The sequence below is a fragment of the Lactuca sativa genome, chromosome 5 (assembly GCF_002870075.4).
Source record: "Lactuca sativa cultivar Salinas chromosome 5, Lsat_Salinas_v11, whole genome shotgun sequence".
Taxonomy (NCBI): domain Eukaryota; kingdom Viridiplantae; phylum Streptophyta; class Magnoliopsida; order Asterales; family Asteraceae; genus Lactuca; species Lactuca sativa.
The window spans coordinates 5,544,361-5,609,094 of record NC_056627.2 but is presented as its reverse complement, the minus strand read 5'-3'; the positions used below and the strand labels follow the sequence as shown (position 1 = coordinate 5,609,094).

The window sequence follows — 64,734 nt, the reverse complement described above, 5'->3', positions numbered from 1 at the left end:
GTAGCTGACTAATGTTAGTGGGAGGTGTATTATTCCGAGAGACCATAGGTTTTGTCTTTTGAAACCGACCAGAGGTCCACCTGTTGGGGGCTTCAATTCTTCCTTCCAGGACTCTGGTAGTTGCCGGAAGCAATGTTCGTATATGATATTCGTGCTACTACCATTATTTATGTAGGCTCGGTGGATTTGTTTGTGACATATGTACGTGGTTATGAGAAGCGGGTCTTTGGGATTCCAATCTTGTGGTCTCGGGTCTTATGACCACCCGAAATTTTCATTTGTACAAACTTTAAAGTCAATCACTTCAATTAAAATTCAATTACATTTTTATAATTGTTATCCAATTTAAAAGTCCGTTTGAGTGTTATAATTATTTATTCTTCAAACGAACGAAGGAAAGGAAGTACCGTCTCGGGTCTTGAAGTAGCAAACCCACCCAATGCACCCTAATAAAGAGTTCACAACCAAACTTTTAGAGTTTGGGCTGTAAACTCTTGTGTGGTCGTGAACTCATGCCTTAAGCATGAGTTTACTCCCCAAACTCCTCATTTCTCACTTCCACCCTCAAGTTTACTCCCCGTTCTCTCTCAACTATCATCCCGTTCTTCGCCCGATCTTCCGAAAACATAAGTGTTTCTCGAGTTGATTTGTTGTTATACCCTATCACCTAGTTTTTATACATCATTTCATCCATTCATTATTGCTTTTCAACTAGATCTTCAAGTGTTCTTCAAAACACCAAGAACACACACTAGTGTTCTTGGACCTTAAACACCCAATCGAGCTTCTATCTTGTAAGTACACTTTCCCTAGCTTCTTGTGTGCTTAGTATGATCTTAATAACACTTGAAAATCATCAAGAATCATAAGAACAAAGGAGTTTACGGCCAAGGATGTTCTTGGGCTGTAAACCCCTCTTAAGGTGGCTAAATGGACCCTAGTTCCTTCCTAAGCCTTGGATGCCAACCTTGATCCTTCCTAGATGTGTTTAAGACCTTAAACAACAATCAAAATAAGTCCCCATAAGATTTTACGGTCGTGAACACATAAGGAAGTGGTCCTTAGGCCGTAAAGTCTACAAGGTAGTGTTAGTGTGCCCCTAATGCTTTCCTAAGGCTTGGACTTGATCATCAGATGCTCAATCATGACTTTTAAGACCTCAAAACACAATTTGGCACTTAGTACCATGATTTTACGGCCATAAACTCATGGGGAAATGGTCATGGGCCATAAACTCCATAAGGAGTGGTCCTTGGGCCATAAACTCCAATGTCATGTCATACAACCCTTTGGTGCCTATAGCACTTGATTCAAAGTGTTTCCATGTCCTAGGGTGTCTTAACTTGATTAATTAGTTGTTAAGTGTCTAATTAGATACATATATGTTTCTATATTATGTTAACTAGGATCATTGTGTGTGTTCAAGTCTTCACTTGACACCTAGCACCTTGTCCGACACTTCCATACGATCCACTCACTGCAGGTGAGTTCATACCCCTTAATTAACCTTTAAATGTTTCTAAATGTTTATAAATGCTTTTATGGGGGGGGGGGAATACAAGTTAAATCATGCTAGTTAGTACATCAATCACATGTGATTAATAACTAGCATTCAAATGGATTTACTACACTTTTAGCTGTTTTACCAAACATATTACTTCAAATGACTTTCTCAAACGTTTTTACATGTTAAAACTCTTTATAAAACTGTCTTATCAAACAAACTGCTTTTAAATCGTTTTATAAACTGATATCAAGTCATCATTTCTTAGTTATTAAACTTTTCAAATGTTTTACAAAACTTCTTTTATACTGTTATATAGTCATAAAAGTTCTATCAGTCAGTTCAGTACCTTTGGGTAGCAAAGGTATACCTTCGATTATACACGTACATTACTAGTAACTATAATAGGTATAGTTAGGAGATACTACTTACTATTCCAAGTACAAGGAATCGCACAAGAGTCAGTTCATTCATGAGTCTATACTAATACATTACATCCTATATGAAGAGTTACAATTACAGAAATACGAATACATTACATACTATATAAAGAGATACTAATACATACAATTACAAGACATACAACTACAAGAGATACGATTACATAGATACTATTACGTACTATAGAAAGAGATACGATTACATACTATATGATGAGATACTATTACATATTATATGAGTAGATACTATTATATAAGTACGTGACTAACCATTCTACCCCCAACTGTTAGCTACAGAGGGAAAATGCACATCGACGGATGTCTACGGTTAATACTATTCGGCAAGTTACTCTGCCGTGATTATCCTAGTACCAAAGGATAACACTTAAATGATTATATTATTTTCCTTCTCACCTTTACTTTGTGACACATTCACATGAACGACAAGGTAGAATATATTTGATATAGATAGACTATTTTCCTTATTACCTTTATATTGTGACACATACACATAAACGATGAGTAGACGATAGTTTATAATAATAATAGTTATACAAGGGAAAAACCATCACTTTTACAGTAATGCATACTTTCAAAACAGTTGGGTCTTGGTAGAAGACTACTTTTTATACTAGTAGGAAATATGATATTTTCTAGGGTTTTCAAACGTTTACAATTACTTACAAACATGTTCATTGATACAAACTTTTCTTCAAACATTTACAAGTCTTTCTTTACAGTTTACAAATCAAAGACACATAAATACTTATGAATTCACCAGCTTTATTGCTGATACTCGCTTTCAAAATAACTTGTATTCTCAGGTCACAAATAGACAGGTGCGATGATCAGGTTTTGTGAAGACGGAGCAGTCAAGACTCGTCTTTTATTTTGAGTATTCATTATGTTGTTTTATACCATGAAAGAAGACACTTGTAATCAAAATTATACTATTAATGCAATGGATGATGTTGGTTATTGTTTACTACTTTACATTGTTGTGATACATTACATGACGTCCTCCGCCCCAGAACGTTTCCGCCGTTCTCGGTTTTGGGGTGTGACAGATTGGTATCAGAGCGTTGTTTATAGTAAATTAAGTATATCAACCCATAAAAGATATACTAACTATAAATATAATGGGATTGAAAATACTCTGACCAAGAGTTTATACTTTTAAATAATAAAATATTTAACTAAGTATACATACCTGCATTCATACTAAAATCAGTGTCACAATGACAAGAACAAAAGTATTACGATTGTTGAATATCACAAGTAAACTCGGGGATGTATGGTCAGTCTTGGGAGTGGCATATCCTGATCAACTATGCTGGTCCGAGGAGTGATTAGCACATGCCCAAGAATGGTTGTAATGTGGCAACAATTCTAAAAACTTACCAACACTACTACAATGAGAACTCTAAGACAAAACCTAAGTCTAAGATACTATAGGAGTATTTTGTGTTACTATAATTACTTACTTAAGAACTAAAAAGATCTTCATTACTAGGTCAATAGTTGCTAAGTGGATACGCTAAGGTTATATGTAACTAGGATGACATAGATTTAGAATCTGTGAATTTTTGCTTTACCCCTGTTCCTTGGGAATTTGGAGTTAAGGTCACTTATTCGAAGGCCTATCCTGTTTTGATTACATATAACCGGTATGCACTTTACAAGTAGTGAGGTAAATAATGAAGATTATCTAATAACTATCTAGTTAGTACGTTTAATAATTAGTTATTTACCTCAATTCTCGCATAGATAACATGGCTGGACTCCATCCCCACGACGACCCGTACCTTCCGAACGAAGGCAATGTTGAATGGTTTGGAGAAGAACCAAAGGATGATCATCCAATCCCTTTGAATGATCACCATGCTGAAGACCTTTCGGATGATGCTAACTCCAAACCTGAAGTTGAGAACCTACCCCTGGTAGCTCCCATTCCAAATCCTAACCCTCGTTCGGCTTTTCATGGCCCGACGCCTCCTTGGGTAGAATGTTTGGAGACATGGAGCGAAGAGCAAGATCAGCCTATGTCGTTTAATGGAGGCCGAAGCTTCTACAACATAAGCGAAGGAAGCTCAGCAGACAAAATTCTTCCAATTCTAGTCCGAAGAGTTGCCCGAAACAAGATTCAGGGCAGGACAGCTCTCCATCGTAACACAAAGGTTGATGCCAATGCAAGAATGCATACCATCCGCACCAATCGCCTTGAACACACTCATGAGAGATCTGAGAGAGACCATGAGACCCTGCTACAAGCACTAGTTGAAACACGAGCCAAATTCATAGAGCTCCGAGTACGCCAGAGGGTGTACGAAAGACACATGTTTGATATGGAACGTCAACTGGCTGAACTGAGAGTTCACTAGAGGGATGACCTCCACCAGTAGGAAATGCTTTACTTTCCTTCTTTGTTTTAAGGGATAATTTTCCTGTATATGTCCTATGTAACATTTTTCTATGAAACTATCTTGTACTGTAAGTAATCTTAGTTAGGCCTTCAGGCGGCCAAAACCTTTCTACTCTGGATATGATGTAAGACCTTCTACAAGGTCAATTTTCCCAAACTTATTATATCATGAATATCGATATTGAAAGTCGGCTAACTTCTGTGTCACTCGTTGTTCAAAATACTTTCATCATACTATCGTTGGAATCTACCTGAAACCCACTCTAGTCAAGTTATTGGACTAGGGTATTAGCTCATGAATCATTCCCAATTCTCTTTCAAAGGTTGCATTCAATAGTGAAAACTTAGATCCTCAGGGTGTATGCGAATTTAGGATTTATGTTTTTCCATCAAATATAGTTTTTGTAACATATAAAACACATCATCTAATACCATGAAAGATGTAATGTAATGCATTGTCTTTCTTATTGATAAATCATCATATATATACAAAGGATTCCCAGTTGTGTAAAATACAAAGACTTGATCCTTAACTATCATGATACTAATATAAGGAAACTTGCCATAATTGGAAATACGTATAATACTTATGGTTGTGTTTTTCATCTAATCGCTACTAACATTGATTCTAAGTAATCATTTAAATGGACACTCTTTACATAGATCAATGATAGTATGTACCTAACAAATGCTTTAATCTACTAAAGCAATGATGTCAATATAGTTAAATTATATTTACAAAAAATTATATATATATATATATATATATATATATATATATATATATATATATATATCATATTATTTTTGATTCATATTACGGTATTGGGATAGGTTCTTTCAGGATGATAAAAGAATATTGGTAGGTTGACAAAACTTTGTTTGTGAATTTCATCTGATGAACTCATTTCCACATACGTTGATATAACACAAATAAATTAATTAATAGAAAGATGATTGGAAACCGAGTATAATTAATCATAGACAAAACTTCAAAAATGGTCCCTGTGGTTACCAAAAATATCAAGTTTAGTCCCTAGGTTCAAAAAACCTCACAGATGGTCCCTGTGGTTTCAAAACTTTTAACATTTGGTCCTTTTCGCTAACTCCGTTAGCTTTTGGCCGTTAAGTGAAGGGCAATTCTGTCATTTCACTTCCACAGGGACCATTTATGAAGTTTTACCTTATTTTTTTAAAAAGAAAAAAAAATTATTTAATATTAAAGGGTCCCATCCTTTTCTCTCTCTCTCTTTCTCTCTCTCTCTCTCTCTCTCTCTCTCTCTCTGCCGGACGAAAATGCCCCGAAAATATCAAGCTGTAATTGGTCTGCAAGTTCTTGAATATCTGATGATTCACTCTTAAGCGAACGCTTTGGATTTGGGTCGCTATCTCCATATCCAGCTCTATCGAATCGTACAAGATAAATCTCCAATTCATCCATTAATTTCTGAAATTTACGACATCTGGGTATCAATTTCGATACAAAACTGTTAAAAATACACACAGATCTACATTCTACACACACAATATTGAAAACGAAAAGGGGTTGATCAATATGTACTTGGGTAGCCATGAAGTTCATCTCTTTGTTGCTAGCGAATCCATGAACAATAACGACTCTGTAAGTCGATTCATTCTTCGGGACTCCTCGTTCTTTGTAAGCTAAGTACCTTCCATCACTAAGTTTGATTCTACCTGATGAAGAAGACGATGACTTTTCGTTTTTCGGATCAATTGAATCGATAATATCTGATGAAGTAGGTGAATCACACTCTGAAGTTACTGGTCTTGTTGGTTGATCTGATATTCGCAAACAACTCATTCCTAAACACCCCATCATCAACCCCACAACTCTCTTCAACACTATTTCTGAAAAAAGATCGAAGCTTTATAATACCCATATCATCATATGTCTATATCCATTCCAATAAAGAATTCAAAAGCGTAAATTACAAGACTTCTAATAGTTGTGTGCCATGATCTGCTTCACCATTCTATTCCCTCCCGTATTGTTGCCGATCGAACCATAAAAAGAAAGGAGAACGCCGGTGACAGCCTTCTGTCGGCGTCCCTCTTTGCTATCTGCTGAGAAATCCCACGAAAACCCCCACCCCCTGTCATGTTTTGTTCTTACTTCTTCTTCCTCGATCAGATGAGGATCGAAGGCCTTTCCCTTCATTGCCACTATCGCCGGTAATGGCCTTCCGCCTCTGCGTCCCCTCCTTGTAATTTCCCAACCATCACAAAACCCCACTCCACCATCGGTGCCACCCAATCTGTTGTTCAATTTGTTTTTCTTTTTCCCCCGATCTGAAGATGAGTACTCTCACTATTTCAATCACTTTGGCCAGATCAGCCCCTTATCTTTAATAAAGGAGCAAAACAATATTTACGTTTGTTCAATGGTGTAATTGTAGAGAGAGAGATGGGGTGGGGTGGGACCCCTTGCATATTAAATATTATATATTTATTTATTTATTTAAAAAAAAGTATTTGAAAACCTCATAAATGGTCCCTGTGTAGTGAAATGACAAAAATGCCCCTGACTTAACGGTTAAATGGTAACGGAGTTAGCCGGAAGGACCAAATGTTAAAAGTTTTGAAACCACAAGGACCATCTGTGAGGTTTTTTGAACTTAGGGACTAAACTTGATATTTTCGAAAAACACAGAGACCATTTTTGAAGTTTTGTCTTAATCATATTTGTAGGAAAAGAATACGACATTATCAACACAATGTCTAAATCCATCGGTGACATGAGAATTTACTTGTGACATAATAACTCTTATATATATATATATATATATATATATATATATATATATATATATATATATATATATATATATATATATATATATATATATATATATATATATATATATATATATATAAAACTCGTAGTCCAAGTATACATTTTTGTAGTCAAAGTGATTTGAAAATTCACTTTTGAAATGACAATTAACTAGTGAGAGGGTCCACAAAACACTCCGATGAATATATATATATATATATATATATATATATATATATATATATATATATATATATATATATATATATATATATATATATATATAGTTAGATTCATGTGAGACAGCCTAATTTTGTGAGACCGTGAGACATATTTTTTTTTATTTTTTTTAATTAATTCAAGTTCCAAAAATAATATTTAAAAAAAGAATTTTTTGATTTTTCCATTTATTTTTCATTTTAAAATTATTTTTAGAATATATACAGTGTAATATTCTATTTAGAATATTTCACGTATTTTAAAAAAAAATAGAATTTTTTTTTTATTTTTTTTATTTTTTTTAGTTAATTCAAGTTCCGAAAATAATATTTAGAAAAAGAATTTTTAGATTTTTCCATTTATTTTGCATTTTAAAATTATTTTTTAGTATATGTCAGTGTAATATTCTATTTAGAATATTTCACGTATTTTAAAAAAAAAACGGATTTTTTTTAGTATTATTTTTTATTTTTTTTAGTTAATTCAAGTTCCAAAAATAATATTTAAAAAAAGAATTTTTGGATTTTTCCATTTATTTTGCATTTTAAAATTATTTTTAGATTTGGTCTCACGGTCTCACAAAATTAGAATGGTCTCAAATGAACCTGAACCTATATATATATATATATATATATATATATATATATATATATATATATATATATATATATATATATATATATATATATAGAGAGAGAGAGAGAGAGAGTACGTAAAATGACTTCTAGATGCATATTGTAACTATAGAAGTTCTTCAATTAAATCTATCAAATGACATATTGTGATTTGTGGAAGTGAAGCCTTTCTAAGAACCTCGATGACTAACACTAACCTCAAAGGGACATGACAATTCACTTTTGAAATGATAATTAACTAGTAACATACTCTACCAACCACTTTAATGACCCTATTATATAAAATAGGTAAAGTCGCAAAATGTTTTCCAAAAGCTTATTATAATTGTGGAAGCTCTACGATTAAATCTACTAAATTGCATATTGTTATTGTGGAAGTGAAACGTCTATAAGAACCTCGACGACCAAGACTAACCATGGAAGACAATTTTATGCTTGTCCAAAAATGGTAGCTTGTTTTTACTCGTTAACGTTAATCCACTATTTCTTAATTCCACAGGGACCACTGTATGGGTTTATTTGTTGGGTTGATGATCACAATGACCATAACAATTCGTTGGTAAATTATAGTTAGGTTAGTAAAACATCTTGAAACACATAATAGAAAGTTGAGGATATGCTTAGTTTGTAGTTGGGTTCTATCCTTAGCTATAATTGTTTACAAGTTGTAACATTTGGTAGAATCAATTGTGTTTTTAAGCATACTGTTTGTGTTATTAGGCTGGAGGGAGTGATGCTACAGAAACCACACTCCCTCCTGTGCCACGTAGACGCCAACTCATAATTTCTCTCATTTTAACACTATGAAACTAGGGATGAGCATCGGAACCGGGTACCCGCTTTTGGAACCGGAACCGCCTTGGAACTGCCGGTTTTGGAACTGAAATCGCCTTAAGCGGTTCCGATTCCCGTTCTCGTTTTTTCGGAACCGCTACCCGCTGGGTACCCGCCGGAATTGGTTTATATATATATATATATATATATATATATATATATATATATATATATATATATATATATATAATTTCATATAAATGTGTGTTACTTAGACCGGTTTAGAATATATTGGTCCGATTTTGTCTGTCTTTGGTCCGAATTGATTTGATTTGGATCGAACTAAATTACGGTTTTGTCGAAAAAAATTAACAAAATTAATGCGACCGGGTTACCCGCTCCCGGAACCGGAACCGCAGGTTCTAGAATTGTTTCCAAACATTTAAGAACTGCCTAGAGCGGTTCCGGTTTTGGTTCTAACTTTCTAAGAACCGCCGGTTCCGGTTCCGGTTCTCGCCAAATGAGGCGGGTACCCGCCTACGCTCATCCCTATATGAAACCACATGGTGGGAGTGGGAATAATGTAGAGAGAGAGATAGATAGAGAGAGAAAACAAAAAAAGAAAAGAAGGTGATTGGTTGAAAGAGAGAGAGAAAGAGTGTGTTTGTGTGTGTGTGTGAGTGGAGAGTGCAACAAATTTCTACCGCACTACGGCCAAGACCGCACCCGAACCGCATTCAGAGGACAATATTCTTCTGCCTATGTGGCAAAAGTTGTGGTAGTATCAATCTTAGGGATTATGATTAATAGTATCGATTGTGTTTTGTATAAGTTGTTTTCGATATTATAGCCAATTAATTGCTTTATATTATAATAGTAAACTAGGCGTAAGACCCATGTATTACATGCGTTTATTCAAAAAAAAATTAACAATTTGAAAAGTTTTAATTTATAAGAAAATTGAGAAAAAAATTGAATTATTAAAATTAATATGGCTTTAATGTATTGAATACATTACAAACCATTTCTAAAAAATATCTTACATATATATTACCTTACTAGTTTATAACCCATGGGAACCACGGTTACAAAATTAATTAAACTTTTATAGTGAAAACTCAAAATTATTAATCAAATATTTTAAATAAATTATTAATTAAAATATATTTTTTTAGTTATATAAAATTATAATTGTTAATTTAAATAAATATATAAATTACATCATCTTATAATTTGTATTAATTTTATTTTAATTTTATTGTAATGTTATTTATTTAATATAATTAGAGTGGAAAATTTAAAATTTAAAATTTAAATTTGAAAATTAATATGTTAATAAATGACATGCATTAATTAAGAAGACTAATAGGGTGATAGATGTCAAAAGTAGAATAAAATATATATTTATTAAAAGGCTTAATAAGATGACGCATGTCAAAAGGAGATTAAAACTATTCTTTTATTAGAATAAAAAGATATATTAAATGTGAAATTTTAATTTAATAAAATGAAAAATAAAATAAAATAACAAGTTGAAAATAGAAAATTCAAAAATTTTAGAAAATGTCATGTCAATTACAATTAAAGAAGATCCCCCAAAAATACCGGACATCCTATAACAAAAAGTAAACCAAATGACTCAAATGAAGGCGGTAATTCCAAGTTGTTAAAGCACGACACCAAGCACTCCAAAACCATACATATGAAGACCCCGCAATCGCCTAAGAGTCCACCTTGTATTTACCTCCACCTAAGCATCCAAATACTAAGATCTTTAACTGATTTTAATATTCTTTCCTTGGATCATATCGACTTAATTGTGATACCTGAGAAAAATATAACAAATTAGAAAGTTGGTAGATTTACAATCTATTTATGAGCATTGAAAATTTGATATAGGTTACCTTCTTGTGTTTCAATTTGAAGGTCTTATGTAGTTTGAAACGAGTCATATATGTGTTGATTGTGTGTTCTTCTAGAATATATGGAAGATATCCACACTTGGGCTGTTTTGGTGAAAAAAAAATGAACATATATGAAAAGTTTTCAAAGAAAAACATATTACTATACAGAAATTAAGCACATACCTTTATCTCTACAGATACCGAAAACTCTTCATCACAAAGAGCTGCCAAACACAGACAATAGAAGTTGTTATGTCAACTTTTAACTTCTCCAAACACATATATTAGAAAACTATAAAAAAATATTGTTCAATTATCATATCATACCTTGAGGAAAAACTGAATGATCTGATATAAGCAGTGCATAATCACACTGTGTATTGACATCAGCATCAGTAACTCTCCAGGAATAAATCTTAAGGTACTTCCTCATAGTTTGTCCCATTTCTTTTAACTTTTTGTACCCTCAACGCTTTTCCAACCTACATAAAGTTATTATGTTTACATCCATTGTCAATCAGACAACTAGTCAAGTGTAGAACTATATGATTATTAATTACTAGTTTTGAATAACCATACAAAGTTGAATCTATTTTCCCAAACTTTTATTATTGAGATATTAGTCGCATAACAGAGGATGATTGTATTATTGAGTAATACAATCATTCAGTCATTACATTTCGCTGTTGTATTGTTCTTGCATTACAGTCCTCATCTATTCCATTCTAATACTTATCATGAAATCATATCTAGAATACAATAAACATATCCAACCAAAATGCAATAACATAAATATCCACAATATTTAACTTTCTGTTATACCGACTTAGTAAGTTTAACATGATTCTGTGTATGAATAATGAATCCTTATTTGACTATGATATAAAAACATAAATTTTGTGTGAAAACTACAAACTCGCCTTACATGTATGGCTGTTTTTAAAGAGTTAAGTTGGCTTGATGTTGTGGACAACATTGGATTTGAAAGAACTCACATTGAGAGATTTAGATACAAGGAACTAACCAGTCTTTTTGCAGATGGTTTGGCAACTCAGACTTAGACTGAAGAAAATTATGAGATCTTGAACTGTTGATGTTAATAACCAGTCTCTTCGGTTACTGGATACCAGAAAAACCGATGTAAGCTTGAATGAAGTGATGGGAGTTTCACTAAGCGCATTTATATAAACCTCAATTCAGCTTTCAGTTCTCAAGATTCCATCAATGCCACTTCCAGTCCTTCCGCATAAATCCTTTACAGAATCAGTCCTTCATCACGGCAACCCATTCTCAAATTCGTTCAAGTCCATTACACGGACAAAACTTATGTTGTGTGTATCTCAATTAAATTAAGTCAGAGCTGTAACTAACTAACTATAAACCAATTTACTCTGATCACAACCATGATTAAGATTGAATAAATATTACATTACATCTTCCGCAAAATGACTACTAGTAAAGTGGCCCATTCATTATTATGATCTTGAAATAACAATAAATCTGATGGCAAATGTTGTTTAAAGAAATGTCGATTCGGCCAAAATGGATCTACTTCCTTTTGGTAATTTTGGCCAAAATACATCGACTCCTTGATACTCAACTAAGATCGGCAATTTGATTGATAAACATCATGTTCATGTTACGACAGCTGAGCTATCTTTTATGTAACCTTTATGAAAGATGATGCATTATTATGAGTTATAGACCAAAAACATAATGCTTACTAATATGTATATTTATAGCCATAGTCTACCTCAGCCTACTAGTGTCTCACTTTACTACTCATATGTATATGTCTGGTGTATTTTTGGACTAGTTTTAATAATCAGCCATCTTTCAAGCTTCAATTTGTAGCATTTGTAAACTTTAAGAAATGAAGTTATAGTTTTTTTCTCATTCATCCAATAATTAAGATGTAAGGAAAGAAAAAAGGAACAACAACAGCAACAGATGATAAAGATGTGTTAGGTTACCAGCAAGTTCTCGAGTAGGATAATCATCTTCAACAACAATGGACTTATCTTGATAAGAAGTTTTTTCTTCAACATTTGCTGAAATTTCATTCTTCATCATCTTCATACAGCAGCGTACTATTTTTTGGTCCAACTCATAATAATGCATCATCTTTCCCAAAGGTTTCATATCCAAATCAATAAAAGACACCTGTAGTGTAGTAGTAGTAAGATAGATGAATAAAAAAAAATAGCATGTTGTTTATAACAACAAAATGGTTGGTTACCTTATAATCAAAACTCTGTCCAATTGATTCATGCAAAATGACATTATACGCAGACTTTGGATCCTCTTTTTCTCTTGTTCTAAAACTAATCATGAGACTCAAATCCTTTGCAGTGGCAGCAATCAAATACTCTTTGACAATTTTCAAACTTTCATCCAATGGGATAGTATGCAAAGAAGTATATCTATCGGATTCTTCACCTAACTCTCTACAAACCACACAGGGCTGAGAAACAACATCATAATATGCATGAATGGCCCCTTCTATATCAAAAACATCAAGTTTCTGAACTTGTAAAAGTCTATCCAACAATCCAGATCTAAAAACAGCCTCAGAAACAAGTTCTAGAAAGCAAGTTGTACGCATACCATCATCAGCCTGAATAACAAACTTTAGAGCATCTTCTAATGCTCTATCATAACGAACATTCGTTCTGTATTTACCTCCACCTAAGCATCCAAATACTAAGGAACCGTTTAAGAATACCCGAAAATTGTTTTGTGGGGTCGAAAAAAGATCTTTAATTGATTTTAATATCCTTTCCTTGGATCCAGAAAACATATCCAACGGATCATATCGACTTAACTGTGATACCTGACCAAAATATCACCAATTACAAACTCCGTGTGGTGTACCTCTACAATCTTATCTATCTACTCATGAGCATTATACCTTACCTTTTTGTGTTTCAATTTGAAGGTCTGATGTAGTTTGAAACGGGTCATGCATCTCTTCATTGTGTGTTCTTCTAGAATATAGTTTGAACATGGAAGAAATCCACACTTGGGCTGTTTTGGAGAAATAAACATATATGAAATGAAAATTTATTACTATACACAAATTGAGCACATACCTTTATCTCTACAGATATCGAAAACTCTTCATCACGAAGAGCTGCCAAACACACAGACAATACAAGTTGTTATGTCAACTTTTAACTTCTCCAAACACATATATTAGAAAACTATAAAAAAATATATATATATTGTTCGATTATCATACATATACAATACCTTGAGGGAAAACTGAATGATCTGATATAAGTAATGCATAATCACACTGTGTATTGACATCAGCATCAGTAACTCTCCAGGAAGGGCGTTGAGAAAAAACGTTTTTCGCTACTGCCTCAAGAAAATCCCTGGATACAAGAACACGGACCTACCAAGTTTGTTGAAACTCATGTTAAGAAATTGAACTCAAATTCAACAAAAGAAGTCATTAACAGTTTTCAAAGATCATAACTAATGGTAGTGTGAATACTTACCCCAGCATCAACATGATTAGAACCTAATCGTGGAGACATTACATGTTGCACATACAGATGTTCTGCAATTTCTCTTGTTGGGGCTGATAAAAGGTCACAATCTTCATTCCAGAAGAGACCTTCATGCACGGATAAATCTGAAGGTACTTCCTCATAATTTGTTCCATTTCTTTTAACTTTCTGTACCCTCAACACTTTTCCAACCTACATAAAGTTATTATGTTTACATCCATTGTCAATCAGACAACTAGTCAAGTGTAGAACTATATGATTATTAATTACTAGTTTTGAATAACCATAAAAAGTTGAAACTATTTTCCCAAATTTTTATTGTTGAGATATTAGTCGCATAACAGAGGAAGTAACTTTCAAACCTAAAAATATATGGAAGAGAACAAGACACATAGTTTGCATCTAGCTTATAATGAAATTTTAACATTCATTATAGTTGTGCCATTTTCAGCTATTATTATAGGTTGTCATATATTCCATGTAGCAAAATATATGATAAAGACTTTCTTGTCACATCTATGCAAAAAAGAAATGTCTACAAATTGGTTTTTGGAACAATTTTCACCAACCATATAACTGCTTCACAATCCAAATAATGTTCATTAACAGTTAGACATAGCAGCAACCAAGTATGGTTATGATTTTAATTAGGAAATAAATTTATATATTAATAAAGAGAATAAGGAGGTGTTTGTTTGTGAAGAGGTCAAATCTATGTAGTATTTTTCAATGTCTGCAGAAGAATATGTGGAATAGAAAAAAAAAAAAAAAAAAAAAAAAAAACACACACACATAAGGAGGTGTTTGTTGTTTTCTTAAAGTTTGCAGGCTAAAATGTATTTTTTATTATCTAATAAAAACACAAATAAAAAAAACAATAAAATAAGTCAAAAAAGAACAAACAAAAAATTGGAAAGAAAAAAAAACATGAAAACAAACAAAAATACAAATATTAAAAAAAAAACAAATCGAAAAACTTTAAAAGCTAAGGGTGCGTTTGGTTGTGAAAAATTTTACAGTTTTCAAGGAAAATTTTTCAAGAAAAACGGAAATTTTGAAAACGCGTTTTGTTCGTTTGGTTTTCCAAAATTTTCCAAGAAAATGAAAATTTCCAGTTTTCCAAATTGTATGTAAATTAGAAAATTGATTTTTACATTTTTCCAAAGTTTTCCAAATTTCTAAGATGGAAAATGAAAACTCCTCCGGTTTCAACCAAACGTGTTTTCTAAAATTTTCATTGAAAATTAAAAGCCAAAACTCAACTCTATTTTCTGAAAATATTTTCTTAGAAAATGAAAACAGTTTTCCACAACCAAACGCACCCTAAAGTTGCGTTTAGTTGTGGAAAAATGGGCCGTTTCCGGAAAAAATTTCTAAGAAAAATGAGAATTTTGAAAACGCGTTTAGTTCGTCTATTTTTCTAAAATTTTCACGGAAAATGAAAATTTTCTGTTTTCTAAAATTACAAAGAGGTTGGAAATATTTGGAAAACTGATAATCATTGTTTTCCACATTTTTCTAATTCCAAAATTTTTCTAAAATATAAACACACACCCACTCCCACCCCATCCACCTCTACCTACCCACACCTTAACACCCCCACCCACACACACATACATACCCACCACCACACACACACACACACACCAACCCACAAACACACACACACATACATACCCACCCACACACACCCACCCACCCACCCACACACACCAACCCACAAACACACACACACATACATACCCACCCACCCACAAACACACACACACACATACACATACATACCCACACACACACACCCACCCACAAACACACACATACATACCCACACCCCCACAAACACACACCCACACACACACAAACTCACACCTACCCCCACCCTCACAGACACACATACCCACACACACACAAACACACACCTACCCCCACAAACACACTCATTCACACACTCCACCCCCACCCACCCAACACCACCACCACAATTACCGACCTACCATCACCATCACCACCACTAACCCGTCACTAGCACCACCGCCACCGCTGCCACCGCCATCACCACCACTACCACTGACACAATTGCCGCCGCCACCACCATCGCCTGTCATCACCACCACCGCCACCGACCCGCTACCGTCACCGCCCCCACCCACACCCTACCACCGCTACCGTTTTCTAAAAATGAAAACCGATAGAAAAATACACATCTAAACACGTTTTTTAATTTTCTAAAACTGAAAATGAAAAATGAATAAGTTTAACTAAACGCGTTTTCAAAAATTTTCAATGAAAAATGAAAACGGAAAATGAAAATCGAAAAGGGAAAACAAAAAACGGAAAATGAAAATTGTTTTTCCGTAACTAAACGCAACCTAAGTGTTAGACATGTTTTCCACCTTTTGTTTTTTTACATCTTCTGGAAAAAAAAAAGGAAAAAAAATGTCGTCGTTTTTTATTTTCTAAAAAACAGTCCTTTTCACAAATGTCTGCACACTGCCAGTGTGAACATAAGTGGTGAAAAAGATCTTTTTCAAAAAAAAAAAAAAAACAGCACTACCAAAGTCAACGATTTGACTTGTTTATAAATAACATAAACATAAAACATACAAAATCAGAAGTGGATCCGCTATAAGAGAGAATGATATTTGCAGCTCCTTCTCCTCTGTAAATCCAATCACCCGCATCTTTTGCATTCAAATTCAACTCCATCATTTGTCTGCATAAATTTACAATCACCATCACGCACATGCAGTTTACTAATCATGCAAAATATTTAAAAATACATGAGTTGATTCTTCATTTTTTTTTGTGAAAAAATCAAATGCCAAAATAAAGAAAAGCTCGACCACTTATGAAGTCTAGAGGGCTTAAAACCCCAGTTTGCCCACAAGTGTTGCAACACACAATGAATGTTGGGGGTTGTAACTAATATATCTCTTTAAATCATTTTATACACTAAGGCACTGAATAAACTGATATTTACAAAAATGAGCAATCAATAATAAAGTATTAAAAAATAACAATTAATTCTGCATTTCCTAGTTTTGGAACCCTTAGATGTGATAAGTGATAACTATTAAAGTAGTACTGTGGTAGTCTAGTAGAATTGTCTGTTCTTTTATCACAAAAATCCAGAAAGGAAATCATATCCTGAATACAATAAACATTCCCAAAATGCAATGAACATGTATGACATAAAAATCCACAACATTTAACGTTCTGTTCTACCGACTTAGTTTAATGTTAGTTTAACATGACTGTGTGTACGAATCCTTATTTGACTATGACATACAAACAGAAAGAACTCATTGCTTATGCAATACATGTTGTCTAAAGAAGTTGTAAATAACTGTATTTTCATTACTGATCAAGGAAACGGCTGATCACCAATGCCACTAGTTTAATCGGACCTTCAACAGATTTAATAACCCAAAAACTAAAGTCATAAATAAAGGGAAGTAATGCGTAAAAGGTGAAAGAGACATGAAATGAATCAATCCATAATGAGGTCTAATGCACAGAACTATAAAGAGAAAATCAGATGTTGAAATAAATAATGGACAGCAGAACCAAACACACTGAGAGATTTAGATAAAAGGAACTGACCAGTCTTTTTGCAGATGGTTTGGCAACTCAGATTTAGACTAAAGAAAATTATGAGATCTTTAATGTTTAAGGAATGCCTCCGACTGATGTTAATAACTCTTCGGTTGCTGGATACCAAAAATACTGATGTAAGCTTGAATAAACCATAATCTTACACTGTGATACCAAAAAAAAATGATGGGGGTTTCAAAGGGTGTTTGGGATTTGCTTATTTAACTCCAGAAGTGCTTTTGGGCAAATGTGCTTATCAATTTATGGTGGAAGAAAAATGAGTTTTTAAAAAAGTGTTTGGCTTAGCTTATACATTTAAAATGACCAAAAAGGGCATGCTCACATACTTAGAACCATTTACTACTTTTACATATAATGTTTTATACTTCATAAATTTTTTGGACAAAATTTATAATCTTAAATTTTTTTTTTACAATTACTCGAAGCTCAATGCTTATAATCATTTTTGCCTAGCATTTCGAGAAATCCATGTTTTTTTTTTGCTTAACCTATTAAATCATGCATTCTAAGTTAAGTAAGAAAGAAACAATATATATAGTTGTCCAGATTAAGTGCTTTACCCATTAGGTTATATTGATAACTAACATATAGTCAAACTATTAAAAAGCTGAATTCAAATGTAGAAGACAAATTTAAAGTAGATCTAAAGCTTTTGTTTAAAAAGGAAACAGAATTTAATCAAGTTCTACATAAATTCAAAGAAAGCAAAGAAAAACACAGAGCTAAAATTAGGACAGAATCACATCTGTGAGATTTTGATGCAATCACTACCTAAAAAACAACAAATATAAAATACTAACTATGGTTCAACAAACAGCATATAACTAACTGCACATAGTTCATCAACAAAGCATTTGAAAGGTGGAATGATGGTATAAACCGACATCACCTGGTATAGTATTGACCCTTTTATGAACTTGAGGTTGACCAGGCATTTTATGCAGTTCAAACATGAACACCATCTTCCCTTATGAACTTCTTTTCTGTGTACAATGCTTCACAGTATACAACCCATCATACCCAAACACATCATAATTGTTCTTCTTTCCAACCCAACAAGTTTCCTAATCACCCTAACAGGACTTTTCTCAGTCATACTGTTCTTCAAAGCAAGATTACCCCTTTCAAGTTTTTGATCATCTGCTTAATCGATTCCAAAAAGATTCATGTGCTTAAAATTCATGTGCTTTATCGACTCTAAAAAAATCATCAGCTTAAACAGAACCAGAAAAAGAAATCGGGATTCCAAATCATAGATTGGGAACCATATACCAGAAATCAGACAAGAAATTGAGCTCTAGATTGAAAACCGAACAAGTAAATCATGTGCTTCATCGATTCCAGAAATCAAAATTCATATATCGATCCAGGAGGTATAACTGGATAAAGAAAGTGGGACTTACCAGATCGGAGAAGGAGCAGTAGCCAGCGCCTTCGATCAGAGGTCTGGTGCGGAGATCGGAGAAGGGTCGCCGGAGTGGGAGATCGGAGGAAGGTCGCAGTGATGAACGTTGTGAAGGGGAGTGTGAAGTGAAAGACCGTCTGGGGAATGAATTACGACGTGAACTTGGTGAGTATCGGGGGAGAACGAGGGCATACAGGTAATTGTAACTTTAAAAAACCAAAAATATTCAAAACGTAAGGTCTTCCTTTCTTTTTAAATGTTGTGTCGGAAGATACCTCCCAAAAAATTATTTTAAAAGGTTTTTAAACTCGTATTATTGTTATAAAAGACCTTAAATTTATAATTTTTTATCGGTTTTATCCTAAAACATTAACATTTGCTATTTGATTTGGTATGTCTTGCAACTCAACACTTAACATAACCTCATCAACTAACCTTATATGCATATAAAATTAACAGTAACATTTGCAACTAACCTTGCATGCTTATAAAATTAACGGTAACAATTGCAATGTGAAAAACAATGTTCGATTTTGTTCTTCAAATCAGAGTCTACGTGAAGGAAGGTGAGCACCTCTGTCTCTGCTGTCGATTTCAAAAAAATGGAAGAAGGTGTTTGATCTTTATTCTGATGGGGTACCGGGATACATACGTGCGCTTTGAGTCTTTTGAAGCTTGAATTGACGATGAAGACGAAATGAGTTCACTAAAGACGACGATTGCTTTCACTAACCTACATCGAGATTTCCCATATTGGGATACAAACATACAAGGTGTTTGGGCACAAACACACGCAACAGACAAACGCATGCTTTGAGTCGTGAAGCTTGAATTGACGACGAAGACAAAGTGAGTTCGCTGAAGATGACGCTTGCTTTCACTAACCTGCATCAAGATTTCTCATATTGATTCAGGTAAATTTCAACTTGTATTGATCAACAATTAGCAAATATTATGGGATTTAGATTCAGATTCGTTACTTATAATTCTGATTCTATGAGCTTCTATAAACCTCTGCAATTCTTCATCTTCGTAGTCTTTGGAAATGGAGTTGAACCATGTGAGTGGAGAAGTTAAAACTTGTCAACTTAAATTGGGTTATTGACGAATGACAGTGAAGACTATAATTTGAAATTAGGGTTTGAAGATTTTACATTTAGGTTAAATTTTCAAGCTTATTGGTGCAAATCAAACATTTTTTTTCTGCTCGTCAGGTGTTCGATAAAATGTCTAAACGAAGTTTTATAGTGTTGCAACCATTTTCAGACTCAAGAAGATGTAGAGTCTATTCCTAATGTTGTTTTTTCATTGTGCACTCCAACCTTTTGTTGGAGTGTCATATTTTACTTTGGATTTTTGCTTCTCATTTCGAGCCTCTCCTTGAGGCTTTAATAAGATTTGTTTGTGTGTTTATGGTTTTTTCTCATACATTTACAAGTGAATCGTGGTCATGTCCCTTTTGGGGGTTTCATTGTTTCCTAAATGGTGAAGTATGAGGTTGTAACATCCCAAAATTCAAGCCCGAAAATTTCATTTTTGGATTAATAATTTTTAAAACATTTTACCATAACATTGTCAGTAAGCAACACATTACAAAATCATAATGTCGTGTCCCAAACCATGTCATCAAAAATAATGAAAATCATAGTACAATCCTAGAAAGTCTGATGCGGAATCATGTGTGTGTGTGTGCGTGATGCGATGCTACGCCTCCGACTCCTTCCCCTTAGACGAAGAGGTACCTGAAACCAAAACTGAAACCGTAAGCACAAAGCTTAGTGAGTTCCCCCCCATCATACCACATACCATACAATATCGTCGATATCTTTCAACCGGTAACTTCCATCGGTATCTTTTAACCGATAAATGTCATCATCGGTATCTTTCAACCGGTAATCATCATCATCGGTATCTTTCAATCGGTAATCATCATCGGTATCTTTCAACCGGTAACCATCATCATCGATATCTTTCAACCAGTAACTGTCATCGGTATCTTCCAACCGGTAACTGGGGACAATTCCACCCCCTACCACTAGCATACATCAACAAGATATAAACGTACATTCAGGCATATTCGGGTGCTAACTGATCCCTACTATACACATAACATGTCATACAGATAAATCTCATGACTAAAGCACATAACCAGACCCAGATAATTTTCACAAAAACAATCATCTTCTAAATTCTCCTATTTGGTGGGCCGACATTGTGGCCTTAGACCCACCCCTACTGGAAGGTAACTCACCTCGTACGAGTAGCTGCTGATATTCTGCGCGGGAAACCTCCGTCTGCTGCTGCTCTGGAAATCCTCCGGCTATAATCCCCACAAAACACTCAGTCAGAAAATGATACCTACTCTTAGGGTAAGATGATTGTTTTACCCCTAACCAAATCCAAGTCAAAGTCAACCTCCAGTTGACCTGACTCGCCGAGTTGGGCCGTCAACTCGTCGAGTCCTTACCCTTTACTTGTCCTTATCCATGACTCAACTCGTTGAGTTTGGCAACGACTCGACGAGTTCCCTTTCTTTACGAACATCAATGAACCTTCATCCGACTCGCTGAGTTGTATGAACAACTCGTCGAGTTCACCTTCATCTGATGAACAAGTCCTGACCTTGACTCGCTGAGTTGTATGAACAACTCGTCGAGTTCTTCTTCAAACATAAGAAGATTGCCTTGGACTCGCCGAGTCTATTCTAGCACTTGTCGAGTCCCATGAACTCCAGGTCTCCCAACACGTCTAAACAGTTATGGGACTCCCTTTTCTAACAACTGACCATCGCAGAAAGGTTTAAGATGGTTGAAAGTGCATCGACTCACCGAGTCCAACCTTGACCATTTCTATACGGTCGATCTAAATGGGATTTAACACACCAAAACCATAGATCTGGCCTCCTAATGTCCATTTTATACGTAAAGTTCCAAACTTGATGCACATGCATGGGGTTTTTAGCTTAAAAGTCTATAGAAAGTGCTCTACAAAGTGCATGGGGCTCTCATGGCCATAGAGTTGGCACCTTTATGCCATGAGACCCCTCCAATGACTCAGATCTAGAAGTAGAACCCCATGAACCACCTTACAAATCCGAAAATGGCTCAAGAAGCCCTAAATGCATCATGAATCTAAGCCTTAAAGATGAACAACCAAAAAGGAAGACCAAAACAGGGGCATTTACCTTGCTCAACTGGAATTTATCAGCTTCTTCCTTCCTTCCAAGCTTCATAAACCAACCAAGAGCACCAAAATGGCCTTAACATACACACAAACGGCTATGGTTTGGATATTCAGTTCTAAGGGAGTGTTAGGAACAAGGGAGGCTTAGTTAAGGTGTTTATTGTTCGGTTTTGAGCATTCTAACACTCCTATGGTGTACATGCAACCCTATAAACCTTGGATCTATGTTTTCTCTATTATACATGCAAATAAGAACTTTCCAAGGCTTTAATCCTAACTAGCATACTATGAGGTAACTATACTACAAATACTAGTTAGATGACATACCTTTTGGTGCAGCTTGATGTCTTCAAGCTTTAAGAACTTAGCCCCAATAGTGTGGAAGCCTCAAATGGAATCACAAATCACCAAAACACCTTGGAAGACTTTAGAGAATATGGATACTTGGTTCTCTCTAGTGAAATTGGCTAGCCCTCTTAGTGTACCCACACTAGTGCCCATTTCACCAACCAAGGACATCTTTATATAGTGTGGAGGATTAGGGTTAAACCCTAATACCCATGACCTTTCATTTCCTAGGATCCATGGGTTAAAGCTCCATGGACTATCCATGAAGAGTTAGCCCAACCTAAATGAACTTGGCCCACTACACATATATATCTAAGAGTCCATATTTAATTAGTTCATTTTGATCACTTAATTAATTATAAATTAATTCTTGATCAATACTAATTAAATAATATGATTATATTAATATATTAGAACTTATAATATATTAATATAAATCATAAATATACTATTCTCAAAATACTATCCATATAAATTGTGCCGGTGAAGTGCAACCCAAATGGACCATGCCGGGTCGGGTCAAGTACATACCAAATATAGTTATGGACTTAGACATTAATCCAACAGTCTCCCACTTGGATAAGTCTAAAACTATTATTGAGTGTGACTTCAAATCCTAACTGGCAATCGTAGCTCTTAAAGCCGCTGTCGAACTCTGATCTTGTCAACGAACTTGTCCATCAGATAAGGGATCATATATTCCTCCATTCTAGATATCATATGGATTGAGACATGGATTATAATCATTCTCTCTGTCCATTTGTTGTTTCCCGATTTCCGATTCATGATGACTGACTGATTGAACAAATCAAATCAGTCTTGGCTTGGCCAAGCACTCACATGTATCATCATTAAATCATCGAGGGGCCCACAGATATCACTTTTATCCTGAAGGTAAAAGGAATGGATAAACTTCAACTCATATGGCTTGTTCTACTACTTGTTGAATCATACACAAAGGCACGTTTTATAACACCGAGTTACCGAATGCGTTTTCGTGCAATCAATGTACAACCAACTCATAGTAACAACTCATATCTCTAGGTTTGAAGAATATAAGATATTATCGTCTCATGATCACTCGTGATAAAATCCATTAAGTGATTCCAATGAGCGCGGGTTGAATCCAATACTCATAACTTATGAGCACTCATGAGTGTTGTAGCCCTTTGTCCAACATCTTAGACCTCTACAAGCCAACCCATGACAGACTTAATTCATATCTACTTCCAACATATGACCGACTGTGGATGGTTTGAATAACTTAGTCATTCTAGAAGAATAACCTAGTTTATTCTGGAAGTCAAAACATGCAAAATGAAACACAAGAATAAATGAATCAAATATGGTATCAAACCCTATGAATATAAATAAACACTTTTATTTATCACCATAATGATTACTCATTATTCATTGTTTCGGTTTTATCAACTTTATACTTGAATTTAAAACAATAGTTGTCCCATGCTCCAAGCATGTACACTATGTTTTCTAAACACTAGTCATGCCATACACAAAGTATGCATACTATGTTTGTCTATGATCTTTACTTTGTGAAATAGATTAATTGAGCATAACTCCAATGATCATCTTTTCACAGTCCCAAACCCTTACTGCAAATGCAAGAATTCCAAATTCATGCCATTTACTGAAATTTGTTAGATTCTAAACTTATATGCATTGATCCTCTTGTAATGATTATGCACAAATTCAACCAGACTTGGCAACAATCATTACAGAGTATTCCAACGGAGATCAACTCCTTGGAAACATCCTTCTTGCATTTAGTTTCCTAATCTTACAGATTGAATATTTTCTAACTTTGAACCATTTCCATATTCCATTTTGACTATCACTTCCGAACAAGAGTTGCCTCTTTTCAGACTATGTCAATATGGTCCTCCTAAAGTCAACACTATACTTCCAACTGTCCTTGAGCAACCAATCCTTGGTAAACCTTAGATTGTCCTCAACAATTGCTTAATCATTTTAGTCATATCCAATTCTAGACCTTTTCCCTTCTTAATGCCCCAGGCATTTGGAAAATTTTAGAAATGATGAATATAGCACATGTAATCAATCCTATATCTGAAGCATATGGGACACGATTCATGATGTCTCACATAAAGACTAAACCAGTCTTTTGCTATAATATTTCCATTTCTATTTGTCAAGTTCTCATAATTCAAATTATGAAAGGGATGCCGTAATCATACTCGAATTTTAGAACGCAAATAATGAACCCATACATAGAATTTCCTTATGTTGAGCCATTCCAACATGAAATTCATATATATATATATATATATATATATATATATATATACACACACACACACACACACACATATATATATATATATATATATATATATATATATATATTATTGACTAAATACGATTAAGACCTCAATCTAAGCTTTTAGATTTGAGATGAAGTATAATTTCCTCTCCCTTAATTATAGGAAAACAACTTTTCCCAATTGAGACCTTTTGTTTTCTATAATTAACATTGCTAACTTGCAACCTTTATCATGCTCCCACTAACGTGATGATTAATAACATAAGACTTATGCTCCCACTAGCTTCGACATGTACCCAAAAATCAACTAGACTTCTAGAAATCAATACTTTATTGACTTTCTTACCAAAGTTCAAATTTCTGATACTAGATTGCCTTGATAAGACTTTATCAATAACATAAACCTCTTTTAGATAGCTCACATGTGTGTCTAAACAATTTCAGAACTATGAAAAGGGATGTCGTAATCATAGTCTAAATTGTTTAGACCTTTTGCCATTTCTCATAAGTCAATGTTAGTGTGTCGGTTAACCACGCACGCTCCACTAACGACTTTGAGAACTGCAAATATCACAATTTCTATCTACTTAAAATCTACTTAGTGAAAGAGTTTCCTTGCCATCATTTTCATGAATCGAAGAGAAACCTTATGACACTTAGATTTTATGGTGTAAGCGTTCCTATCCATGTGAATTTGTCAAAACCATAACCACATGACTAGGTTAGTAACAAATCCTAACTCATATGGATTGAACTTGTGCAATCTTAACTTCTTGCCACCTGGCAGCTCAAGGGCCTGCCATTGCTTCCAAGTAGTTATCCAAACAATTGAGAACATGTAGAACTCAAATGTATAGCCAATTTAACTGGAATGGGCACAAAAATGTCAACACGATAGGTTATAAACCTCTAGTTGTGTGCTAGTGATGAAGTACAGGTTTTTGTTCTTGATTACTTCTTGAAACCCTTTCAGGATCTTTTAGACTCCCACTGTCTCCTTGACCTATAAGACTTTCTTGCCAAATATTCAAGAGATAGTGTGTGGATTCTAATCAAGACAGACACTTAACACAATTAGCCTTAGTTGATCTTTGTTTTATCCAAAACATCACAACTTACCAATTTCAAATGTACAAGAGTAGAAAACTTTTACTCTTACATTGACAAGTGTTTTAAACCTTCTTTAAGACATGTCACTCAAGTTACAATCTTAAAGTATAACTTTATGAACTGTTTTCGAATGAAGTATGAATCATCTTCTTGATTTAACCACTTCAACAATTCATAACTCCTCTTCTTAACTCTCAGAATGTACTTAGAGTATGAATTGTGATAAGGTCTCTAAATCATTAAGATGATCTTAAAACATGATACTAAAGGACTCTCCCATCTTTTCAGATTTGAGAAACTTTTATCCTTCTGCCTAATTTGATTCTTCTTGTTCGTTCTGTCATACATTGAAAAAATTTTCAATGCTTCAGAATTATACTTAAGCTTGTAAGTATACTCATATTTACTAAACATTAGTAAATCATGACGAATAGTCTTATCCATCTTTTGTGGTGGACTTTGACAAGTGCACAAGAAAGTGTACTTGATCCCTTAGTCCTTCTCTTGACTCACACATCCATGTGAACAAGCAGTTAGTCTAATTTTCCAATGCTCGAAAGTTCTCATTCATCATACTATACAACTTGCATGATTCAAAGTTTCTATCCAACTGAAACTTGGGTGATGATAATCTTTCCTTATTTGGTAAATTTAGACATTACCACAAATGAAATACTCAAATTCATATTTCCAATATTGCTATCAATGGAATCATATAAACAACATCTTTTTCCCAAATGCCATTGTAAGGATATTTTTTAAAATAAATAAAATTAAAAACTTTTCTTTTATTTTAAAACTTTGCGGAAAAACTAATCCTTACAATGCAGATGTATATGAAAACTTGTTGTCATCTATTCCTAACCAATCTATCATAACTCTTAAGCACGTGCTCAAAATTCTGATCACCGAACCATGCGATCAGAATTCCATCTTCGTGATCAAAATCAACATATACTTCCTTTAAGTTTCTTTACTTTTCTTTGATTCTTAAAACATCAACATCTGACCTAGCCACATCATGTAATAAGAATCTCCAAGTAGGATCTTAATAGAGTTAGAGAATGGAATTTACCTGAAATAAAGTCAAACTTATTGACTTTACCATCCTTAGGTAAGTTTGGCAGCTTCATAACCAAAGCCCCTTCCTTTGGCAATAGAAATATATGGACCCTTAGGTAATAGTACATGGGACTATCTCAAACTTAGCCTTTCTCTTTACTATTTGGTCAACCAAGTTTACTATGGCCAATCCCTTTCCATTGGGAAGAGAATGCATTTCTGGATTTCCTGTGTCACTATTGTCCTTGTCCATAAAGTTTTGGGAAGTTGATCTCCTAATCAAATTTGCTTTACTAGTACACTAAATCATTTCTAATTTAGCAGAACCAAGCAAATAGATAAGATCATTAAGGGTCTTGTCATAGTCTATCTCATAGGAGTCCCAAAGGAACTCACTATGTGTCTTAGAAAGTGATTGAACCACTAACTTTCTCAAGACTTTGACACCCAACTCTCCCGGCTTGTCAATATGTGACTTCATCTCCAAGATGTGATCACACCTAGACCTTTCCTTGCCAATAGGGCTTGAGTGACCTTGAACTTGTGGGTTAGGGAGAATAATTGGAGGAGGTGGAGGAAGTGAAGTTCCAAGATATTTGGGAAGATCATAGATGTCTGAACTAGACATCTTTTTGGAGATATTCAAGATAGTTGATTTAAAGTCCTTAATATAACACCCAATATGAAATATTAAGGCTAGGACCCAACAAACTATTTTATAACTTGGAAGGGGATGCCGTAATCCAAGCTATAGAATATTTGAAGGTAGGTGAATGACGAGTCACCAATTTCCACCATGAAAAATGAAATAATTAATTAGGTTTTAATTGGATTTGAAATTCCTAGATCTTTGAGATTCATTGAACTTTCAATGGCATGTTTCAATCTCGAGTGTGCCCTTCAGGTTTTGTGACTGGGATGCCGAGGATCACAAAACAAGGTGTGAAGTAACCATGCAAATTACTTGGTACCCTTAAGTGTTTACCCCTCAATCGATGTGCCGGTTAACCACACACGCTCCATCGATACTATGATAAGCATTAAGTTACCCTTTGCCTACCTTGTTAAATATGAGTTAGTTTGCCGGTTAACCACACACGCTCCACTAACCGACTTAAACAAACTGCAAAGTGTAGTTTCATGGATTAGCACTTTATTCACATTTTCCTAAGTAACTAAGATTGGGTATTATTAAGAGTTTAGTTACTTAGTATTTATCATTAATACTTTTAATGAAGGGAGAATTATAGTCATGTCAAACCCGTTCGGCTAACGACCCTCCACCAGTCAAGGAAGCGGTGGGTGAGAGTGGACACCCATTAAACTGTCATTTTATAGGCAGTAACCTTATACCTCCCTTATAGACCGGCTTCGTGAATGAGGCCTACTAACGGTAAGACTGACTTTACTCTTATACATATATATAAATATTATTAACTTATAATATTATAAAGTATAAGGGTTGAATTTTAACTCTTTAAAATTCTAAGGGCTTAACTTGGAATTAAAGTATTCATAAAAGAAAACTTTTCAAATTCCAAAACTTGAGGGCATGTTTTGAAACTATTCAAAACTCTTGGATTTTCATAACTTATGAGTTTTAATTAAAGTATTAAAACTTTTAATGAAGAGACACTTGGACATCCATAACTTGAGGACAAGTTATGGAGCCATAAAAATTATTTATAAGAAAAGACTCTTCATTTTTTTATAACCTAAGGCATTTTTATGAGTTTTTAAGATTCATAAATGTGACTTTTCATATAACTTGAGGACAAGTTACAAAAACACATTTTATGAACAACTTTTAGATTAATTTGGATTGAAAACATCTAACACATATTTTTCATTAATCTAAAAAATAACTCATAAAACAAGGAAACATAAAACTTTTGGTAATCCATAACTTATGGAGTTAAATGTTTGTTTTATGATGAAACTTTTCATGTTCCATAACTTAAGAATAAGATATGGAATTCTTTAAAACATTAACACCAAATTTTGTAACTCCATAAAAACTTTGAATCAATTTTTTTAAAACCTTTTCATATCCATAACTTATGGAGGTTTCAAAAAACTCTTTAGATCAAACTTTTAAAACTAATAAAATAATCATATCATTTTATCCTTTACTAAATTTGACCTAATTCAACTCATATAGCAAATGATTCAAATTTTACAAATAATTAGTTTTTCACAAAAAAAAAAGTAATTATCTTAAAATTTGACAAACGTCATGTTTTTTTTCCTTTTTTTCAACTTTGAAAATAAACCATTTACATCAATATAACAGAAAACAACCCATGGCTCTGATACCACTGTTGGGTTTTGAGCATTCTAACACTCCTATGGTGTACATGCAACCCTATAAACCTTGAATCTATGTTTTCTCTATTATACATGCAAATAAGAACTTTCCAAGGCTTTAATCCTAACTAGCATACTATGAGGTAACTATACTACAAATACTAGTTAGATGACATACCTTTTGGTGCAGCTTGATGTGTTCAAGCTTTAAGAACTTAGCCCCAATAGTGTGGAAGCCTCAAATGGAATCACAAATCACCAAAACACCTTGGAAGACTTTAGAGAATATGGATACTTGGTTCTCTCTAGTGAAATTGGCTAGCCCTCTTAGTGTACCCACACTAGTGCCCATTTCACCAACCAAGGACATCTTTATATAGTGTGGAGGATTAGGGTTAAACCCTAATACCCATGACCTTTCATTTCCTAGGATCCATGGGTTAAAGCTCCATGGACTATCCATGAAGACTTAGCCCAACCTAAATGAACTTGGCCCACTACACATATATATCTAAGAGTCCATATTTAATTAGTTCATTTTGATCACTTAATTAATTATAAATTAATTCTTGATCAATACTAATTAAATAATATGATTATATTAATATATTAGAACTTATAATATATTAATATAAATCATAAATATACTATTCTCAAAATACTATCCATATAAATTGTGCCGGTGAAGTGCAACCCAAATGGACCATGCCGGGTCGGGTCAAGTACATACCAAATATAGTTATGGAATTAGACATTAATCCAACATTTATATAGGTGCAAACCCTCATATTTGTAGCACCTGGTTCCTGGTACGTATTCCTTGTAATTAATATTTCTAATTTAATGCAATTTGCCTTGGACTCGGCGAGTTGAAGGACCAAGTCGCCGAGTAGAAGCAGGATAAGACGCGGGTCTGAGCCTCGGACTCGGTGAGTCGGTTCCTGGACTCGGCGAGTAGGCCCTGTTTGGTGAAAAACCCTAACCCGGGTGTTTGCACCCTATTTAAGCACTCTAACTTGGCCTCCCTTGTCCCTAACACTTCCAGAAGAGTTGTAGAGTGAAACCCTAGTCCCTTTTTGTCCTTGTGAGTGATTTTGGCCTTGTGAAGGAGGTTTGAAGCTTAAGAGAAGAAGAAGGAGGTGGAAGAGTGCAAGGAGGAGAAGTAGATCTGACATCTACCCTGCAAGAGGCTTCCATTCAGGTAGAAAAGTCCCTACCTTGATCACTAGTTCATTAGATTCCCTTTTTGTCCCTAATTGGTGGTTTTCAAGCCCTAAAACACCAAACTCCTTGTGTTTGTGCTTTATGATCCGAAAGGACTTCAGATCTAGACCTTATGGACGTATTAGAAGTATAAAGTCTCTGTGGTTAAAGTGATTGAGGTCCCTATTGAGAGTATGACCTCATAAAGAGCTTGGATTTGCCTTTTGGAGCTTATGGAGCCATGCATGCACGTAAAGTTTGCAACTTTACGTGATAAGCATACCCTAGGAACATAGATCTATGTTTGGAAGCGTTGCATGTCTCAGATTTGGTCTGTATGGGAAGTGGGTCGAAGGGAATCGGCGAGTCCCAATGTGGAACTCAGCGAGTTCTATGAAGATGGTCTTAGACTCGGCGAGTTGGATGAACAACTCGGCGAGTCCTATGAAGATTACCTGGAACTCGACGAGTTGTTCTTCAAACTCGGCGAGTCATATGAACTGTTACTGAGTAAGAGGGGTTTAGGTGTTGAAGGTCCAACCCTTCGTATATGCACGCGGAATTAGCAATTTAACGTGTTGCAATAGTCCCAGAGACCCAAATCCTCACAAAGGATGCTCTGATGAGGATTTGGAAGAGAGTAGGAGATCTACTCGTGGGGACTCGGTGAGTTGTTCTTGGACTCGGCGAGTCGGATCGCGAGTCGGTTCTCTCGTCCCAAGTAGTGAGTTAAGGATGAATCAGTGAGTGAGAATAGGGACTTGTCGAGTAGGACCGGGTTAGTAGGAAAAGGACTCGACGAGTCTGTGCCATGACTCGGCGAGTCCAGTCAACTGGAAGTTGACCTTGACCAAGGAGTTGACCTTGAACCAGGGGTGGGTCAGTCATCTGACCTAAGGGTGTTTATGAGTGGCTAACCTATGTTTATGGTTGTAGCCGGAGGATTACCGGTTCAGCAGTCAGGCGCTTAGCAAGCAGACTTTCAGCAGCTACTTTTCGAGGTGAGTTTCCTTCCAGTAGGAACGGGTCTAAGGCACCAAGGTCGGCCCGTATAGACGATATGATAGTATCGGAGTGTGGGCAGAGCCCGTATCTCCTGGTTGAGCCTGATGATGATATATGCTAGTGTGGTTGAATAGTTTGTACTCGTTGTCTGTGTGATACTTGTATGTTATGGTTTAGTAGCGGAGTGTGGGTGAGGCCCGTATCTCTCAGATAGCGGAGTGTGGGCGAGGCCCGTATCTCCCAGATAGCGGAGTGTGGGCGAGGCTCGTATCTCCATGAGTATAGGCGAGGCCCGTATCTCTTAGGTGTTCACTATATGATTGTATGGTATGTGGTATTATGGGGGAACTCACTAAGCTTCGTGCTTATAGTTTACAGTTTTGTTTTCAGGTACCTTTTCTTCAAAGAGGAAGGAGCTGGCGCGGTAGCGGCACATCATACACGCACATTGTTTTCCGCACCATGAGTCATTTGGGATTTTGTACTCTGATAGTTGATTGTTTTCATATTTCGATTTTCAGGCACGATGTAGAGCTTATTGTCACCTTTTCATGGATATAAGGATCGTCGAAATCGGATTTAAAACGAAGAAGATATGTCATTCGGAAGATTGAAGGATTAAGGGCTAGCCTAGTACGCTGGGCGTACTTAGGGAGTACATGTTGGATTAGTGTCTAAGTCCATAACTATTTTGGTATATACTTGACCCGATTGTGCATGGTCCTTTTGGGTTGCCTTCACACTGGTGACTAGACAAGATGATTGTTGAGGAAAGAGGTTGGTTTATTGTTAAGAATAATAAATTGGAGTATAAGTATGATTTGTTAATATATTATATGAATAATATATTAATTTGGAATCATATTATTAATTAGTATTTAATCAGAAATTAATTAGGAATTAATTTCGGGATTAAAGGAATTAATTAAAAGTATAGGGGCTATTTTGTAATTATTCAATAGTTGAGGCTTTGGGCCATTGGATCACCTTTATTAAGGATTGAACAAAAATCCTAGAAGGATCTAGGAGTTTTCGTCCAAGGGCTTAAGGAAAGGAGTCCATGGACTTGCTTAGGCCCTAAGCTAAGGGATTAGGGTTTACACCTTGAAACCCTAGTTAGCCTTAAGTATAAATAGCACCCTAAGGCACTAAGATTTCGTCCAAGCCTTGGCAAACCCTAAAAGGGACGAAATCTAGGGCAAGATACCCTTCTCTCCTCTCTCCCATATTCATCCTTTCACCTAGTGTGTTTGTGAGCCATTAGAGGTACTACACTTGTGGTACTTGCTTTCAAGAGTTAAGGAGATTCAAGGAACTAGTTGTTATTACTATATAACAACAAAAGGTATGTATTCTATTCTTCTATGAGAATTTCGAAAATAGTACTAGCATGCCAGGTTTCTTTTTGTGTTCATAAAGTTGTATAACTAATAGTGAAAACATAGATCCAACTCTAGGGTTGCATGCACACATAGGATTGTTTGTTTAAAACCCATCAGTACGTCTAACGCTGACCTGAGAATACAAGGAGTTTGAAAATCAGCATAAAGCTGGTGAGTTCATAAGCGGTTTAGTTTTGAAAAGAATGAGTTTCCTTTGCTTTCTGAAAAAGTTGTTGTTCAAGAAAATCCCATATTTTCTTATGAAAACAGTTTGGTTATCTTTTGTTACAAATTCGAAAACGGTTTGTTATGTCATTCCAGGAAAATCCCATATTTTCCTAATAGTTTAGTTATTCGTTTGTTACTTTATTCGTTTATGAGTTGTTATGCTATCCTAGGAAAATCCCATATTTTCCTACGTGATGTGTTGTCTATTCGTTTCTAATTTTGTTACTATTTGTTATGTTATTTCCGGAAAATCCCATATTTTCCTATGTGTTGAGGTTGGTTCTTAAGTTTGATTTCGAAGTACTAATGATTACCATACTTGCAGTATTAGTTAAGTATTCTAAACTCTTAGTTATCCTACATTCGAATGTCTATCATCTACTAACTTAGTTGTATTTTCGTATCTCTGGCGACATTCTAAGGCGGATGTATTCGAAACTCAGTAGAGGTCTAGAGGCGTACTTTCGTATTAAATTCGAAACTCTGGTGACATTCAAGGCGTACACTAACTGTATATTCGAAGTCTTGGTGTCATCCAAAGGCGTTATTTCGCATTCGTAGTCCTATTTCTATTCGTATTCGTATTTGTACTATCCCATTGGTTAAATTCGTATTCGTATTCGTATTCGTACTATACTATTGGTTATATTCGTATTCGTACTATACTGTTGGTTATATTCGTATTCGTATTCGTATTCGTATTCGTTTAGTATTAATCTTAGTTATGATTAGTATGATTTCTTTTACAAAAAGTAATATAGTTTAAAACACTTTTTAAAGAAATCTGACTTTAGTCTAACTGTTTACCCTGCAATTCGAATCATTAGTTATCACGATTTTCGATATTAGAAACATACATGAAATAGAACATTTGAACTGAAAATACGTTTAAGTACAAGATTTCCTTGTACCTTTGCTTGTATTCCCCCCTGAAAACATTTGAAAAACATTGGAAAACATTTGAAAAATGGTAGGGGTATGAACTCACCAGACGAGAAAACGTGTCGGTTCGGACGCTAAGTGTCGGTTCGGAGCCTGATAACACACGAGATTCCTATGTAATATGAAATGGTATACAAATATATCTAATTATATTTAAATCACTAATTATATACACTTAAACATTCCAAGACGTGAAAACACATCAAATCGAGTGTTTGGAGTGACCCGAGTGACATCTACGGACGTGTATTGATGCGTGGGACTTGGGAACTGAGTTTACTCTTCAAGAGTAAACTCCTTATGGAGATTTCGGCCTTATACACTACTCACACATGATTTCACGGTCGTGAACTCATGTTGGCAAGGTTTATGGTGCTTAATGGTCAATAACACTTGAGGGATGATTGGGATGAATTTATCTAAGGCTTTGGAAGGGATTAATTCACCAATAACATCACAAAAGGGAGTTTACGGCCGTAAGCTCCTATACCCCTTAGATTGATGATTTAATGGCCTTAGATTAATCACATGCGATTCCAATAATTTTTACAAGCCTTGGTATGGATTTAGGGCATCAAATGACTCATATTTAGGAGTTTACGGCCCTGGAACATATTCTTGGGTTTTATGGCCGTAAACACCTAATTGGAGGGTGTTTGACATGATTAAGGTCCCCAAACTATTTTTAGATGATTCTAGGATTTATTCCAAGGCTATTGGTGGAGTTATATGGCTTTTAAACATGTATAAATGAGTTTACTCCCCATGTTTGAGGGGTTTACGACCCAAGCATATTCCTTGGCCGTAAACTCATATTTTTTCCTCAAACGTCATGTTTAGGGTGTTCTAAGTCCGGATTTGTAAGCCATATAGTCGTATCTAAGTCCCAAAGTTGGTTTGGAGGGGTTAAATTGCTCAAAAACCCATTTATTAAGTGTTTACGGCCCAAGCATGCTCCTTGGCCGTAAACACATGTTCCAGGTCCAAAATCACATTTTAAACACAGATTTGAAGGCCTAAAAGGTTGAATAACAAGTTAGGGAAGTTACCTCTATGATTTGGAGCCTTAATTCTATGTTTTTGGACCTTAATCTTGAATGAGGAGAGAGGTTAGAGAGAGAGTTGTGAGATGAAGCAAAAGCTTCAAATGGAAGCTTGGATCACTTTAAATAGTGTCCAAGTTCGGGACACGGTGGAATTCTACCTGATACCGGCGTTAGACGGGGCTTTTGGTCGCACCCGATCAAGTTGTCGTAACTCGATATGGTTGATTCTAGAAATGTTCCGATCACTAATATGAGGTGTTAGAATGAGTTCTAAAGGTATTAGGACACTCGTTAAGTCATAAAATACACATTAATGACTTAATTAAATGTCGGAATCGGAAACAAAATTGGAAACGACGATTGGATTATCGAAATGAGTTACGAAAAGGGGTACAAGCAATGATACGAAATTTCGGGTTGTTACAGAAAACATAGATCCAACTCTAGGGTTGCATGCACACATAGGATTGTTTGTTTAAAACCCATCAGTGGTATCAGAGCCATTGGTTTTTGTTTTCAATTAGCTTTATTCAAATGTATGAACTTGACATATTAGGGTTTATGGCTAATAAACCCCGGAGGCTTGATTTTTCGAAATTAGGGTTTCTAAACCCTAGATTTCGAAATTTTTGGTAAGGTTTCCTAAACCCTTTTCTTTGGCCCCAAGATTTCGATTTTAGGGTTGTCTAACCCTAGAATTTCGAAATTGCCTATTTCCCCATGATTAGATCATAAATTTTAGGGATTTGGATATTGTCATATCTTGTAATTATCCTTTAAATGTTTAAATTTGGTAATTAAAGATTTTGAATATCCCATCCCATAATTTCGAATTCTAGGGGATTTAAATGATTATATTAAATTAATTGTTTAATTTAAAAGATAGCCTTACCAAAATAAAAGATAATTGTCAAATTAATTAGATAATCATTTCCTTATGTGATAAACTTGATTTATTTGAATTATTTGATAGATTATCTTGCAAGAAATTGAATTAGGTCATATTTAGATAATTACTAATTAATTGGTTAGTTATTATTATTTGTAATTTGATCTAGAATGTTCTTGCTTATGTTTTGAAAGTTTCAAAACTTGCCCTCAAGTTTTGGAATTTAAATTGTTTGATTAAAAGGTTTAATTTTGAAAAAGTCTAAATTATAAAACCCTAATTTTGAAAAGTTCAAATTACACCCTTATGTTTTTATTAAATTAATTAAGTGTATAATTAAAAGAGAGTTAATAAATCCATAATGATATGGTTTATATTTGATTAAATTAAAAGTGTAATTTATAAAATTAAACCACTTAGTATTTTAAAAGTGTAAAATACACCCTTATACTATGTATAACATTAAAAGCCTAATATTATATATGTATAACTTAAATGCTAGTCTTACCGTTAGTAGGCCTCATTCACGAAGCCGATCTATAAGGGGGTATAAGGTTATGGTCTATAAAATGGCCGTTTAATGGGTATCCACTCTCACCCACCGCTTCCTTGATTGGTGGAGGGTCGTTAGCCGAACGGGTAGGATAGGGCAAACCCTTTCCATTAAAAGTATAATGAAGTATAAAGTAACTAATTTTTTTTTTACAAAATTCCCAATCTTAGTTACTTTAGGCAAAAGTGAATTGATGCAATTCCATGAAATTACACTTTGTGCCCTTGCGAAGACGTTAGTGGAGCGCGTGTGGTTAACCGGCACACTAAATGGTTCTAAGCAAAGGTAGCAAAGGGTGACTCAATGTTTGTCATAGTTCGGTGGAGTGTGTGTGGTTAACTGGCACATCGAATAGGTGACGGTAACATTGGGGGCACCATGTAAGTTTGCATGGTTATTCACACCCTGTTTTGTGATCCTCGGCATCCCAGTCACAAATCGAGGGGCATGTCGAGATTTAAACATGCCATTGAAAAGTTCAATGAATCTCAAAAGATCTAGGAGTTTTTCAATACATTTAAAACTTAAGTTTCCTTTTCGTTTTCATGGTGGAAATTGGTAAATCGTCATTTACCTACCTTCAAATATTCTGCAACTGGATTACGGCATCCCTCTTCTAGGTTGTAGAGTATTGTGTTGGATCCTAGTCTCGATGCTTCATTTGTGTGTCACATCGAGGATTCTAATCAACTTAACATGAATTTTCTCCCGTTTTGTAGATGTCAAAGTATGACAACTATGGTCTTCCCAAATTCCATGGAACAAGCTTTCCAAATGAAGATGATGATCCACGATTTGATCGAGGAACAAGAGATCATGCTTCACTTCCTCCACCTCCTCCAATTATTCTCCCTAACCCACAAAGTTCGAAGGCTTGAAAAGTTCAAGCTCACTCAATCCCTTTTGGCAAGTAAACATGGGAAACCTGTGTGTGTACACGTCTTAGAGATGAAGACACACATTGATAAGTTAAGGATGTTGGGTGTCGAGATTTCAGGTAAGTTGGTTGTTGACTGGGTTCTTCATTCGCTTCCTGAATCATATAGTGAGTTCGTTAGAGAGTACTATATGATGGATCATGACGTGACCCTCATTGATTTGACATGTTTGCTTATAGCCGCTGAATCAGCGATGATTTGGCGAGCTGGTTGAGCAAATTTGTCTGGTAAATCAAACTCCCAAACTTCAATGGATATTGAAATGGTGACATTGGAGATCCAGAAAAGGTAGATTCTGAGATAGTTCCTTGTGACATTCCAAAAGAGTCCATTTGCTTTTATTGCCAGGAGAAAGGGCATTGGAGACGAAGCTGCCCTATTTACCTAAGAGATCTAAGAGATGGGAGAGTCAAAACGTATGGCTCTACTTTAGGTAAAATCCATTAACTAACTCTTTTAAGTTCCAATTATAGATTCTTAATACATGATGTAATAAGATTACATTTTGATGTTTTATAGGATCGAAGAAAAGAAAGGAAGCCTAAGGGAAGAAGTGAGCTGAATCTAATCGTGAAGAAATGGATTTCGATCGCATTGCTTGAGGATTAGATTCTTAAGCTACTACTTGGAGTTAGAATAAGATTGCTAAGAAATATGTATTGACATTGTTTTTCAATTGGATTGCATTGTAAGGACAATTTTTTCCGCAATAAAATAAATTTATATTTTATATTACTTATTTATCCTTGCAATGGCGTGTATGAAAAATTGATGTTTGAAGGCTTCTAATATTAGCAATAATGAATTTGATTCTTAATTTTGTTATTTGTGGAAATGTCAAGAATTTACCAAATAAGGAGAGTTTCTCATTGCCCAAGTTTCAATTGGACAGAAACTTGGAATCATACAACTTGGTTGCGTGATGAATGAGAAATTTCATGTTTGGAAGTTAGACTAATTCGTTAACAAAGTGTCAAGTGAAGGACTAGGAAATCGAGTACACAAGGTTGTGTGTTGATCAAGTACACCACAAGAGTAAAAAAGATATTCGTCATGATTTACTAAGGTTTAGTAAATATGATTATACTTATAAGATTAAGTGTAATTATGAGTTGATTGAAAGAGTTTCAATAAATAGCACAACGAATAAAGAAGAATCAAGTAGGCAGAAAGATAAAAGTTTCTCTATTATAAGAAGAAGGGAGAGTACCTTTTATTATGTTTTATGATAGTTCTTAATGATTAAGAACCATATCTCAATTGATCCTCTAAATGAGTCTTAGTACAATTGTATGTCTGAGAAGAGGAATCAAGAATTGAAGAAATGGTTAAATCAAGAAGTCAATCATACTTCGTTCCAAAAACAAGTCTTAGAATTAAGATTGTGACATTAAGTGACAAGTCTTAAGAAGGTTTATAAAATTCATCAAATGTGGAAAGTTGTGATGTCTTGGATAAGACAAAGACCAACTAGGACCAATTTTGTGAAGTGTTTTGTCTTGATAAAAGTTACACTAACTCTTGAATATTTGTTTGTCGAGAAATGTTTATTGACAAAAGAATCTTATATGTCAAGGAGTCAGTGGGAGTCTTAATAGTCTTGAAAAGTTCAAGAACTAATCAAGAATAAACCTTATCGATCATCACTAGCACACGACTTGAGGTTCACAACCTATCGTGTTGACACTATCTTGTTTCTGTGCCGTTCCAATTGAGTTAATTATGCATGTAAGTTCTATGAGTTCTCACTTGAACGCATAAAAGGCGAGCACCTTGATCAATGAAAAGTACATTGATAGGAAATGATGAGCTGCTTAACTATTTGGAAGACATGGCGGGCACTCGTCTTACCATAAGGCAAGAAATCAAGATTGAGAAAGTTCGGTCCATATGAGTTTGGATTTGTCACAAACTTTGGTTTTGACAAATTCGCATGGATAGGAACACATACACCATTAAAATCTAAGTGTCTTAAGATTCCCTCCTTCATGAAAATGACTGTGAGGAAATGCTTTCACTAAGAGAGATTTAAAGAAGATAGTGATTGTGAAAATTGTATTCTCGAATTCGATTATGGTTACGGTATCCCTTTCCATGATTCGAATTGTGAGATTTGGCAATTAGTCTGAATTGTTTAGACACACATATGAGCTATCTAAGGCAAAGGTGTATAAGTTTGAGAAGCTTAGCTAAAGGATTATCAAAGCATTAGGTATTAGAAATATGAACTTAAGAAACTCAATAGGTATTGTTTTCTGGAAGTTAAGTTGTTTTCTGAATACATGTCAAAGCTAGTGGGAGCATAAGTGGTATGCTTATATGATAATAATCATCATGATAGTGGGAGCATAAATGTTATGCGTGTATGAGTATTATGGCAAGTATTGCAAGTTAGCAATATTAATTATAGAAAACAAGAGTTATACTTTGCAAAGTCGTAAGGGTTGAAAAGTTGTTTTGCTATAATTAAGGGAGAGAATATTATGCTTCATTTCAAATCTAAAGGCTTAGGTTGTGGAATGTTAACAAATTTAGTCAAGGATACATAGTGTGTTCTTAAATTTCGATTATGATTACGGTATCCCTATTCATAGTTTGAATTATAAGAACGTGACACATAAAATATTATGGCAGAAGATTGATAAAGTATCAAATCTTTATGTAAGACATTATGCATCGTGTCCCATACGCTTCGGGTATAGGATCGATTGCAAATGATATAATATTTGACCATTCTAAAATTTTCCAACTGTCTAGCGCATTAAGAGGAAAAAAGGACAGGAATCGGTTTTGACTAAAATAATTAAACAACTATCAAAGGACGATCCAAAGTTCGCTGAAGATTGGTTGTTTGTGAGTAGTTGAAAGTATGGTATTAGATGGACCATATCGACATTATTATGAATAGATAAGATTCTATTAAGAATGAGTTGTCATATGGAAAATATGGAAATGTTTCCATATTAGGAGTTGGATATTGAGAATGTCTAGATTAGAAACTTTTATGCAAGAAGGATGTTCAAAGGAATGTACTTAGAGTGAGAGACATCATATCAATAGAATTGTTTCTGATAGAGATTGGCCAAGTCTTGATGATTTTGAGCTATGAATTTACGAAAGGATCATTGCATAAAATGTTAGAATCTAGCATATTCCATAAGTGACAAGAATTTGATATTCTTATACTTATGATAAGAATTGGGAGTTGTGAAATGAGTATGATTAGAAATGTGTTCATTTGATCTATTTCACTAAGTAAGGACCATAAGTAAACATTGTGTGCATGCTAAGAGCATGAGACAATTATGGTAATAATTCAAGTAATAAGTTAATTAACCGAAACAACAAATAACGAGTAATCGATATGGTGATAAATAAAAGGTGTTTTATTTATACTCAAAGGTTTGGGACCATATAGGATTAGTATTATTCTTGTGTTTCACTTTGCATGTTTTGACTTCCTAAATAATTAATTATTTCAGAATAATCAAATTATTCGAATGGTCCACAATCGTTCATATGTTGGAAGTAGGTATGAATGAAGACTGTCATGAATTGGTTTGTAGATTGTCTGAAAGTGTATTAGACATAGCAAAGGTTTGTTGCAACGTTCATGAGTGCTTATGAATATGATTTTGAGCATTGGATTAAACCCACGCTCACAAGAATCACTTCATGGATTTTATCACGAGTGATTGGTGAGACGATAATATCTTATATTCTTGAAACCGAGATGTGTGAGTTGTATCTTGCGAGTCGGTTACACATTGATAATATGTAAACGCACCAGTAACTTGGTGTCATAAAACATATTGTTGTGTGTGATTCGGTGAGTGAGTGCAAGCAAGCATTGAATCAAAGTTTATCCGTTCCTTTTATCCAAAGTGGAATGAAAGCGATATCCTGTGGGCCCCTCGATGATTTAGTGATGACACCTTAAGCGCTTGGCCAAGCCGAGACTAATTTGATGTGTTCAATTGTAGTCTATTGTCAGTCGTCGTAAATCGGAAATTGGGAAACAACTCATAGACAGAGAGAATGATTTAAATCCATGTCTCAGTTTATACGATATCTAGAATGGAGAAATATATGATCCATTATCTAAAGGACACGCTTCTGATAAGATCAGAGATGACAGCGGCTTTTGAAAGCTACGATTGCTAATCAGGATCTGAGGTTATACGCAGAATAGTTATTAGACCTATCCAACTGGGAGATTGTTGGATTAGTGTCTAAGTCCATAACTATTTTGGTATATACTTGACCCGATTGTGCATGGTCCTTTTGGGTTGCCTTCACACTGGTGACTAGACAAGATGATTGTTGAGGAAAGAGGTTGGTTTATTGTTAAGAATAATAAATTGGAGTATAAGTATGATTTGTTAATATATTATATGAATAATATATTAATTTGGAATCATATTATTAATTAGTATTTAATCAGAAATTAATTAGGAATTAATTTCGGGATTAAAGGAATTAATTAAAAATATAGGGGCTATTTTGTAATTATTCAATAGTTGAGGCTTTGGGCCATTGGATCACCTTTATTAAGGATTGAACAAAAATCCTAGAAGGATCTAGGAGTTTTCGTCCAAGGGCTTAAGGAAAGGAGTCCATGGACTTGCTTAGGCCCTAAGCTAAGGGATTAGGGTTTACACCTTGAAACCCTAGTTAGCCTTAAGTATAAATAGCACCCTAAGGCACTAAGATTTCGTCCAAGCCTTGGCAAACCCTAAAAGGGACGAAATCTAGGGCAAGATACCCTTCTCTCCTCTCTCCCATATTCATCCTTTCACCTAGTGTGTTTGTGAGCCATTAGAGGTACTACACTTGTGGTACTTGCTTTCAAGAGCTAAGGAGATTCAAGGAACTAGTTGTTATTACTATATAATAACAAAAGGTATGTATTCTATTCTTCTATGAGAATTTCGAAAATAGTACTAGCATGCCAGGTTTCTTTTTGTGTTCATAAAGTTGTATAACTAATAGTGAAAACATAGATCCAACTCTAGGGTTGCATGCACACATAGGATTGTTTGTTTAAAACCCATCAGTACGTTGGGCGTACTAGGCAAAGGTGTCGCAATTTCTCCTTCGAGTACGTTGGTCGTTGGGCATACCAAAGTTACGCATGGCGTAGTCCAGTTAGACCCAAACCCTAATTTAGGGTCTTGGACACTATTTAAGCTCCTTAACTCAACACCAATCTTTATGATATTCAGCCTCCATCCCTTTAAACCCTAGAATCGAAACCCTAGCCTCCTTTGGTGTGGTTTTTGAGCTTTTGGTGGTATTTCATGCATTTTTGGTGATCTTTGAATAAGAAGGAGCTTCTTGGAGAAGTGTGGGATAGATTGGAGCTTTTGGATCCAGCCTTTTTGCACCTTGATCTATCTTCTGGAGGTATAAAGTTTCTATCTTGATGACTCTAGGTGTTAGATCTAGTTTAAGGAGCATTTTGGGTTCATTTTGGTCCTTAGAGTCATCCTTGTGAGTATGAGCTACTCCAAGGGCTTAATATGTTGGATCTTGACATTTAGGAGGTCCCTTGTTTATAAAAATGTCATCTTGATGAGTTGTGTTGGACCATGCATGAGTTTGGGTGCTTATTTAGGTTTGTATTAAGGTTTTGGTCCCATTAAGCCATGAAAAGGGAATAAAGTTTTCAACTTTATGTGTTAAGACATCTCATTAGGGTCATATATGAGTTTAGAAGTCATTGTCTTAACCATTAAGAACTAAATGTTGATTTTTGGGTCCTTGTCGAGTACGTTGGGCATACGTGGAGGTAAGCTCATCGTAATGTTGAATTCTGCATCAATTGCTTGTACTTTGTGCTTTGAGGGTGTGTACGCGGGGCACACTCCCCAACAAGTTAATTTTGGGCCTTTTAAGGTTTGGGACTTTGGGCCATGGATAGTCTCTAGGCTTTCTTAGTATTGGTCCCATGATGGTTTTGGGCCCAATTAGGAAGTTGGACCATATTGGGCTTTGGGTTGCCATTTAAAGATTTTACCTTTTTGTACTAATGGGTTGGATCTTGGTTTTGGGTCTAGTAAGAAAATGGTAAAATGGTCTTTTACCCTTTATGAAGTTGGATTATGGATTGGGCCTCAGATTTTAACTTATCAGGTTAATTATTAATTAGGGTTGTATGTATTGTTAGTTAGTGCTAGGTTATCCGCCGGTTCAACGAACCGAATAGTTAGTTGATTATCAGCGGTTTGAGGTGAGTTTTCCTTCGCAGTAGCCGTGGGTTGAAGGCGCCAAGGTCGGGCCACTAGTTTATGTTATAGTGTGATGATTGTCTTTGTAATAACTGTCAGTTATGTATGTATTTGCTTGATGACTTTGTGATTTTTGTTATGATATTATGTGGTAGTAGTAGGGGTGAAATAGACCCGATATCCGGTTGAAATAGACCAAAGAGGTAGGCCAACACCCAGATATGCTTCGTAGCATCCGGTTGGAATAGACCGAATGGGTAGGCCAACACCCAGATATGCTTGGCAATATCCGATTGAAATAGACCGAAGGGGTAGGTCGACACCCAGATATGCTTGGTAGCATGTTTGTTTAGTATGTGGTATTTTGGGGAACTCACTAAACTTCGTGCTTACAGTTTTCAATTTATGTTTCAGGTACTTCCAGTTTGAAAGGAAAGGGATCGGCTTGATCACAACGCATCTACCCATGTTTACGCATTATGATGATTTTGGGATTGTACTTTGATAACTATTTTTCCTATAAAGTGCTTTTAAATATGTAAAAAGATAATGAATGTTTGGCTCAAAGATAATTAATGTTTTGTTTGAATTAAAAATGGAATTTTTACCTCATAATTTTTTGGGACGTTACAAATAGCTTGTACCTCTCTACAGATGAGCGTACAACTGTGTTGCGAGAGGCTATTTCTTTAGACCATGGGTTGTTCATGTCAGTGGTAGCAAAATTGAAGGAGTTTGGTCAATGGATATGTGGGGATTGTATGAGTCTACATGCCCCGAGCCACTCGTGTCGCCACTAAGATGGTCTTGTTAAATTTAATGGTGGGGTTGATGACATGAGCGGACATATTGTTGGTATTCAAAAGCCGCCACCCAATGAACTGGAGGCCGACTTTAATGAGGGGTTAGTGATGGATGCTCAGCTCCTTGATCGTATGTTTAAGTTGCTTGTAACACCCAAAATCAGGAAGGCCAAGAAAGGAAAGGAAACCCTAAGTTAAAGGGCCGACTCGTCGAGTCCAAGGAGGAACTCGGCGAGTCCGAGCGGGATCCGGGTTAAGGAGTAAGTGACCGACTCGGCGATTCGGCTAAGGGGACTCGGCGAGTCTGGTCTGAATGGGGAAAACCCTAATCTCAGGAGTTGTATCCTATATAAAGGGTGTTATGTCCCTCCCTCAGCCTCCATATCATCCTAGAGAACCTGTAAACCCTAGATTTCGTGTCAGCTTCCATCATTTAAGAGAAATAGCTTTGGAGGAAGGAAACTTTGGAAAGGAACTTGAAGATCAAGAAGGTTGCTTCAAAGGGGAGGTGTAGATCCGAGATCTACTTCAGTTTGTGTTCATCTTGGAGGTAATAAGCTGCTATCTTCCCTCCTTTGCATCTAGATCTATTTTTGTTATGAGATTTGGGGTTTTATGGTTGTTTGATACCCAATTCGAGCTTGGGGCTTAGATATGTGGTTTCCACTTCAGATCTAGTGTTGGGATGGTCCAATATGTCATAAAGCATCAGATATTGAGTAGTTGGTGAAGCCCTTTTGTCCTAAAACCTAGCCCTAGTATGTTTTGAGCCTATATCTCTTTAATTATACGTAAAGTTTGCAACTTTACGTGAGGATTGAGCTTTGGAAGTATGGATCTATGATTTGGAGCCCCTGCATGGCTCGAAAAGCCATTGTATGGATTAAGAACTTGAGCGACTCGGCGAGTCACATGGGTGGACTCGGCGAGTTGGTTGAAGTTGGGCAGGAACTCGGCGAGTTGAAAGAACAACTCGGCGAGTCTGTTGAAGATTGCTTTGGACTCGGCGAGTCAAGTCGCGAAACCCCAAACCCTTCGAGTTAAGACTCGGATCAGTGAGTTGAGTGGGAACTCGATGAGTTGGACAGGACAGGACTCGGAAATCGGTGAACTTGGCGAGTCAGTAGGCAGACTCGGCTAGTAGGGTTGACCTGGAAGGTTGACTTTGACCAGGACTTTGCCGTTGACCAGAGTTGACTTAGTTGACTTTCGGGGGACAGTTAGACTAAGTGTTGCATTGATATTGGTAGCTCAGGGAGCTAGTCGAGCAGGAGTTCAGAGAGTTGCCGGGCAGCAGCTAGAGGGGTTATCAGCAAGTTCAGCAAATTCAGGTGAGTTTCCCTTTGTGTGAATGGGTCTAAGGCCACAATGTCGACCCATGTAGTTATGAGTAGAAGACCCGGGGGTTAGCCCTAAGCACAGTATGCTAGTATGATATTCAGGACGAGGTCCAATGATAGCGGGCGGGTGCCCGAGGAATGGTTTATATGTAGTTTATACTTGTTGTATGTGTGATACATGTACGTGCCTGGTAGGGAGGTGAGTGTGGAAGAGGTCCCGTATCTCACCAATAGCAGAGTGTAGATGGTGTTCCACATCTCATTAGCAGCAGAACAGGGGCGAGGCCCAAGTTAGGGAAATAGTGAGTGTGGGCTGGGCCCGTATCTTACTATCAGTAGGAGCGTGGACTGGGTTCCATGACTCATCAGTAGCAGGACATGGCCGAGGCCCAAGATAGGCGAGGCCTTTAGAACAGGATTCGGTAGTGTATGTTTAGTGTGAATGTGTTGTGATATGTTTATGTGTTAGTATTTGTTGGCGGGTGAGGCCCAATGATAGGCGAGGACTAAGTGAAACAGATTTGTATCCGAGCGGGGCTCGAAGCCAGGCGAGGCCTGGAGCGGCGGGGTCATTGTAGCGATGAGGCCCGAGGTAGGGGCGAGGCCCAGTATGTGCAGTATGTGGTTATGCATGGTATGTGGTAGGTTGGGGAACTCACTAAGCTTCGTGCTTACGGTTTTCAGTTCTGGTTTCAGGTACTTCCGGTAGCGGAGGGAAGAGCTCGGGGTGATCGCATGGCACACACCATAGATTAGACAGCCTGGGAATGTTTTACTCTGATAACGAACATGTGTTTTGGAAATTAATACTCTGATTATGTTTTGGATTGATGATTTTGATTTAAGTAATGTTTTATTAAAATAAATTTTTAGTCTTGAATTTTGGGACGTTACATTGCCAATCACCACGATCAAAAGCATCATTTATAATTGTTGAATGGCTTTCTCTCAGGCTTTGAAGTAGTCCTTTCCAATGTGGTTGCTCATCCCGGGTCTGTTAAAGCGTGGGTTGCATTGTTAATTCTTCCTAGGTGTACTCTTCAGCTATTCAGGCCCAATAATAAGCAAGAAAGTAGGTATAGGAACAGAAAGTCTTTGCAACAACGTAATATCCTAAGCACATTAGCTACTTGGGGTACATAATACGGTATATCTAAGCTTGTTAAAAACTTGGTTGACAATGCAAGGTTGGAGCAACAAGGCAAAAAAGAATAGTGCATTCATGAGGATAGAACACAGGGCAGCACCAACGTCAGACAATGTGTTCGTAAGATTGTAGATGAGCATTTCACAACAACAGTGAAAGTATTATGTTCCTCGGGGGTTGCTCCGTACGAAGATTATACCACAAAGGCATTAGAGGAAAGCATCCACACAAACTACCACCATCCATGTTGAGTACCATATTTTCAGAACCTTCCCTTGTAGTGTATATTGACAATGTCCTTAGGGGCATTAAATCATTCCCTAAAGGAACCTCGTGCGGGAGAGATGGGTTAAGAGCTTAACACATTTTCGATGTTCTTTGTGGAGAAAGTTCAAATATAGTCAAAGACCTCCTACATGTTATTACATATGTGGTTAATCTATGGTTAGGGGAAAATGCCCTTCGAGTTTGGCTGAATTGTGGTCTCTGCTCCTCTTACACCACTCTTAAACCCGGACAAGGGAATTCAACCTATTGCAGTAGGCACTATATGGAGACGTTTGGTTTCCAAGTTGAATATGAAAGGTTTTGGTAAAGAAATGAACAAGTACCTCAATGATTTTCAGTTCGGGGTTGCGGTGTCAAGTGGCGCTGAGGTCGTATTACATAGTGCCAAAAGGGTGTTGAGTGAGCACCACGATGACGAGTCTATTTCCATGCTTACTATGGACTTCTCCAATGCATTTAACCTTGTCGACAAATATGCATTACTTCATGAGTTCAGATTGAGATGGCGTTCTATATCCTTATTGGTAGAATTCCTATATAAGGTTGTATCTAGGAGACACGCATATTTGGTCCGCTATTGGGGTTCAACTAGGAGACTCATTGAGACCACTTCTCTTTGCCCCTGTGTTGCACACACTCTTGCATAATATTATAGACAAATTCAATCTTCTTATCCATGCATGGTACCTTGATGATGGCACACTTATTGGAGATTCAAAGGAGTTGGCCAAAGCGTTGGGCATCATTAAGGTGATTGACCTAAAATTAGGCCTTCAGTTGAATATCAAGAAAATCGAGCTCTTTTGGCCCTTATGTGATTGTAGGAAGCTACGTGAGGGACTATTCCCGGTTGGCATCAGGAGGGCGCCATTGGGGGTGAAACTTCTTATGGGGTGGGTGCGGTGGGGGTTAGTAGAGATGCTAGTTTCATTAGCAGCTTAGCCATAAAGAGAGCCGAAAATATTATGGATTTGATGTGCCTTCTTCCACAATTATTTGACCCCCATAGTGATCTCCTTCTGCTTCGATCTTGTATGGATATTGCTAAACTTGTCTTTAGGCTGAGGACGTGCCAACCCATTCACATGGAGGAGGCAACATTATTCTTTGACAATGGGTTGCGCGGGCTGATTCAGGACATTGTGGTTTGTAGTGGCCCTTTCTTTGGCGACATACAATGGTGAATTGCTTCCCTGCCCATTAGGTTTGGTGGTTTGAGTTTATACTCAGTAGTAGAGACTACCTCATATGTTTATGTTGCCTTAAGGGCCTAATCTTGGGTATTGCAAGACTGCATCTTACGAGATAGCGACATATATGGTATGGATATTGATTATGTTTGTGCCTTGGCTTCTCTTCGTAACAAGCTTCTAAACATTGACCTTAGTAGTTTTACTACTAAGGACACCCCCTCCAAAAAAAAATCCCAAAATACACTGGCGAGTGCCCTTTTTAGTAAATCTGTCCATGATATGGAAGTGCATTTCAACATGACGGCTCGGTAGAAAAGTAGTTTTCTAGTGTTTACGTGCAACACATGCTCAAGATTTTCTTCTATCTATCCCTATAGATGAGTTTGGCCAACATATGTCTATTGTGGAGTATCATACTATCCCCAAATATCGTCTCATGATCCCAATATTCTCAGCTGACGAGATATGTCTGGTGTGCCGCAAGACATGTTTGGACTCTTTTGGAGAGCATGCAGTTCATTGTAAAGAACTCACGGGGTTGAAATACATGCATGATATGGTTAGGGATGTTTTGTTTAACATATTTTAGCGTGCATGAATTTCCTCCAAGAAAGAAACACATGTGAATTTCTTGATTGACCCGACAGAAGGAATGTCAACCCTTAGACCGGCTGACTTTTTGATTTTTGGATGGGTTAGAGGGAAACACGCATGTGGACCTTACATGGGTATCCCCTCTCGTGGGCTTGAGGGTTGGGGGTTTCACGGCGGGACAGACTGCTTTAAAAACCGCTACATGCAAGGTCGTCAAACATGCAAAATCATGCATAAAAAATCAACACGTATTTATACCATTTGCATTTGACACGTTTGGTTTCCTCGCTCCGGATGCGGTGGAGCTTCGTAGAGTACAACGGATTGTGCATAACAATGTTATATCCCCTAAATTTATGGATGTAGTATTCAAAAGAAATGGTTTTACCATACAAAAAGACTAAACAACGCAACTTGTTGTCCATTTGTCTTCTCACTTGTTGCATTATTATGTTATCCAAGAAGATTGTGGGCCTGTTTATTAATGATGTTTTCCAAATTTAGAAATTGTGATTATATTGAGAATGAAATATTGGGGACATGTTCAACATAATAAACCAATATCTTATTACTGTAAAATTAAATCCAACATAATTTAATTACTTTTGTTGTTTTAATAACCTTCATAAATCAACAAGTATTTTTCAGTGTTATATAAATCCGACTAAATTTTACTATAATAAAAATAATAATAATACCTCTAATAATTATTATTATAATTACTATAATTCTAATAATAATAGTAATTAAAAAAAAAACACCTTAAATACCTTTTTACACATTTACCCTCTTTTAAAAGCATAAATTATATGGTTTGGCACACGAGGCAAGTATGTGATTACACTACCAAGATGCAAAAAAGAGAGGTCTAAAGAAGCATGATCAAAGGCAAAGAGAAGCTTGTTATGGCATTGAAGATGAAAAGCAGCCTCATTATCAATTACACGACACTCCGATAGTAGGATCTAAGGAGAAAAACTTGAAGCATGTCACTGTAAATTTACAATACAAAGGACAACAGTGCAGGCAAAATTTCTAGAGGGTAATATAGGAAAAGCCTTGATTAATATTAATGTGAAGAAGAGCCACGACGAAAGTTGACTTTGCTGCTTCGTTCAATATTTTTGCAGAAAAAAGAAAAAGACTCCTTGAGTTCATGGGGAAGAGGGAAGGCCAATGGAGGAAGCTTCCCATACTCTTCACCTCTTCTGGGCCATGAAGAAAGTGCTTGTGCCATTGCTGGTTGCTGCTTGTTAAGCCCTTCAATGATGAATGAAAATGCACCAAACGTTATGCAACTCTGCAAAAGAGCCTGTGGTGCACCTGACAAAAACAAAAACTAAATATTTAGAAATTCACATGATTCTAAGCTTTACAAATTTTTTCAGGAGATGAAAGTACCTGGAAAACTTAGAGCAAGCCCAGTGCAGCATCCAGCTACACCTGCATTTATGACTGTAGAAACAAAGTTATATTAGTTAATTAGTGTCAATGATCTTTTGTTAGAACAAAAAATAGCCTACCATCATCTTTCCCTCGAAGCCTTTTCAAGAAACATACAACCAAACTGTGGACTCCAGAAAGAACTGCAAAAGTCTGGTAAGAACAGAAAAAGAATCAATTATACTAGATTGTCAATTAAAGAAAGAAAACTCCCATAAACAACTTCTATGAAGCCAATATCATTCAATACCTTAGCAGATGATACTGCCTCTGGGAATGATCCTTTAAATCCTTTCTTCTTAATCAGTCCTGAACCTTTATAACCCAATACATAACTCAGTACCAGATAAAGCAAGTAATTCTTTCTATATTTAACAGCAACTACACAGCTATGTGTGGTTAATAGCCTTGGCATAACAAGAGAAGACTTGGATACCAAAGGCTTCTAACACATTAATCTAGGTGGACTTACTGACCATTCACACAACATAGTGGCTGTTTAGCCAAGATGTGATTGGCTAATTAGCCACCAAATAATCTACCTCACACTAGCAGAAACATTAAGTAAATTGTTGAATTCATAAAACTTTATAGCAGCAAAAAGTAACTACACAGAGAATATGTGACACAAATATTTGCAGTTGTATTTGGGAAGTAACAAGGTTCAACATGCAAGACAGAACATGTGCTGCTTCTAATCAGCCTATAAAGTATGATAAGAAAACTAATCAACGCACAACAATTACTATCATCAATATATTTTCTATGTATTTCTTTTTCTTGGAAACAGCATAACGTTCCCATTTGAAACAGACTATTACTGAATCCTCGTTAAATTTTACAAGCAACAGCCGTGGGCGCCTGTTTATGCTTGCAACAATCAAAACATTAACACGGCTTAAAAGAATCTCACTTATGCGTCAAGGATTGAGAAAGATTACCATAACCGAAGACTGAACCCATGAATGCCCCAGCAGCGGAGTCTCCGGCAAACCGGAAAAGGCAAACTAAAGGTGGACTTGACTGACTGGTAGTCGTTAAGGAATCCGAAATCACGATAGGTTCAGAATTAGTGCTCGTAACGGTAGTGGTTCCAACGACAATTTCTCTGTCGGAATCAGAACCAGTGGGATCGGCCGCCGGCGTCGTCGATGCCATTTTTTGTTCTATCCAAAAGGAAAACCCTAGAATAATGTTTTCCGATTTTCGTACTCCCCAATGTTTGCAAATTGAAACTGTTTTGATGACCCATTAGGTTACATTATCACTCAAACGATGTCGTACGCTTCGACTATTTGCCGGCTACCTTTTTGGAAAGTAACTTTAGAGGGCGTTTTGGAAGGCTTTTTAATTGATTTTTTGGGTTTTGGTTTTTTAAGGCAAAAAAAAAAAAAATTAAAAAGATGTTTGGCAAATAAAAAATTCCGAAAATAATTTTTTTTTTTAAAAACAAAATGGTGGATTTTAAAAAGTTAGGAAATCCTATATTTTATGATTTTTAGCCATTTAAAAGGTAAATTAGATTCAAAAGTCTAAAAAACTAAAGCAACCACATTTTAAAACCAAATTTTGTCTTTTGCTCCTTCAAAAGTTAACATAAAAAAAAAGACTTTGAAGCACTTAAAAGTAATCTCAAACACCGCTTTAGTGGGAAACTTTTAGATAATAACACAAATAGGAAACGACACAAATGTCTTATGAATTTTTTAGGGTTTGTCCATTTAGTCCATAAATTATTTTTATGACTTTGTCAGGGAACCAACTCGTGAGCAACCTGTCTTTTTAACCCCTTTTACTGCTTTTAGCCGGTAAGAATGACACAAAGACAAAACTTGGCTCTCTCTCTCTCTCTCTCTCTCTCTCCCTCCCTCCCCCTCTCTCTCAAAGTCACAGGTCTGCCTCTTTTCTCTTATCCTCAAATACACAGGTTCACTCCTCATTCTCTCTTGTAACGTTTGTGTTTCTGGGCTTGTCATTAATGTTGATATAATAGTCTAGGTTAACATTTGTAACCCATTTTGAAATAATAGAAGTGTATTATTTGAGTATTATGTGTTTTGTGCTTAATTGCTTAATTATGTGATTTGATTAATTAAGAATAAAATGAGCGCCAAAATTTAAGTGTAAAATAAACTTGATATCATTGGATAATGTTGTAGTAGTTGAAACGAGGTTTCCGAATATATATAGAACGCCCAAATCTGACTTTGTATGAGGAAGTTACGATTTTCTGAAGTTTCGACTTAGCGGTATGCATCCCGAATACTCGATTTGAGATCGAGCGGTTTTTAGCCGAAACAATCTAAATGAAAATCGAAGTTCTCGTTGTTAGTAGCGAAACGATGAAAAATTAGGCGAGAACGGACGTCAAACGAATAAGTTATGAATTTATAACGAAGTTTTCTGTCCCGACCTTCTAAAAATAAATAATAAAAATAAAGTCAAAATTAGCCGACGGAGTCTAAACGAAAGTTGTAGAGCGTAGTCTCATCTACGAGTGGATATAAAGAACGTCGAAAACGGAGTTCGTATGAGGGAGATACGAATTTTCAAAGTTTATTAAATATTTAATATTTAAATTTAATTCCAAATCTTGGTATTATCCGAAGAGGAGTCATCGGACTCATCCGAAGTACACCCAGCGTACTGCTGTACGCCCAGCGTACAGCGAAGCGTGACGTCCCTCGCACTCGAGTTCTTCGGATACGTAAGCAATGACGAATTCGGACGCGTACGCCCCGCGTACTGCTATACGCCCAGCGTACTGCGAGGCTCCAGCCTCATATAAATAGGATGCGAGGCTTCCGAGTTCTTTTGCTCTTTTTCTCTTCTCTCTCCCATTTTGCATCGTTTAGCATGTCATTTATACCCCGAAGCCCCGGTAATATTCCCGAGCCCCGAAGCAAGATCCGAAGCCCCGAGGATCTCGAAGAGCGTTATTCCCGAACCGAAGCTCTGCCCACGAGAAGTTCGATTTTTGTGGAGATCTTCCAGATCTACGGAGAAACACTACTTCTGCAAGTCGTAGTGCTGCTCGATCATCTTCTGATCAAGTGAGTGTGTAGTTACTTTCTTCTAACGCATAATTATGAAGTATTTATATACGAAATACGTGTTATGTGTGTAAATGTATATTCACTTTCTTCTATCTCATAGATCCGATTTGTTCTCTATGAAATACGTGTTATGTGGGTGTGCCTCGTCTGTTATGTGGAATATGTATTGAATGAAAATGTTATACAAGTTTTAAACTATGTATAAAAATATATATTTTTATCTACTAATATGTTGGTTAGAACATGGGTAGATAGTTGGTGTGTAATAAACAGATGAGAGGCCTCGATGTTGTTGTTGTTGATCTAGTTATTCAGCGGAGTATGGATAACGACCACAGACTCTTTCTAGACAGTCCAGTGGAACGCTAGCAGGTTCATAACCTGTAGGTGTTGTGAACGATGTGTTCACCGGTGTACTCTATCCCCCTCATGGTTGCCTTTAGGACATCTATTGTTGAGGAAACCCCTTAGCAGTAATGTCTGTCCCGATGAAAATCCTAGATTAGGTCCCCTGAGATAGATGTTGTTTTAGGGACGTAAAGTGAGGATAACGAGAATGGGTAATCGGGCTGTTGTTGGTTGGTGAAATTAAATATAATTATTTATTGTGGGTTGAAAACCCTATATGCTCACCAGGATCCCAAGCCTGACCCACTCAATTTTAATTGTATTACACGAAGTGGCGCAAGGGCATAAGATGGATGAATCATCGAGTTGTTTTGCTTACAAGTCTGTATATGTATATATTTGTTGAATGACTTGTAATGTTATCATTTATGCTTTATGGTCTGTATCGGAACATGACATCCCGAGTTTTGATTATATAAATGAAAATGCATCTCTTGATGAAATGCTTTGATAATTATTATTTTATCATATTTTGTTTTGGGAAAAAATTTTGCAACTCTTTTAAATCAAAAGGATTTACTCTGAAATTATTTTAAAAAGCATAAATGAAACCGGTCTTTTCTGGCCGAGATTTTGGGGATGTCACATCTCTCGATCGATCACCTTATCCTTTTCCTTTACGTGAATCCTCAGCAACATCAACAAACCACTCTGCACCATTTTCTTCTTCGTGTTTTCTGGTCTCGCTCAAGCAAGCGATGAACAGGGTTTGATGAAGTGAGGGATGGAAGTGGCGATTCAATTTCTCTTTCTTTTTTCTGTGTACAATAGATGAACAGGTTGATCTGTGGTTTTTGCTATCTGTAGTGAGCATGATCTAATTGATGGGTTTTAGTTATAAGAACATCCTATGTGCTCATACAAACCCTAATGCTTGGATCTAGGTTTCTCTATTGTACATGCAATTCATCCAAGACTATAATCCCTAGATCTAGCATATGATAATCAATATAACATATAATTAGGGTTTAGATCATACCTTGATTGGTATGTAGCAATAACAATCTCAAATCCTTCTTGTATCGACTTTAGAAAGCTTAGAGTCACAAATGTCACTCCTCTAATGGTTCACAAACACCAAGAGCAAGAGGATGAAGAGGAGGAGAGAAGGAGGCTACCTAAAACGTGTGGAAACCCTAAGGATCTTGTTCACCACGTTTTTAAGGCATAAGGGTTCTATATATAGTGAGGCTATTAGGGTTATCTAACAAGGAAACCCTAATTTGGATGCTTAAGCCCTAAGCAACCCATGGACTCCTTTCCTTAAAGGCCTTGGACGATTTCTAATGGGTTTCCCCATAGAATTCGTCCACTCCTTAATATAAGGCAATCCATAACCCAAATTGCAATTATCTTATAATTACAATTCCAGTCCCTTAAGTTTAATTAATCTCTTTTAGTCACAAAACTAATTACCAATTAATTCTTGACTAATATTAATTAAACAATATGATTTATCCTTTAATATATTATTCCCATATTATATTAATAAATCATATTTAATCCTTTCTCTCCATAATTCATCCTATCAAGTTGCTTTGGTGAAGGCAACCCAAAAGGACCATGCACCATCGGGTCAAGTACATACTAAAATAGTTATGGACTTAGACACTAATCCAACAGTCTCCCACTTGGATAAGTCTAATAACTATTATGCGTATGACTTCAGATCCTGATCTGCAATCGTAGCTTTCCAAAGCCGCTGTCAACTCCGATGCTATCAGATACACGTGTCCTTTAGATAAGGATCATATATTCCTCCATTCTAGATATCGCATGAGACATGATTTCTAATCATTCTCTCAGTACTATTTCTCGACTTTCGATTTATGACGACTGACTAATTGAACAAATCAAATTAGCCCTAGCCCGGCCGATCATTTACGTTTGTCATCACTAAATCATCGAGGGGCCCAAAGATATCGCTTTTATCCTACTTTGGATAAAAGGAACGGATAAACTTTGATTCAATGCTCGCTTGTACTTACTCACCGAATCACACACAACAATATGTTTTATGACACCAAGTTACTGGTGCGTTTACATATTATCAATGTGCAACCGATTTGCAAGATACAACTCACACATCTCAGTTTCAAGAATATAAGATGTTATCGTCTCACCAATCACTCGTGATACAATTCATGGAGTGATCCAAGTGAGCGTGAGTTTAATCCAATGCTAAAATCATATTCATAAGCACTCATGAATGTTGCAGCAAACAATTGCTTATGTCTAATACCTCTTTAGACAATCCACACACCAATTCACGACAGTCTTCATTCATACCTACTTCCAACATACGAACGACTGTGGCCCGTTCGAATAATTTGACTGTTCTAAACCAATTAAATTATTCAGGAAGTCAAAACATGCAAAGTGAAACACAAGAATAATACTAATCCCATATGGCCTCAAACCTTTGAGCATAAATAAAACACCTTTTATTTATCACCATATCGATTACTCATTATTTGTTGTTTCGGGTAATCAACTTTTTACTTGAATTATTACACTTGTCCCATGCTCATAGCATGCACACAATGTTTACCTATGGTTCTTACTTTGTGAAATAGATCAAATGAACACATTTCCAATCATACTCATTTCACAACTCCTAATCCTTTTCACAAGTGAAAGAATATCAAATTCTTGTTACTTATGGAATATGCTAGATTCTAACATTTTATGTAATGATCCTTTTGTAATATCACTGCACTAAAGTCACAATGACTATTGCCAATGAAATTACAAAGTCCTCTATCGGAGATTGTTACAAGAAAATTCCTTAGATATGATGTCTCTCACTCAAAGTACATTCCTTTGAACATCCTATTGCATAAAAGTTTCTAATCTAGACATAGATTTTCAATATTCAATTCCCAATATGGAAAACTTTCCATACTTACCATATGACAACTCATTCTCAATAGAATCTTATCTATTCATAATAATGTCGATATGGTCCATCAAATACTATACTTCCAACTACTCACAAGCGACCAATCCTAGGCGAACTTTGAATTGTCCTTTGATAGTTGTTTAATTATCTTAGTCAAAACCGATTCTTGTCCTTTTTCCCTCTAAATGCGCTAGACATTTGGAAAATTTTAGAATGGTCAAATATTATAGCATTTGCAATCGATCCTATACCCGAAGCATATGGGACACGATGCATAATGTCTTACATAAAGATTTGATACTTTATCAATCTTCTGCCATAATATTTTATGTGCTACGTTCTCAAAATTCAAACTATGAAGAGGAATGCCGTAATCACAATCGAAATTTGAGAACACACTATGTTTCCTTGACTAAATTATTAACATTCCACAACCTAAGCCTTTAGATTTGAAATGAAGCATAATATTCTCTCCCTTAATTATAGCAAAACAAATTTTCAACTCTTGCAACTTTTAAAGTATAACTATTATTTTCTATAATTAATATTGCGTTCAATACTTTCCATAATAATTATACAATCATAACATTTATGCTCCCACTATCATGATTATTATTATAAAACATAACGCTTATGCTCCCACTAGCTTTGACATGTATTCAGAAACAGCTTAGCTTTCAGAAAAACAATACTAATCGAATCTCTTAAGTTCATGTTTCTAATACCTAATGCTTTGATAATCCTTTATCTAAGCTTATACATTTTTCCCTTAGATAGCTCATATGTGTGTCTAAACAATTTAGACTAATTGTCAAATCTCACAATTCGAATCATGGAAAGGGATACCGTAACCATAATTGAATTTGAGAATACAATTTCCTCACAGTCATTTTCATGAAGGAGGGAATCTTATGACACTTAGATTTTAATGGTGTATGTATTCCTATCCATGTGAATTTGTCAAAACCAAAGTTTACGACAAATTCAAACTCATATGGACCGAACTTTCTTAATCTTGACTTCTTGCCTTATGGTAACACAGCTGCCCACCATGTCTTCCAAGTAGTTAAGCAGCTCACCTTTCCTATCAATGTACTTTCCATTGATCAAGGTCCTTAACTTTTATGCATTCAAATGAGAACTCATAGAACTCACATGCATAATCAACTCAACTGGAATGGCACAGAAACAAAATAGTGTCAACACGATAGGTTGTAAACCTCAACTCGTGTGCTAGTGATGATCGATAAGGTTTATTTTGATTTGTTCTTGAAACCTTTCAAGACCATTAAGACTCCTACTGACTCCTTGACATATAAGATTCTCTTGTCAATAAACATTTCTTGACAAACAAATATTCAAGAGTTAGTGTAGTTTTTATCAAAACACTTCATAAATTGGTCCTAGTTGGTCTTTGTCTTATCCAAGACATCACAACTTTCCACATTTGATGAATGCTATAAACCTTCTTAATACTTTTCACTCAATGTCACGGTCTTAACTCTAAGACTTGTTTTGGAATGAAGTATGATTGACTTCTTGATTTAACCATTTCTTTAATTCTTGATTCCTCTTCTTAGACATACAATTGTACTAAGACTCACTTAGAGGATCAATTGAGATATGGTTCTTAATCATTAAGACTTATCATAAAGCATAAAAGGTACTCTCCCTTCTTCTTAGAATGGAGAAACTTTAATCTTTCTTCCTACTTGATTCTTCTTATTCGTTCTGCTATTGATTTAAACTTTTTCAATCAATTCAGAATTACACTTAATCTTATAAGTATAATCATATTTACTAAACCTTTAGTAAATCATGACGAATTACTCTTATGGTGGACTTGATCAACACGCAACTTTGTGTACTCGGTCTCCTAGTCCTTCACTTGACACTTTGTCAATGAATTAGTTTAATTTCCAAGTATGAAATTTCTCATTCATCGTGCAACCAAGTTGCATGATTCCAAGTTTCTGTCCAATTAAAACTTGGGCGATGAGAAACTCTCCCTATTTGGTAAATTCTCGACATTTCCATAATTAAGAATCAAATCCATTATTGCTAATATTAGAAACATTCAAACATCAATTTTTCATATACGCCACTGCAAGGATAAATAAATAATATAAAATCAAAAATTTATTTTATTGTGGAAAAATCTGTCCTTACAACGCAATTCATTGAAAAAACCATGCTAATACATATTTCTTATCAATCTAATTCTAACTCTAAGTAGTAGCTCAAGAATCTAATCTTCAAGTAATGCGATCGAAATCAATTTCTTCACGGTTAGATTCTGCTCACTTCTTCCCTTAAGCTTCCTCTTTTTTCTTCGATCCTACAAAACATCAATTGTAATCTTATCACATTATGTATTAAGAATCTAGAATACGAGCTTAAAAGATTTAGTCAATGGATTTTACCAAAAGCAAAGCCATACGTTTTGACTCTCCCATCTCTTAGATCTCTTAGGTAAATAGGGCAGCTTCGTCTCCAATGCCCCTTCTCTTGGCAATAAAAGCAAATTGACTCTTTTGGAATAGGACATGGAACTACTTTAGACATTGCCTTTCTCTTATGATCAAACTTTTCGATCATAGCATGTCTTTCGTTGCCATTGTCTATATCCATAGAGGTCTTGAAGGCAGATTCACCAATCAACTTTGCTTTTCTATTGCGCCAAACCATTGCTGGTTCAACAACAATAAGCATATATGTGAGATCTATAAGGGTCACGTCCCAGTTCATCATATAGTACTCTCTTACGAACTCACTATACGAGTTAGGAAGTGACTGAAGAACCCAATCAACAGCCATCTCCTCACAGACAACGGATCCCAACATTCTTAACCTATCAATGTGTGACTTCATCCCTAGGACGTGTGCACACACCGACTTTCCTTCTTTATGTTTACTTGCCAAAAGGGCTTGAGTGAGCTTGAACTTTTGAAGCCTTAGAACTTGTGGGTTAGGGAGAATAATTGGAGGAGGTGGAGGAAGTGAAGCATGATCTCTTGTTCCTCGATCGAATCGTGGAATATCATCTTCATGCGGAATGCTTGTTCCACGGGATTTGGGAAGACCATAGTTGTCGCACTTTGACATCTACAAAACGGGAGAAACAAATTCAAGTTAGTTGATTGATTGAGTCCTTAGTAAATCACCCAAATGAGATACTAAGGCTAGGACCCAACACAATACGCTACAACCTAGAAAAGGGATGTCGTAATCTAGTTACAGAATATTTGAAGGTAAGTGAATGACGATTCACTAATTTCCACCATGAAAAACGAAAAAGAAATTTAAGTTTTAAATCTATGAAAACTCCTAGATCCTTTGAGATTCATTGAACATTTCAATGGCATGTTTAAATCTCGATATGCCCCTCTAGTTTGTGACTGGGATGCCGAGGATCACAAAGCGGGTGTGAATAACCATGCAAACTTACATGGTGCCCTCACATGTTACAGTCACCTATTCAATGTGCCGATAAACCACACACGCTCCACCGAACTATGACAAACATTGAGTCACCCTTTGCTACCTTTGCTTAGAACCATTTAGTGTGCCGGTAAACCACACACGCTCCACTAACGTCTTCGCAAGGGCACAAAGTGTAATTTCATGGAATTGCATCAATTCACTTTTTCCTAAGTAACTAAGATTGGGAATTTGTAAAACATTTAGTTACTTTTGTACTTCATTATACTTATAATGGAAGGTTTTGTCCTATCCTACCCGTTCGGCTAACGACCCTCCACTAGTCAAGAGTGCGGTGGGTAAGAGTGGATACCCATTCAATCGCTATTTTATATGCAATTTCCTTAAACACCCCTTATAGACCAACTTCGTGAATGAGGCATACTAACGGTAAGACTGACTTTTACTCATACATATATATATAATGTTATACTTTTAATGATATATATAGTATAGGGTGTATTTTACACTTTTAGAATACTAGGTGGCCAAATTTAACGATTATACTTTTAATTCAATTAAATGTAAACCAAAACTTTTATGGATTTATTAAACCTCTTTTAATTATACACCTTAATTAATTAATAAAACCATAAGGGTGTGATTTGAACTTTTCAAAACAATACTAGTGTTTTAGAATTTAACATTCCTAAATTAAACCTTTAATCAACTTTTTAAATTCAAAAACTTGAGGACAAGTTTTGAAACATTTCAAAACATTAGGGTTTAAAATTTAAATATACATCAAAATTAAACTTTTAATCAAAATTTAAATTCCAAAACTTGAGGGCAAGTTTTGAAACCTTTTCAAAACATTAGGGTTTCAACTATTTAAATTTCAAAACTAGACCTTTGAGTTCAAATTTAAACTATAAAACCTAAAGGGGAAAATTGAAACTTTTCATAACACAAGGATCAAATAACAAATAATATAAATTAAACAATTAATTTCATTATTATCTATATTTGACCTAATTTTAATTTCTTGCAAAATAAGTTACCCAATTAATACAAATAATCCAATCTTTATCATATAAGGAAGTTATTATCTAATCAATTGGTAATTATCTTTTGTTTAATCAAGGATATACTCATAAAAATGATTAAAACCAGATTTTAATGATCTAAAACAGATAAGGCAAGTATCCATGAGAAAAACAGCAAGAAATCCCGAAATCCCCTCTTTCTGACGCTCAAACTCGCCGAGTACCCATATGGACTCGCCGAGTAGGGGCCTACTCGCCGAGTCCACAATGGGACTCACCGAGTCCATCAGGCAGGCTCACAAAAATCGAATTTTTTAACTTGAACAAACATACAAGGCATCAATACAATAGAAACCAATCTAGGCTCTGATACCACTGATGGGTTTTAGTCATAAGAACATCCTATGTGCTCATACAAACCCTAATGCTTGGATCTAGGTTTCTCTATTGTACATGCAATTCATCCAAGACTATAATCCCTAGATCTAGCATATGATAATCAATATAACATATAATTAGGGTTTAGATCATACCTTGATTGGTATGTAGCAATAACAATCTCAAATCCTTCTTGTATCGACTTTAGAAAGCTTAGAGTCACAAATGTCACTCCTCTAATGGTTCACAAACACCAAGAGCAAGAGGATGAAGAGGAGGAGAGAAGGAGGCTACCTAAAACGTGTGGAAACCCTAAGGATCTTGTTCACCACGTTTTTAAGGCATAAGGGTTCTATATATAGTGAGGCTATTAGGGTTATCTAACAAGGAAACCCTAATTTGGATGCTTAAGCCCTAAGCAACCCATGGACTCCTTTCCTTAAAGGCCTTGGACGATTTCTAATGGGTTTCCCCATAGAATTCGTCCACTCCTTAATATAAGGCAATCCATAACCCAAATTGCAATTATCTTATAATTACAATTCCAGTCCCTTAAGTTTAATTAATCTCTTTTAGTCACAAAACTAATTACCAATTAATTCTTGACTAATATTAATTAAACAATATGATTTCTCTTTTAATATATTATTCCCATAATATATTAATAAATCATATTTAATCCTTTCTCTCCATAATTCATCTTATCAAGTTGCTTTGGTGAAGGCAACCTAAAAGGACCATGCACCACCGGGTCAAGTACATACCAAAATAGTTATGGACTTAGACACTAATCCAACACTAATTCCCTTGGGATTTGATTTTGCGATGAATAAGGTTTGATGGAGTGAGGGCTAGTCAAAAGCACCACCATCAAAGAAGCCTCCTTAGGCCGATATTGAGTTATGATTTTTAAAAATTTCCTTTAATTGTTAACTCCTACAGTGCCATATATCATCCTTTTGTTTCCTTTTCGTTGGAGACATAACATGTCACCACTGTTGCCTATTGCAAGAAGCACCAACATCACTGTTTCTATTTAAAACACTAGCTTTTTGGGTTTCCGATCCTTGTATTTTAATAGTTTATCAAAGTATCGGGCTGGTCTTTAAAGTTTTCATTTTTGGAATGTTACCTCTATGTAAATTGTGTTAGAGAAAAAATGCTTTCAATTTAATGATTATCCTTTGGCATATGTCTGTTAAAAGTTTGACTGTGATTTATGAAGTTAGAATAGGATCACTTGTTCAAGAGCACCATGGCAGAATCTTGGTTTTCAAAGCTAATCTGAGGTCATGTTCATTCCCTTGATGTCCCATTAGGCCAAAACATCTCGAATCTCCTTCGACTTTGTTTGTTGTACAAATATGGTGGTGTTTATCTTGACACCGACGTGATAGTCTTGAAAACTCTCGAAATTAAAGAAATCAAACAGAGCAAATTGGTGATGTGGCAAGTGTGGTCAACAAATTAGAAAATTCAAAGTCAACATGGGGAAATTAGTCAACAAATGTCAATGTGGCAAATGGGTAACCGGGCTACTCCTTCACTTTGGCCAAAAGGACTTAATCGACCCGACAAAAAGGACATGGTTCCCTCATAAAGCTATGAAAATAATTTAGGGACTAAATTGACCGACCCTAGAAAGTTCGTATGAGGGTTTGTGTCATTTCCCCTACATAGATGTCCTAAATTTATCAAAAAATAATGTGTAACACCCGTTTATTTATTAAGTTAAATAAATAAATTAATGAATGAATAGTAGCCCTAAAATAAATAATTATATATCAAATGATGGTCTCATAGAGCTAATTGTCACACTTTAAGAGATTGGGGGTTAAAAGTGTAAAATCCGGACTTAATTTGTAAGTATTAATGAAGGCAGGGACTAAATGGTAACTTTTGGGACTAAAATTGAAGAGATTTTGGAGGCTCAGGGGCTGAATGGTAATATGTGGATTTCTGTTGAAAAGAATTTGTAGAGGAAGGGCTACATAGTAATTATCGGGACTTGATTTGTAAGGGTTTTCTGAAGGAAGGGTTAGAAATGTAAAATATGGATCTATTTTGAATTAAATTGGAGCCGGAAGGATCATTTGGATCATTATGGCAAACTAGTGTGAGGAGCCGGTATATAAGGGTTATGAAACCCTAACCCTAGTCTTATTGTTCAGCCGTCACCTCCCCTTTGTGACTCTCACCAGAGCCACCTCCCCACCGCCACCTTCCACCCCGTCGTTTTCCAACCGCCGAGCACCATCGATTGTTGTTGATAACCTCCTGAGTTGAAAGCGCAGCTGCATCAGCGAAGATCAAAGGCGTGGCATCGTGGTGGTCGCCATTCGTGCTCCTCCCTCACCTTCTTTCCTACGCCGCCAGTCATCGAAGATGCGCCCATCGTCGGACGTTGTGACCTCTCTTGCCTGAAAAGCGGGCTATAGAGGAGCCACTTTCGCCATCTCTTTGTCTTCACTTCTTTGCTGTAACTACCGCCTGCCGCCTTTGTTGCTGCTTGCGTTGGAACCAACGGAAATCGCCGCCACCGCCACCTCACGGTCGTGGCTGCCATCTCAGAATTGTTGTTGTCGTTGCCAGGAGCCACCAGGTGGGTGGCTGGTGTGTGAACCACTCTTCAAAATGTGTGTGTGTGTTTTCTATGTGTGTGCGTCGTGAGTGGCTTGTTTGGCCGGAATATTAAGAACAACCACCGCCACCACCGTGAGGTGGTGGCTGCCGCCTTGAAACACCATGTGTCATAGTG

The 64,734-nt window shown here is 35.9% G+C and overlaps 3 protein-coding genes and 1 long non-coding RNA gene across 9 annotated transcripts in view; 1 reads left to right on the top strand and 3 right to left on the bottom strand.

The window, feature by feature from the left end:
• Window positions 1–5,303: 5,303 nt before the first annotated feature.
• LOC111889629 (uncharacterized) lies at window positions 5,304–7,001 on the bottom strand. The gene is made up of 2 exons (XM_042902198.2): window positions 5,928–7,001; window positions 5,304–5,813 (listed from the first exon to the last, which is right to left on the bottom strand). The coding sequence occupies exons 1-2, from the start codon at window positions 6,204–6,206 to the stop codon at window positions 5,586–5,588; spliced, it is 507 nt and encodes a 168-aa protein (XP_042758132.2). The 5' UTR covers window positions 6,207–7,001; the 3' UTR covers window positions 5,304–5,585.
• A 3,326-nt stretch (window positions 7,002–10,327) lies between these two features.
• LOC111889643 (inositol-pentakisphosphate 2-kinase) lies at window positions 10,328–19,448 on the bottom strand. Of its 6 annotated transcripts, none has more exons than XM_042902352.2 (15): window positions 19,229–19,448; window positions 18,715–18,965; window positions 17,814–17,920; window positions 16,815–16,923; window positions 14,199–14,402; window positions 13,945–14,092; window positions 13,785–13,825; window positions 13,609–13,719; window positions 12,932–13,525; window positions 12,666–12,855; window positions 11,717–11,931; window positions 11,020–11,174; window positions 10,876–10,916; window positions 10,693–10,794; window positions 10,328–10,614 (listed from the first exon to the last, which is right to left on the bottom strand). In XM_042902352.2, the coding sequence occupies exons 4-11, from the start codon at window positions 16,917–16,919 to the stop codon at window positions 11,903–11,905; spliced, it is 1,422 nt and encodes a 473-aa protein (XP_042758286.1). In that variant the 5' UTR covers window positions 16,920–16,923; window positions 17,814–17,920; window positions 18,715–18,965; window positions 19,229–19,448; the 3' UTR covers window positions 10,328–10,614; window positions 10,693–10,794; window positions 10,876–10,916; window positions 11,020–11,174; window positions 11,717–11,902. The 6 variants fall into 6 exon arrangements, with proteins under 6 accessions (XP_042758286.1, XP_042758287.1, XP_042758288.1 ...); XM_042902353.2 differs by having other exon boundaries at window positions 11,717–11,811; XM_042902354.2 differs by having other exon boundaries at window positions 11,717–11,961; window positions 19,229–19,447.
• A 30,757-nt stretch (window positions 19,449–50,205) lies between these two features.
• Window positions 50,206–52,013, bottom strand: LOC111889634 (chloroplastic import inner membrane translocase subunit TIM22-2). The gene is made up of 5 exons (XM_023885779.3): window positions 51,708–52,013; window positions 51,017–51,081; window positions 50,847–50,919; window positions 50,725–50,778; window positions 50,206–50,646 (listed from the first exon to the last, which is right to left on the bottom strand). Exons 1-5 carry the CDS (start codon window positions 51,922–51,924, stop codon window positions 50,393–50,395), a joined length of 663 nt encoding a protein of 220 aa, XP_023741547.1. The 5' UTR covers window positions 51,925–52,013; the 3' UTR covers window positions 50,206–50,392.
• Window positions 52,014–64,070: 12,057 nt separating this feature from the next.
• The window catches only part of LOC128126363 (uncharacterized), a 2,513-nt gene continuing 1,849 nt past the window's right edge, over window positions 64,071–64,734 (top strand). Inside the window, exon 1 of the long non-coding RNA XR_008224194.1 lies at window positions 64,071–64,578. This is a non-coding gene — a long non-coding RNA (uncharacterized LOC128126363). The remainder of the gene's footprint in view (window positions 64,579–64,734) is intronic.

Excerpts from the sequence above, each read along its gene's own strand:
- LOC111889629 (XM_042902198.2), bottom strand. The coding sequence starts at position 6,206 with ATGATGGGGTGTTTAGGAATGAGTTGTTTGCGAATATCAGATCAACCA. Across the intron at positions 5,814-5,927 it reads TGAACTTCATGGCTACCCAA|AAATTAATGGATGAATTGGA; the intron begins GTACATATTGAT and ends CGTAAATTTCAG.
- LOC111889643 (XM_023885787.3), bottom strand. The coding sequence starts at position 16,919 with ATGATGGAGTTGAATTTGAATGCAAAAGATGCGGGTGATTGGATTTAC. Across the intron at positions 13,720-13,784 it reads CGATATCTGTAGAGATAAAG|CCCAAGTGTGGATTTCTTCC; the intron begins GTATGTGCTCAA and ends TCTCCAAAACAG. Across the intron at positions 13,526-13,608 it reads TCAAATTGAAACACAAAAAG|GTATCACAGTTAAGTCGATA; the intron begins GTAAGGTATAAT and ends TATTTTGGTCAG.
- LOC111889634 (XM_023885779.3), bottom strand. The coding sequence starts at position 51,924 with ATGGCATCGACGACGCCGGCGGCCGATCCCACTGGTTCTGATTCCGAC. Across the intron at positions 50,920-51,016 it reads AGGCAGTATCATCTGCTAAG|ACTTTTGCAGTTCTTTCTGG; the intron begins GTATTGAATGAT and ends TGTTCTTACCAG. Across the intron at positions 50,647-50,724 it reads GCTTGCTCTAAGTTTTCCAG|GTGCACCACAGGCTCTTTTG; the intron begins GTACTTTCATCT and ends TGTTTTTGTCAG.